General features: G+C 42.1%; 1 protein-coding gene across 1 annotated transcript; it reads left to right on the top strand.

The window, feature by feature from the left end:
- The first annotated feature begins 29773 nt into the window (after positions 1–29773).
- On the top strand, positions 29774–71857 carry psip1a (PC4 and SFRS1 interacting protein 1a). Its single transcript, XM_041185428.1, has 15 exons — positions 29774–29988; positions 34600–34676; positions 35789–35927; positions 37638–37772; positions 41938–42009; positions 42794–42860; positions 51894–51972; positions 53105–53348; positions 54350–54471; positions 60954–61024; positions 61122–61192; positions 63801–63902; positions 68117–68351; positions 69009–69138; positions 70962–71857. Exons 1-15 carry the CDS (start codon positions 29917–29919, stop codon positions 71056–71058), a joined length of 1713 nt encoding a protein of 570 aa, XP_041041362.1. The 5' UTR covers positions 29774–29916; the 3' UTR covers positions 71059–71857.
- Positions 71858–72089: the final 232 nt, after the last annotated feature.

Below are 72089 nucleotides of genomic sequence, written 5' to 3'. Positions count from 1 at the left end.
TGGTTGGGCTGAGGCCATCATGACTGCACTTACCACTGTTTAAAGGGGCTTGCAGGATGTCACAGCAGTCCAGCAATCTGTCCTCCAACCCTTTACTAGAAATGCTGAGGTGCCATCCCAGGAGAGTGGCCATAGCTCCATGGAGCACAAACCTGCTGTCCTTTCTCGGAATGGCAGCATTCATCCTCCTACCCCTACCACTCTGCCAGTGCCTTTGCTGTTGATTATCAGCTAACCAGCTCTGACAGCTGCCACTCTTGCTGAGATTGTGCAGTCCAAAGATGGGCGTTCTGGACCCAGAGCTGGGTAAGGTCGTCCTCCAATGCCATCTGCAGTCTCTACTAATAGTCACCATCTGTGCTGCAGCCACTGGGCTAGGCAAAGGCACATGGATGACTGGAACTAAGGGTGGTTAGTTGAACTTTGTATCTAATATGCCATGATTTGGTGGATAATTTTTAAAAATGTTGTGATGGCCTTTATTTTAGCATGTGGCCAAGTGGATGCTCTGATGGTCAGTAACAGTTTGAAGGTAAAGTGTGGGATTGTTGGTAAATGGAGAATCAAGGTTGTGTTAACTGTTATCACAGTTGAATGAGTCATTCAGGCAGCCCAGCCAGAAAGAGGTTGTTTAGGTGTGTCCTCCCTTCCTCCTCAGCTGGTCACTAAATAGCAGGTGGCAAGGACTGTACCCCCATGATGGTGAGGTTGTGCAGGATGCAACAGGCCACCATGAATCTTGATAATCAGTCTGCTCAGCACTGCAGGGTTCACTCAGAGTGGTTCAGGCAGCGGAAGTGTTGTCCAGCATCCCAATAGCCTGCTGTATCACATTTCATGTGGCAGTATGGCCCTTGTTGTACGCATGCTGCCCACATGTAAATATGTGCGGCAATGGAGTCGTGACCTATGCCATGAAAAGGTAGCCCTTGTCACCCATTAGCCACCTTCTGGTTTGTCATGCTGGCTCAAACTCAGATGGCACTGCAGACGATTGCAAAATGAAAGCACCATGATTGTTTCCAGGATCCGGAGCATTGACATGAATGTTATGCTGCTTATAGTCACAAACCAGCTGCTCATTGTAGGAGTGGAATCCCTTTTGGTTGCAGTATGTCTCCGAGTTGGCATAATGCCTGTAAAGCAATGTGCATGCAGTCAATGGCACCATCAGGAAGCCTACAATCCTCGCAAAGCCAACTACTTGCTCTGACTGTTTCTCTCTAGAGAGAATGAAATGGATTCAGGTCTCTTGGAATAAAGAATCTCACAGACTTTCCTAATGCAACAGTGGATGGCAAACTGGGAGATGTTGCAAATATTGCCTGCTCCAGCCTGGAAGGAGCAAGATGTAAAAGCTCATGGTCACAGTGTCCTTCACAGTCACTGGGAATTCCGTCCTCACCCTACTCTGAGTTTGCAGTTGTGGCTGCAGCAGCTGGCAGATTTCAGTGAGGATCTCTTTACAGAAGCACAGATGTCTGTAACACTGTTGCCCACTGAGGTTCAGGAAGGTGAAATATCTGGATGGGTATGTCCCCCTACAGAGAACCCTTCTCTCCTTCCCTCTTCCAGAAGTTTCTCCTGCTCTGTGTCACCTCTGCTTATTCTTCCTGTGATGTTGCATAAAAAGGGAAATGCTTACAACTGCACTAACATCAGGGAGCAAATGGTTTGTGTACGATCCTTGATGTCAGGACAAAATCCATCAGTATGTGCCACACTATTCCTTGTCAACATCTCCAACTTTAAACAATTCTAGAACCCACCAAACACATGTACATTTGAAGCAAGAGCCAGTAGAAGTCAATGAGCAACTGACCTGAAAGCAGTTGATGATCCCTATAAATAGGTGAGGCTCCTTCCTTTGATTGGACACATGTTCAGCTCTGCTTAAGGGACAGCATTAGCTGGAACGTTGAGCTCCAAAATGGAAGCATTGGCATTAAATCAGAGTTACACGTTGATCAACATCACAAAGATAAAAGCAAAATATTGCAGATGCTGGAAAACTGAAACAAAAACAGAAAATGCTGGAAAACTCAGCAGGTCTGACAGCATCTGTGGAGAGAAAAACACAGCTGACATTTCGAGTCCATTTTGCCCTTCTTTAGAGCTAAAGAGTAGTAGGAAAGTGATGAAATTTACATTGTTTACAGGGGATGGAGCAGGTGAAGCAAAATAGAAGGCCAGCGAAAGGCGGGGGCTAAAGAGAGATTGACAAACATCTCATGGATGAAAAGACAAAGGGAGTGTTAATGGTAGTGGTTAAGGGCTAAAGGAGGTGCTGATAGTGGCATAAAGGTAAGAAAGCAAAAAACTGCAAACACTGGAAATTTGAAACAGCTCCGAAGAAGGGCCATACGGACTCAAAACGTCATCTCTGTTTCTCTCTCCACACATGCTGTCAGGCCCGCTGAGTTTTTCCAACATTTTCTGCTGTTATTTGACTGACATTACAATCTGCTTGCTCTGCATACTTCCAGTGGATGCATGCCACACACTCACTAACACCCTCACCAAATGGCGCCCAGCACTGCTTGTACAGAGAAGCATGTGTGCGTGCACAGTGCAGCTGCCATTTTGAAACTAAAATATAATTCATGGCACTGAAAAACCAGTAGGTACAGAGCCAACTTTTGCAGCCAACGATTCCAAGTTATTCAATGCCACCTGAACTCAGTGTATTTGCTATTTTGAAGTTTTGTTTAACAGATATCCATTATCCTGTCTATGATTAACATTTTGGTGTATTGTGTGCTCAGTCATGAAGTCACAGAGATAATGCTGAAGGCATCGGCACAAAACCAATAAAGATACTGAAAATATCTGACAAAAGGTCATCAGCCTGAATCATTTAACTCTGTTTCTCCTTCCACAGATGCTGCCAGACCTCCTGAGTATTTCCAGCATTTTCTGCTTTTATACTGAAACTATACTTGCCACTAGAAGGCAGCACCTATCACTTGCTTTATGGACAGAGTTTAGGCAATAGGTGTATTAGCTTCCACTTATAAGGGCCTGTCATGTTATGGGTTCGTTTGGTATCTCCTTGGTGAGATCTGAACATTTGTTTACCTAGTTACCATTTCAAACCTACTTTTCTTCTATACTTTAAACATGAACCATTTATTAGTAATCCTTAAATATGTACAGATCTCAGTTACTGCCATGCATGGCACTGCTGCCATGCAAGCTCATTCTCGACTGTTCTCCGAATTTATTACCATGTGGCTCCGTGAGGCACACACAACATCCCCCTTTCTTCTCAAAAGGAAACTTTCCTTCCTTCTAATGGAGCATGGCTATATACAATACAACCTTTATTTGCTATCCCTTCTCCCCCAACCCCCAAGCCTCTGATTTTATAAATTCAGAAGGTTTTGAGGCTTAATGGTAATGCTCTGGGGACTCTAGTTCGAATCCCGCCACAGCAGATGGTGGATTTGAATTCAATAAAAATCTTGAATTAAAAGTCTAATGATGACCATGCAACCATTCTTGATTGTCGTAAAAACCCATCCGGTTCACTAATGTACTTTAGGGAAGGAAATCTGCCGTCCTTGTGGCTCCAGACCCACAGTAATGTGGTTGACTCTTAAATGCCCTCTGCAATGGCCTAGCAAGGCACTCAATTGTATCTAACAGCTACAAAGTCTCAAACAAGGAATGAAACCGGACGGACCACCCAGCATTGACGTAGGCATCGGAAATGACAATGGCAAATTCAGCCCTGTCGACCCTGCAAAGTCCTTCTTCTTAACTTCAGGGGACTAGTGCCAAAATTGTCTCACAGACTAGTCAAGCAACAGCCTGACATAGTCATTCTCACAGAATCGTAGCTTACAGATAATGTCCCAAACACCACCATCACCATTCCTGGGTATGTCCTGGCAGGACAGATCCAGCAGAGGTGGCGGCACTGTGGTATACAGTCGGGAGCGAGTTGGCCTGGGAGTCCTCAACATCAACTCCGGACCCCATGAAGTCTTCTGGCATCAGGTCAAACATGGGCAAGGAATCCTCCTGCGGATTACCATGTACCACCCTCCCTCAGCTGATGAATCAGTGCTCCTCCATGTTGAACACCACTTGGAGGAAGCACTGATGGTGGTAAAAGCACAGAATATACTCTGGGTGGGGGACTTCAATGTCCATCATCAAGCCTAGCTTGGTAGCACCATTACTGACTGAGCTGGTTGAGTCATAAAGGATATAGCTTTTAGGCTGGGTCTGCAGCAGGTGGTGAGGGAACCAACAAGAAGGAAGAACATACTTGACCTCACCCTCACCAACCTGCCTGCCACAGGTGCATCTGTCCATGACAGTATCGGTAGGAGTGACCACCACACAGTCGTTGTGGAGGTGAAATCCCGCCTTCACATTGAAGATACCCTCCATTGTCTTGTGTGGCCTTACCAGCGTGCTAAATGGGATAGATTTTGAACAGATCTAGCAACTCAAGACATGAGATGCTGTGGGCCAACAGCAGCCAGAATTGTACTCAAACACAATCTGTAACCTCATGGCCCAGCATATCTCCCAATCTATCATTACCATCAAGCCAGGGGATCAACCCTGGTTCAGTGAAGAGTGCAGGAGGGCATGCCAGGAGCAGCAGCAGGCATACCTAAAAATGAGGTGTCAACCTGGTGAAGTTATAACACAGGACTACTTGCGTGCCAAACAGCATAAGGTGTAACATTTCACCCATTCTTTTGAATGGTTTATTTTAAAAGTGCAAATTGCCCCTTTACACATCACCTTTTAACTTCCCTATGTTTACCTAGTTACCATTTCAAACCTCCTTTTCTTCTATACTTCAAAGCCTCTAGACCAGCTGGCTTTAATCCAATTGAAACACGCACATATAGACACAGACACCACTAAAACTCTATTTCAAAATAATTTCCAATAACATTATAGACATTATTATATTTTCTTGACAGCAGCAAGTGATAGACAGAGCTTAGTGATCCTACAACCAACAGATCAGATCTAAGCTCTGCAGTCCGGCCACATCCAGCCGTTAATAGTGGTGGACAATTAAACAACTCACTGGAGGAGGAGGGGGATCCAAAAATATCCCCATCCTCAATGATGAGGGAATGCAGCACATCAGTGCAAAAGAAAAGGCTGAAGCATTTGCTATAATCTTTAGCCAGAAGTGCCAAGTGGATGATCCATCATGGCCTCCTCCGGAGGACCCAGCATCACAGATGCTAGTCTTCAGCCAATTCAATTCACTTTTTGTGATATCAAGAAATAGCTGATGGCACTGGATACTGCAAAGGCTATTGGCCCTGACAATATTCCGGCAATAGTTCTGAAGACTTGTGCTCCAGGACTTGCCGCGCCCCTAGACAATCTGTTACAGTACAGCTACAACATTGGCATCTACCCAGCTATGTGGAAAATTGCCCAGGTATGACCTATACAAAAACAGGGCAAATCCAACCCGGCCAGTTACCACCCCATTAGTCTACTCTCGATCATCAGTAAAGTAATGGAAGGGTCATCAACAGTGCTATCAAACGGCACTTGCTTAGCAATAACCTGCTCACTGCTGCCCAGTTTGGGTTCCCCCAGGGCCACTCAGCTCCTGACCTCATTACAGCCTTAGTTCAAACATGGACAAAAGAGCTGAACTCCCGGGGTGAGGTAAGAGTGACTGCCCTTGACATCAAGCCCTCATTTGACCGAGTGTGGCATCAAGGAGCCCTAGCAAAACTGGAGTCAATGGGAATCAGGGGAAAACTCTCCTGTGGCTGGAGTCATACCTAGCACAAAGGAAGATGGTTGTGGTTGTTGGAGGTCCATTGTCTCAGCTCCAGGATGTCACTGCAGGAGTTCCTCAGGATAGTGTTCTTGGTCCAATCATCTTCAGCTGCTTCATCAATGACCTTGCTTCCTTCATAATGTCAACATAAGAACATGAGTAGTAGACCATTCAGCCCTTCGAGCCTGCTCTGCCATTCAATAGGATCATGGCTGAACTTGTTGTGTTTCGATTTCCACATTCCCATCAAACCCCAATAACCTTTGATTCCCTTGTCTAACAAGAATCTATCTATTTCTGCCTTAAAAATATTCTATGACACCACCTCCACCATCTTCTGAGGCAGAGTTCCAAAGTTGTACAACCCTCTGAGAGAAAACATTTCTCCTGATCTCTGTCCTTAAAGGGCAACCCTTAATTTTAAAACTGTGCCCCCTAGTTCTGGACTCATCCACAAGGGAAACATCCTTTTGACGTCCACCTTGTCAAAGCCATGTGGGGTCTTGTATACTTTAATCTAATCACCCTTCACTCCTCTAAACTCCTTCATTCACAGCCATCTGCTCACTCTGCACCACCATCCAGTGTTGTAGTTTGGGCACTGTGTCAACATTTTCAAAAAGGTCAATTTTTAAGCCTTTTGGCTGCTTCTCAGCCATTTCTTTCTTCTGCACTAAACTCTTTGGCTCATGCATTTCATTGCACTGACATGGTCGGCAACCATCTTGTGGTTTACTTGAATATTGTGTTCCTCACTTTGGGGTCTTCTATTTCTCTCTCTCTGGGCTCTGTTGTTGTCCATGGTGCTTTATTGGGGGTGTACTAGACCTTCTTCTAGGGTCTGTGCTCCCCACAGCTGGGAGTTTAAAATATCTGTCAAAGCCTTTTAATACCTCAACAAGTATTGGCGAGTATTGATCTATATGTTGGCTGTGGAGTACTTCACCCGCAAATGAACCAAACACACATAAAAACTTATCAGCTTGTACTTCTTCTGATTTCCTTATTTAATCCTGTAATTCTCCTGTAAGCTAAAGATTATTTTCTCCAAGACACCCACTCTTAGGTCTGATTTAGCCATTTCCTTTTCAAAAATGGATCTAGCTCTTCTAATTTTATGTCCATGGCTGTTTTCTTTGTAGTAGTTGCAGCTTTAAATGACTTTGTCCCTTTAAGGCAGTAACTGTTTTTTCACTCGGGCTGTCAGCAGCCTGTCGGTTTTCTCTGTGAGTTTCCCGCACTTTACCAATTTTGCTGGGCTTCCTGGCAATTGGCCACTTAGTTCTTTTTATGCATTCTACACTGCTTAAAAAAACGACCGCAGTGATTTCTTCCTTTAAACTCTGCAGGTTTTCTTTTTTCTCTTTGAATATCCCACATTCTGGGAGGCTTGGCAGCCTTGTATCTCAATCGGGGTGCATTTTTATGAAACTTTCTCAGCTGTTCGGCGATCAGCCATTTTTTTTTAACTTAAAGCTACAGCACTTCTTTCTGTTTGCTCTGCTTGCTGGGAAGGGGATTTATTTTGTTATTCTCAGCAGTTTCTTCTTTACTCTGCAGTTTTTCCTCTGCTCTGACTGCCTTTTTAACTTTTTATTTTGCTTGCTTTATTGCCAGCTTCTGCAATCTGCTGAGCCCCTGGGACTGCCACCTATTTTACAATGTAAGTACAGCTTCTGTTCTGTAGTTTACTCACCCATCTTGTGATCTGACCAGGTTCCTTCATTCTGTGTAACTCGAGGTCTTTCAATGGACCTCCACTCGCTCTGGTGGATTCCTCAACTTCCGAGTCTGTAGCGAAGCTTCTTCAACCGTTTCTTCAATTTTTCTTCTTAGGCACACATCTGCCTGGCCAGGCTTCAGCTGCTTTTAGTTTTTCATATCTTGGGATTCTGTTCTGCATTCATTTAAATGCCTTTCATACCACCTCCAATCACCATGCTGTGTTATGGGTTCATTTAGTGTTTTATTGATGAGATCCTGAGACTTGTATGTTTAAACATGTGTAGTAATTGTAAGTAAAACCTTTCATACTGTTATGGGGATCATGTGGCTGTGCATTCAAAGTGGATGGATGTGTATGAAGTGCGATCACCTAAATCATGTGCAACTATTGAAAAGCTGTGCCAATGTTTTAGTGTACGTGGTCTAGCAGGAGTTATTGTGTCAGATAATGGTGCTGCTTTCACTAGTACAGAATTCCAAAGATTCATGAACTTAAATGGGATTTAGCATGTCATAACAGCACCCTATCACCCTCATCCAATGGGTTAGCAGAAAGAGCTGTACAAATCTTTAAAACAGGCATGAAGAAGTTATCCGAAGGAACATTAGAAACATGAATTTCAAGATTTCTTTTCAACTATCACAGGACTCCTCGTGCAACACCTTCTGAATTGCTAATGAAACTTCAACTTTGTATAAGATTGAGTCTAGTATTACCTAACTTAGAGGAGAAGGTGGAGAAGAACCAAAGTAGTCAGAAAGTGAATCATGATATTCACAGTAAAGATCAGAAATTTACTGTGGGGAGTCAGTTTTTGTGCAAAATTTTGCACCTGGACCAAGATGGGTTTCTGGTATAATTGTCTCTAAAACAGGACCTTTGTCATATCATGTGGAAGTGGAAAACAGGATTGTTTGGAAACATGTGGATCACCTCAGAAGTACAGAGACAACCCGTTACTCCATCTGAAATTGGAGTCAAACCTTTGATTCCTGAGATGCCAGATAACAAAGAATAGACATACTAAAGAATAGACATTCTCCTTTGAAGTAAATAGTTCTGAACTGCCATTGTCTAAGGACATCCTTGATGCTGCAGTTCCAGGCCAAGTCGATCCAATGAAGAATATCAAGTCGTAGAGTTGTGTCGCTCTACTCAAACCAGAAAACCACCTCAAAAACTAAATCTGTAATTGCATGAACAGTATATATTTGTATATGATATGGGTTAATAAGAGAGTTAAAGCCAAATTACAGGGGGAGGAATGTAGTAATTGTAAGTAAAGCCTTTCATACTGTTATGGGGATCATCTGACTGTACAGACAAATCAGCCCAAAGTGTGGGTAATCTTAGGGACGGAGCTTTCTAGTCTTGGTCTTGGTACAAGCATGTAGCTTCATCAGGAGCTCTATAAATAAAATTTACTGCTTCTTATAAGAAACCTGTCTGCTGCTATGTTTATTACAACATGAACAATTTATTAGTAATCCTTACCTATGTACAGATCCCAATTACTGCCATACATGGTGCTGTTGCCTTGCAGGCTGTTTCTAGACTCTTCTCTGAGTCTATGACCATGGGGCTCAATACATCATACCATTGGTGGTGCTATTCTCCAGTCCCACATTAACCTTTTCTCTACTGAGCACCTTTACATTACAATGGCATTCAGGCACACATGGCAGGGTCGATTTTAAGAATGTTCTTAGTTCAAAAGGTGAGAGTGTCCCCAGCAGTTACCCACAGCAGATGGTCATGGACACACTGCCATGCAATGCCGATGTCACTGGCTAGACCAGCATTTATTGCCAATCCCTAATTGCCCTTGAGAAGGTGGTGGTAAGCCCAATATAATAGCTCAACATGAACAATATTGCGAGAGATCTGCTATCATAGAATCATAGAAGGGTTATAGCAGAGAAGAAGGCTATTTGGCCTGCCTTGTCTGTGGCAGCTTTCTGCACGAGCAACTCAGCTAGTGCCACACCATCATCCTTTCTTCATAGTCCTGTAAATTTTCGCTCATTAGGTGTTTATGCAATTCCATTTTGAAAACACTGATTTTATGTGCCACTACAATACTTTTAGGTACTGCATACCCAGATCCTTTCGACTCACTGCATAAAAATGTTTTGGCTCATATCGCCATTGGCTCTTTTTCCAATCATCTTAAATGATTGATCTCTAGTTCAGAACCCTTCTGCCAATGGGAACAATTTCTCTCTATCTCCTCTGCTTTCTTCCCCTCATGGTTTTGAATACCACTATCAAATCTCCTTTCAACCTTCACTTCCCTAAGGAGAACAGCGCCACCTTGCGACTCTCATTCTCAATAAATCCTTTTTGCACCTGCTCTGGTCTGAAGCCACATCATTCCTAAAGAGATCAAATCCAAGTTTTATAAAGGTTCATCATTATTTCATTGCTCTATGCCTTTACATATAAGGATGGAGTCCTGAATGTTTTTTCTAGACTCATGTAGGCCAGTAGATTTCCTTCCCTAAAGGACTTTATGGGTTTTTATGACAATCAGCAATGGTTTTCATGGTCATCATCAAACTTTTTTTTATTAAGTTCAAATTTCACCATCTGCCATGGTGAGCTTTGAACCCAAGGTCCCTGGAGCATTACCCTAGGCCTCTGAAACACTAGTCAGTGACAATACCACTGTGCCACCACCTTCTCTATCATTTTAAATTGCCCTGCCACCACCAATGATTTGTTCTGGCGACCTAACAATTTTAAGTGTGAGCCAACCTTTCTAATATCTCTCCTTTATCAATTTTTAGTCTGTCCAGTGTCTCAATCATTGCCCTTTTCACCATGACTTCAGCAGCATGACTTCTTCCTTGGTCTCTTTGTTTGTGCACTCCCTTTGGAATTGTATCTTTTATTTTATTTTCTCTCCTTGTTCTTCCTCCCAAAATGTACCACTTCTCATTTCTCAGCATTAAATTCCATCTGCTAAGTGTCCGCCCATTCCTATGTCCTCTTAAGGTCTATCACTATCCTCCTCACAGTTCACAATATTTCTCAGTTTTGCATCATCTGCAAATTTTGAAATTGTGCCCTGCACTCAAGCCTATTTCATTAATATAGATCAAGAAAAGCAGTCTCAGTACCACCTCCGGGGGAACCCCACTGTATACCTTCCTACAATCTCAAAAAGAACCCTACTCTAAGTGCAGGAGTGGGCACAGGCAGGCGCGCCTCCGATCAGCGCCCCAGATGGGTGGGGTGCTGCCATTTAATGTGAGTAGGCCAATTAAGGCTCGCCCAGCGTGACATCTACCAGGAAGCGCTATGTGCCCCCTGTGCGGGCAGCAGGGGGGGGGGTGGGGGGGGGGATTCCCTCAGCCGGTGCGCTCCCTGATCTCCCTGGGGCTAAGTGATGCCACAGGAAGATTGGCTCCAAATTTAAAAATGTTAAAGAGAAAAAACAAAATTTCCCTGACATGTCCCCTTATGTGACACTGTCACATGATATCACTTTTAGTGAAACCTTTATTAAATATTTAAAAACCCTCTTGAAACCTCATTCCGCCCATGGATGAGGTTTCAAGCTTTTTCTTAAACCCACCAGAGCTCCCAGCCTGCCCGCCAACCTTAAGGTTGGATGGGCAGGTCCATTAATTATGTTAAGTACTTTTTAAATGGCCTCAATAGGCCATTGTCAGGTCGGCTGGCGCACAGCTGATTCGGCTGCACCCCCGCCAATCTGAAAATGGAAATGATGCGGGGTGATGTTGGGAGTTCCACCTGATGTCATCCCGCGTCATTTTACGCATCGGTGAGCAGGCCCCGCACCCCCCACCCCTCGCTGACCTAAAGATCCTGCCTATGTTTCCTATCACTCAAACAACTTTGTATCTATACTGCCACTTTCACTTTCATTCCAAGGGCTTCAACTTTGCTGACAAGCCTACTATATAGTACTTTATCAAATGCTTTTTGGAAGTCCATATACACCATGTTTACTGCATTTATCCTCATCGACCATCTCTGGTAACACATCAAAAATCTCAGTCAAGTTAGCGAAACACAGTTTAACAAACTCGGGGTTTCACTAATTAATCCATACTTGTTCAAGTGACTGTTAATTTTGTCCCAGATTATCATCCCTAAAAGCTTTCCCACCATTGATGTTAAACTGTCTGGCCTGTAGTTGCTAGGTTTATCCTTACACTCTTTTTTGAACAAGGTTGTAACATTTGCAAATCTCAAACCCTTGGGTATCTCCACTCCTCAATATCTAAGGAAGATTGGAAGATTGCAGTCAGTACCTCTGTAATTTCCACCCTTACTTCGCTATGCGTCCTTGGACAAATCTCATCCAGTCTTGGTGATTTATCAACTTTAAGTAGAGATGGCCTTTTTATAAACTTTAGCCCATCCAATGCCTCAGCTACATCCTCTTCCATTATGACTTTGGCAGCATCTTCTTCCTTTAAGACAGATGCTAAGTATTAATTTCATACCTTGGCCAATTCCTCTGCCTCCATGCATATATTTCCTCTTTGGTCCCAATTCCGTCCCACCCAACCTCTTACTGCCCTTTTATTATTTATGTACTGATAAAAGACCTTAGGATTCCCTTTTATGTTAGCTGCCAGTTTCTTCGAGTTTTATCAAAATATCAACACAGAAAAGTAACCTCTTTAAATGGGGTGAATGTTCAGCATTAGATTCTGATGAGGACTAAAATAGTTTGATCTTTTACGGAAGCCAACAGCCACAAAATTCAAGAGAAAATTTCCAACATTGTTTTTCACAGGGAGTGGAGACAACATTAGTGCTAACTGTTCTGTAATTATGGAAATTGGAATGTGCTTCCTCTCTGGAATCTTGGAGCCGGACTTTGATTGAGGAGTCAGGATTCGGAAGTGGGTTCATTCGGGGAAACAAACCCGTCCCAGACAGGAAGCAGACAAAGCTTCCAATTTTGATGGAGGCGAGGGACTAACTGGTGAGGGGTCGGGAGTAGTGACCAATTAGTGACCAGGGAATGGGGAGTGGGTGGCAGAAATGGAGATGGGACACCGGGGAAGTAGGGCATATTCTGGCCCAACTCAGCAGCCTTTGCTGTGGCTGTCTTGTGAACATGGTTTGAAAAAATGAAAACATCTGCATCTTCAAATTGTCCGAGTAGATGGAGATCTGGGGCAGAATTTTCTGCCTGCGGGCAGTTGGGCCCAACCCAACCTCTGGCGGGCGGGGAGGCCGATCCCCGCCGGGGAAGCGGGTCCCGCCGCCATTTTATGTGGGCGGGGTCCCGCCAGGAAGCACTTCCTGTGCGGGCGGGGGGATTCCCCAAAAGCAAGAGTGCGCTCTTTCACGCGTACACACGAAAGAGCGCACATCTCCCTGAGGCTAAGTGCTAACAATGTCACATGAAATTACACTAAAACTTTATTAAACTTTTTAAATCCCTACATGAAACCTCATTCCGCCGTTGGATGAGGTTTCATGTTTTCTATTTGCTGCCGGGGCTCCTGGCCTGCCCGCCAACCTTAAGGTTGGATGGGCAGGTCCTTTAATTGTTTCAATGATCCTGTCAATGGCCTCAATTGGCCATTGTCAGGTCAGTGGGCCTGCAGCTGATTTTGCTGCGCCCCCACCTCCCTGTAAATTTAAATGGGGCGGGCTGACGTCGGGGGTTCCGCCTGACATCATTCCGCGTCATTTTACGTGTCAGCGAGCAGGCCCCGCCCCCTGCTCGCCGACGGCAAAATTCAGCCCCTGGAACCCAGGATATGGTAGGGAAATGTTAATGTTATTAGAATTTCACCACGAAGGAATAGATTTTCTTTAAAACTCGCACTTTTTTTAATCAAACAAAACTCTTTCCATGCTGTCAACCTTATTCCTGACAGGCTGGAGCTGTTCAGTTTTACACAGCTCTCAACAACTGCCTGCTCCCTGAAAACTTTGATACCTTAGAAGGTGAGCTCTTTAGGATCAGCTTAAGTACCTAAATGCACTCAATAAATGACTTCACTTTCCCATCATAGCAGCATTATAAGACTAAAAATGGCACTAAGCCAGATAAGGCAATATTAGGGCAGGTGACCGAGAGCTTGGTCAAAGAGGTTTTGAGGATCGTCTTAAGGGAGGAAATCAAGAGGCAGAGAGCTCTAGGGATGGAAATCCACAGTTTAGGGCCTTGGCAACTAAAGGTAAAACTACCAATGGTGAAGGAATTAAAATTGGGGTGCTCAAGAGGCCAGAATTTGAGGAACATAGATATATTGGCCGGTTTTGGGGCTGGAGGAGGTTAAAGAGATAGGAAGGGGCATGGTTGGAGGGATTTGAAAACAAGGATGCGAATTTTAAAATCATAGTATTGCTTAATCAGAATCGAGGTAAGTTAGCGAGCACAGGAGTGATGCATGAATGGAACTTGGTGCAGCAGAGTTTTGGATGACCTCAAGTTTACAGAGAATAGAATGTGGGAGGCAGGCCAGGAAAGCAATAGAATAGTCAAATCCCGAGGCACGGATGAGTGTTTCACAGGCCAATGAACTGAGACAGGAGTGGAGTTGAAGGATGTTACAGAGGTGGGAAGAGAAATGCTGGTGATGACACGAATGGGACACCTGGCTTGAAAACAGTCAGCCACAGGCAAATGCCAGGCAGAGGGTTGGAGTCAGTGACTAGGAAGTGGAGTTTGAGGCGGCAACTGAAGACAATGGCTTCGGTCTTCCCAATATTTAATTGGAGAAAATTTCTGCTTATCTAGTACAGGATGTCGAATAAACAGGTTGGCAATTTAGAGACAGTGGAGGGGTCAGAAGAGGTGGCACTGAGGTGGAGCTGGGTGTTGTCAGCTTACGCATGGAAACTGATGGGGCAGCTGATTGGATGATCTCAGTCTTAGTCACAAGGAATACATGTGCCCTTTGCACTTCTTGTTGGAGGTGAGAGTGGAGGAAACAGGAGCAACGAGCTCAAGAGGATGGTGTGCAGTAGAGAAAAGAAGCTGGGCTTACCTTTGCAATCCAGGATGATCCTGGAATAGTTAGCTGTTTTGGCAGATGAGAGCATGTTGCAATAGTGCTTTAAGTGGTCCAGCCAGATCTGGTCATGATTGGCTAAACTGGTTGTCTGCCATATCCATTCACCTTTGTGCCCCTTAGACTTAAGAAAGCGGAGATGAGAGTTGTACCAGGGTGAGAGAGAATGATGTTTTTAAAGAGAACAAGGGTGTTGAAGATGGAGATGAGGGAATGGTTAATCAGGAGTATGCTACATGGCTCTTTGAGCCTGCTCTGCCATTCAATAAGGTCAAGGCTGATCTTCAGCCTCTCTCTACTGTCCTGCCAATTTCCACATCTACTGATCCCCTTAGATTCTGAAAATCTATTGATTTCAGCTTTGAATATACACAATGGCTGAGCACCCACAACCCCCTGGGATAGATAATTCCAAAGATTCACAATCCTCTGAGGAAAGAAAATTTCCATCATCTCAGCCCTATATAGCTGATGCTTCTTAACAGGACTATGCTCCATAGTCTTAAACTCTCCAGCCAGAGGAAGCAGCCTCTCAGCATCTACTCTGTCAATCTCTCTCATAACGTTATACAGTTCAATGAGCGTGCTGTAGCCTTCCTAAAAACATTTCAGAATCACAGAATCACACAGTGCAGAAGGGGCCCTTTGGCCCTTCGAGTCTGCTTCGACATGTGAGAAACACCTGACCTACCTACCTAATCCCATTTACCAGCACTTGGTGACCTGCCAAGTGCTCATCCAGGTACTTTTTAATGGATGTGAGGCAACCCGCCTCCACCACCCTCCCAGGCAGCGCATTCCAGAACATCACCACCCTCTGGGTAAAAATGTTTTTCCTCACATCCCCCCTAAACTTCCTGCCTCTCACCTTGAACTTATGTCCCCTCGTGACTGACCCTTCAACTAAGGGGAACAGCTGCTCTCTATCCACCCTGTCCATACCCCTCATAAGCTTGTGCACCTCAATCAGGTTGCCCCTCAGTCTTCTTTGCTCCAACGAAAACAACCCAAGTCTATCCAACCTCTCTTCATAACTTAAATGTTTCATCCAGGCAACATCCTGGTGAATCTCATCCTTGTTCAGAGGGCACTTTAAGAGTCAATCACATTGCTGTTCCCCACAGAACAGCTCTCTCTTTCCTGAGTACCAGTGCCCCATGAATCAAAACACCCTTCTTCCCATTCCACTCTTTGAGCCATGAGTTTAATTTTTTATCTGCTTGACCCTATGCCACTTGGTGCGTGGCTCAGATAACAACCCAGAGATGATTTCCTTTGAGTTTCTGCATTTTAATTTGAACCTTAACTCCTCAATTTCTTTCAGCAGAACATCATTCATAGTTCTATCAACGACATTGGTTTCTACATGGACCACGTCCTTCCTTTCACACTTCAAGTTTGTCTCCAATCATGAGAAGATGTCCTTAACCATGGCACCTGGCAGGCAACACAACCTACAGAGCTCTTGGTCATGGCTGCAGAAAACAGTATCTATACTGTTTCCTGTTACTACCACATTCCTTTTCGCTCCCCCAGATTGAATGGTGTCCGGCACCAGATGCCATGGTCTGTTTGCCCATCCACACTGCAGTCCGTGTTCTCATCTACACAGACAAAAAATACCTTTAGCCTATTGGTTAAAGTTAAGGGCTGAGGCTCCTCCATCACTACATGCTGGTTCCCCATACCTGCCTGGCTCACAGGCCAGATTTTTCATCCCTGCCGGTGTCGGGCATGCACAGTGGCGGGAGCAGACAACACGGTGTGATCGGTTTCACGAGGGCATAAAACCAGTTTGCGATCATCCGCTCAGCCCACTGATGGCAGGCCGCGTTCTCCGCCATTGGACATCGGGAATCTCATTGTAATATATCAGCATATTATTATTAGGCCTGCCCCATGGAATCGATCCACCCCCCCGCCGACTTACTGGATCATCCGCCCACATCGGCGGGAAAACACACCGGTATAGAACACATCTTGACAACTGTGACGTGCAGAAGTCGGGACTTACCCGCCAGGGCTTTGCTCACAGCGTGGCATCCAAGGAGCAGAGGATGCTGGAGGTCGACACCAACGACACACTGGAGGAACGTCCATGGACGCTGGGTGGATTCTTATGGACATGGCTCTGCTGCAAAGCAGCTCACGGAAGTTGGAAAGCCACCGTTGATTTTCACAATGGGTGATGGTCGAGGGGGCGGGAGAGTAAGGGCTAGGATCAACGGGGGTAGAAAGAGGTGTCAGGATTGGGGGAGGTTGGAGGTTGGGAAAGAAGGTGTGGGGCTGGGGGGAGGTTAGGAGGGGGAAATGAGGGTGCCGGGGGGATTATGAGGGGGGAGGGAGGATGGTGGAGGAGGGGGTAACAAGGGAGAAGTCCACAACTGGGGAGGTAGGTGTACGGGGGGGGTAGAAGATGCAAGGGAAGGAGTGAAGAGAGGGGAGGGTGTCTGGGGGGTGGAAGGGGTGCTGAGAGGGGAGGGGGTAAGGGTTGAAGAAGAAGTAAGAGTGGAGGAAGGAATCAGGGAGGTGGTAGGTGTAAGGCTGGAGGAAGAAGTGAGGTTCGAGGAAGAGGTAAAGTTGGAGGACGGAGTCAGGAAATAGGACTAAGCCGGGGAAGGAGTTGGGGGTGCTCGGGGGCTGGGAGAACTTCAGTGGGAAAGGGTTCCAGGGGGGAAAGAAGTGCGGAGGGGCGAAGGGTGCAGAGGGTAGGGGATGTGCAGGTGAATGTGCACAGGAAAGGAAGTGAACTGAGGGTGAGCATGGTATGGAAGAAGGGTGAGAATGACCGAGGGCAGAGTGAGGTGGTAGAGTGGGAGGATGAGGGTTCGACAATAACGATAGAAGGGACGGTGAATGTGGCTGGTGGGGACTCGGAGGCAGACACAGAACCTGGGGATGGGAAGGAGGAGGTTGGGGAGGTGAATGTGGATGGTGGTGGGACTTTCAGGAAGGAAGGTAATGTGCACGTTCACCTGGACATCCCCGAAAGAAAATGTTGTGGCTGGAAAGTAACGACAGGGAGGTGGAAGGTGATGCCAGGGAGGGGGAGGGGGTCAACTGTGTTGGCTGTGGGGGAGGAAATGGGTGACTGGTGGAGAGGAAAAGACGGGGGAGCTGACAAAGGACTGAATCCAGACCATGCTGTCCAAATCGAAAGTGAAACGACAGTCGTGGTGGGCAAGATCAGGTGCTGCATGGGGTGATCAGTGGGTGGGCGCTGGACAACTGAAAGCGAACCCCAGCAGGCAGCATTGAAAATGCTCAGGACAGTGAGATGAGTGTGATATGAGAAGGATCCGCATGCCTGGGAGAGTGCTTGCACGAGGCTCCGAAAAGCCCTGCCACACACATACTTCTTCCTCCAGAATCACTCGTGGGCCGGCTGCTCCCTCTGCAGTGATGTGGTGCAGGATCCTTAGGCGGGTGTTTGCCACCGGCCTCACCATCACCGCAGGCATGGTCCTTGTCCTCACCAGTCAGTGCAATGGCACACTCCTCAAAGTGAATGAGGAGCCTAATGTGGGCCACTCCACCTCTGGTCTGGGACCTCTCTCTGCTGATGTGAGCAGGCTTCTCCTGCATGAAAACAGGATAGGACACATGGCACTGCATGGAATGTTTGTATGGAGAGTGGCGCCATAGGCAGGGATGAGGATGAGTTCAAGAGGATATGATCCTGATGGGGATGTGAGGGTGTGTGTGAGTTAGTGGTCTTGTCCCTTGAGGTGTGAAATCCCTGTGGATGTGTGATGGGTTTGTGAGTGTGTGAGCTGAGAGTGATGAGAAAAGGAGTTACCCTGGCAGAACAGATGAGATCATTCATCCTGCAATGGCACTGGGTGGCTGTCCTCTTTTGCAGGGCGTTAGCACTGACCACCGCCTCCCAAGGCTGGTTGATAGTGCTGCTGCCCATCCTGCTGCCAGAGCTGGGGTAGACGACCTCACGGTGGGCCTCCATGGCATCCAAAAGGTGTTTCAGTGACTCATCGCTAAACCTGGGGGCTGCAGTCTTTTTCCCTTTTGTGGACATCTTCCCTGCAGTAGTCATGGCTTGGAAGCACTGAGATATGTGCACGTGGCTGGACTTTAAATATGGCGCCCAGGGTGATGAAGCAGCAAGGTGATGGCGGGTGGGCCAATGAAAGCCCACCCGCCATTGAAATGACATGTTTCCCAGGGATACATAAATAATGTGGCGGGATTCGGACGATATGGCCTGAAAACCCGCCATTGTGGCCGACGGGTAAAATGTTTTACCCGCTCGCTACCTCACTTAGTGCAAATCTGGGACAATTCCGCCCGCAGTTACAGTCTTCTGTCCCTGACTATTGATCAACAGTGAAGTTCTACCTAACCAAAGGTGTGTAACTGCCTCCTGGAACAAAGTGTCCAGGTAACTCTCCGTCTCCCTGATGCCCCTCAATGTCTGCAACTCAGACTCCAGCTCAGCAACTCTGAGCTGAAGATATGGTTGTCCATGATGGCAATACCAAAATGGTTGTTAATGATGACGATGCATTCCACAGATTCCCACATGTTGCAGTCATGGCACACCACCATGCCTGCCATGTCTGACCAACTTTATTTATTTAATTAGTCAATTATTAATTTAATTAGCTAATGTAACAGCAAGTTATATTCTCATAGCTTGCAGACAAAAAACTAAAAGCTCATTAGCAACTGGAGGTATAAAAAGATATAAAAAGCAGCATCTCCTTTCCCCTCTGCACCTAATTCCTATCTGCACCAAATTCCCAACTTAACACTCAGTTTGCAAAGTGCCCTGTCTTCGGATCACTGTGCAAGACTGAAAGGACTTTAGCTGCCTGTAGATTCCTGATTATATGTTCCAGACATTCCTTGATAGAATGGCAGATCCATTGTTGCATCTATCATTGCAGCTGGTCTGAAGGCAGATGTAAGCAGTTTAATTTAAGGGGAATTTTGGAATCTTTTCACTACTTTTTCACAGAAAGGATTAGGGAAAAACATTACATTTAATATTGGGTTTTCAAAAATATAGTATGTTCACATGTTAAAAGTAGGAGACTTTGAGAAGATATACAATGATTTCGCATTTCCTTGTCACTTATACATTTGAGGCTGTGATATGCTTCACATGTGGAATAAATGTCAGGATAGATATTGACATTACATAAGGTGTAGAAAGGGTCATAGCGAATCAGCTGCTCAAGATGCTTATTTCCAGTGAGGTCAATGGAAATAAAATTTTGGAGAGATGTAAAACAGGCTGCTGACTTGCTATCACCATTTTACCCTATTGCACAAAGTCGAGGTCTACCTTGTGCTTGAGAGAGAAAACGATTGGCATATTTATTATTTAATGCATTGAGGAAGAAAGTGAAATGTATGATTTAGGTTTATGCTGCAGACTGTTCATTTACATGTTTCACTTAAATAAAATAAGCAGATGTGGTGGGTGGTGAAGCGACATAATTTTTGCTGTGCAGCAGAGGGTTCCAGACACTGCATGGAGTGAGATAAAGATGGATTGTCCTAACTGGCACCTGGTGCAGCCTCCCTCCAGAAGGGGCACAATAACCTCTAGCAGATGATAATTGATGGGTTGATCACCCATCCGGTCTCTGCCTCCTGTGTACAATCTTGAGGAGGTAGCACTTGGTGACTATAATTTTCAGGTGAGGAGGGAACAACTGATGGTGGCAGAGGGAGTACATATTTGCTGCTGGGATTGTCACACAACTTCATAAATCACCCCGTTATTTTGGGAAATCCAGCAGTGTGTTGAAATTGGACTCTTCAAAGAGCTTTCTATTTACCACTTAGAATATTAACTCCTTGGGTGTTAAGAAACCCAAGATCAGGCTTTTTTCTTTCACAGAAAAGGATTATACTTTTGCCTTTTAGAAAACATGCAGACTGTTTACGAATCTGCTTAAAATCCTGTGGTCACAATGGCCTTTGAACGTAAAACAACAAGAAAACCTGCATGTTGTTCTGATCATTGGCTAGTGGATGTCGGGTTATACTCAACTAACTTTGTCAGGGTAAATGTAATCTTTTAAGGAGCCCAAGGCCTTGCCATATGGGACATTCGCTCCTCAAAAGGTGCATAGCACTGACATTAAAGACTAGATATATTCCTTGATGGATTTGAAGAACAGTTTTTAACTGTTGATTGTTCCTTATGAGATGATTAGAATGGATTAAGCTTGAAAGATGCAACTCCTCCCTCATTGCAGCTCTGTTTCCTTTCCAAAGTTCACTAATTATGCGGCATTGGTTTAGACTGGCACAACAACTGATCACATAATTTTAAATATCTTGGTCCATCCTCTGATTTATAATCACTTGGAACAAATTGACTTGAAAACCTTGCACTGATGATTAGTTACCTACCTTGTCAAGGGGGCAAGATGCAGCCCTTACAACAAATGATAACTGCTAAGGCAGAGTGGCTCCTTTGTGCAACGAGTGATCGGGCCAAATTATCACTCACAAACCATGAGACTGGGAAGCTTTTAAAGGTCTATAGAGAGGGAAGAAGATGGAGCAATTTAGAGGGGAGTTCAAGGGGCTAGGGCCAAGATAGCTGATGAGTTTTGTAAATAGGCTAAAAGCTGGGGATAAAACAATCGCAAGCATGACCCAGACCTTCCTGTCGCTTGCCATTTCAACACATCACCCTGCTCTCATGCCCACATGTCCGTCCTTGGCCTGCTGCATTGTTCCAGTGAAGCCCAATACAAACTGGTGGAACAGCACCTCATCTTTTGATTAGGCACTTCATAGCCTTCCAGACTTAACATTGAGTTCAACAACTTCAGACCATGAACTCTCTCTCCATCCCCGCCCCTTTTTGATCCCCTTTTTTCTATACTCATTATCATTTTTAGTTTTTGTTAAATTTTTTTCCACCTATTTTCATTTTTTTCCACTTTTTTTCCACTTATTTTCATTATTATTATTTTAAAAATTTATTTCCATTTTTATTCATTGTTTTATCCCCCGCTTTTAGCCTATTTTCAATCTTTTTTCCCACCACTGTCCCCTCTCCCCCATCCCACCCCCACTAGGGCTCTCTGTCACTTTCCAGAGTGCTTACCCTGGTCCAGCCATTATCACATTCTGCTTCTCACTCTTAATGTCACCATTAGCACCTCCTTTAGCCAATACCACCACAATTAACAACCCTTTGACCTTTTGTTCATGACATCTTTTGCAATCTCTCCTTTGCCTCCACCTATCGCTGGCCTTCAATCCAGCCTCACCTGTTCCACCCACCTCAAACAGTATATATTTCACCACATTTCTACTTCCCTTTAGATCTGAAGAAGAGTCATACGGACTCAAAATGTAAATTCTGTCTTTCTCTCCGCAGATGCTGTCAGACTTACTGAGGTTTTCCAGCATTTTTTGTTTTTGAACCTGAAACTTAACTCTGTTTCTCTTCACAGACACTGCCTCACCTGCTAAGTATTTCCAACGTTTTTTGTTTTTATTCCAGATTTCCAGCATCCACATCTTTTACTTTTGTGTCACAACCTTTTTCATTCCATGTCCCTTTTCTACTACATTTTGCAGTTTGTGGTTGCAGGATGGATTCCTATTAACCAATGAGTAAAAAGTTCATGACAATCCTGTACCCTACATATTCAATCTCTTATCAATGATGTGTTGAATACCATTGTAAGTGACCTGACACTGGGGGTTGAAATCTCCCCACTGAGCTAAAGATAATCCAAAAGGACAATAGCCTAATGTGCTTCCTGTAAGGACTCCATCCCATTCTCTCAGTTCCTTCGCCTCTGCCGCATCTGTTCTGATGATGCCACTTTCCAAAACAGTTCCTCTGACATGTCTTCCTTCTTCCTTAACCAAGGTTTTCCACCCACGGTGGTTGACAGGGCCCTCGACTGTATCCGGCCCATCTCCCGCACATCTGCCCTCACACCTTCCTCTCCCTCCCAGAACCATGATAGGGTCCCTCTTGTCCTCACTTATCACCCCACCAGCCTCCGCATTCAAAGGATCATCCTCCACCATTTCCGCCAACTCCAGCATGATGCCAACACCAACCACATCTTCCCTTCACCTCCCCGGTGGCTTTCCACAGGGATCGTTCCCTCTGGGACACCCTGGTCCAATCCTCCATCACCCCCAACACCTCAACCCCCTCCCACGGCACCTTCCCATGCAACCGCAGAAGGTGCAACACCTGCCCATTTACTTCACCCCTCCTCACCATCCAAGAGCCCAAACACTCCTTTCAAGTGAAGCAGCATTTCACTTGCACTTCCCTTAACTTAGTCTACTACATTCGTTGCTCCCAATGCAGTCTCCTCTACAATGGAGAGACCAAACGCAGACTGGGTGACTGCTTTGCGGAACACCTTCGGTTTGTCCACAAGCATGACCCAGACCTCCCTGTTGGTGTTCAATACACCACCCTGCTCTCATGCCCACATGTCCATCCTTGGCCTGCTGCAATGTTCCAGTGAAGCTCAATGCAAACTGGAGGAACAGCACCTCATCTTCCGACTAGTCACTTTACAGTCTTCCGGACTTAATATTGAGTTCAACAATTTTAGATCATGAACTCTCTCCTCAGTCCCCACCCCCTTTCCGATCTCCCTTTTATCAATAATTTATAATTTTTTTACAACTATATTTTCTTCTTTTCCCTCCTATTTTTAAATTTATTTCTATCTATTGTTTCATCTCCACCTTTTAGCCCATTTCAATCCCTTCTCCCCACCCCACCCGCACTAGGGCCATCTGCCACTAGCTTGTCCTGCTTGCTTCCCTTAATATCCCCATTAACACATCCTTTAGATAATATCACCACCTCAACACTGCTTTGTCCTTTTGTCTATGACATCTTTGGCAGTCTCTTCTTGGCCTCCACCTATCACTGGCCCCCTGTCGAGCTCTCCTGTCCCATCCCTTTCTACCAGCTTATATTTCATCTCATTTCTATATGTCTTAGTTCTGATGAAGGGTCATACGGACTCAAAATGTCAACTGTATCCCTTTCCGCAGATGCTGTCAGACCTGCTGAGTTTTTCCAGATATTTTTGTTTTTAGCCTAATGAGCTAGTTTGTTTTGCTGGACAAGGAACAGGGATTTTACTAGCACACTCTTCTGGAAGACTGTACAATCTTAACTGGTTAAACACCAGCATTGCTATTGTTCACCACCTAGGTTCCCTTGACTATTGCCTACTTGTGCCTAATTTTTCTGTATGTAGTTAAGCATGTCCCTTGCACGGAGGGAATGGGCACTTCATGCCAGCCAAAAACACCATGGCAGAGCTTTGCACTCGATCATGCAGGTGCGTGCCTGACATGATCGCGTGTAAAATAGCACACAATGATATCGGGCAAGCGTCTCGATGTCCTCCTGCATTAGTACAATGTTTTAGTTGGTGGGCATGCGCTAAACCCTGGGGTGCACCCACCGACAATTAAGAGGGTTATTAAGCCAATTAACAACGCAATTAACTGGGATTTTTCGCTGCCTGCCCAAAGTTACAGTTGGCGGGCAGGCGAATCGGCCAGGCGGCCTTTATGTTTTTCAGGAAACCTCGTCCAAGGTCAGGATGAGGTTGCCGATATTATTTTAAAAAAGATAAGAACTTTCGCACAGAATTTTCATCATCCATATGTTCCAGTGACTCATTCTGATGTGTGGGCATTTTTCCTAGTTTTTAAAATCTTTATTTTTTGTATTTTTGCAGCTCTCTGCCTTCAGGGAGCTTTCATTCCGCACTTCCCCTCCCGTGCTGACTTCAGCACTCGTCCTCCTCCCGCCCCCAGCCCAGGCAGCGCTGATCATATCAGTGCTGTTAATTGGCCAGCCAGCGTAAAATCGCAGTTCGGGGCCAATCGCAGTCGGCAGTTTGTTTCCTGACCGCTCCCAAGCCTGCCGATGGCGCCCGCCTGCCGAGCTGAAAATTCAGACCTATGGCTATGTGGATCTCTTAGTAGCTTCTTTTGGAGACATGTTAATAAGGTTCTCTGTGTGTCAAGTTATTAGGCTGACTGAATTTTTTTTTTGACTCAACCTTTCTAACCAGGCTATGGGATAAAGGAGCCATTGTGATCCTCACTACCCTTAGGAACTCAAAACTAGAAGTAAGTAAGCCTTTTCCTGTCCTTTACATTGCAGTCATGGCCTCTGCCTGAGCTAGGTTTTTTTCAACAAGCTCCTCAGTTCTTTCAATTTACATAAACGTTTAAGTGTTATATTTGTTGCGCTTTCCATTTGTTGGCATCAAGGGAATTGAATGACAGAATTGTCAGCACAATTTCATTTAATCAGATTAGATGAGATTAATGGGATGGATGTTTCATCTTTGTAAGGTGTATTATTTAATGGGCTAAATATTATCACATAAGATAAGTTGACATTGTTGGAGATTTTAGTAAATAGCTTTTGTTCTGCATATTCATCTTCTTGCTTCACGAGGGACCAGTCTGCACGAGGAATCCCTCTGGAGAGTATTACTGTGTCCTCTTAATATTCAGCAAATTCAGCTTGAAATGAGACTGGATCGACCCAATCCTGTTCCTATTGGGTACAAGTCAACAAAAAAAATCTTATGACACTAAAATACCACCTCAGTCAAGGAGGCTGTTTGAATGGTTTAGGAGATGGACCATCTCACCCGTGTAGAACAAGAGCAATTAGGGATGGGCAATAAATGCTGACCTAGCCAGTGACGCCAACATCCTATGAATAAATAAATTTAAAAAAACAAGGTGACCAAGTTTGGGAAATACATATTCTAAGCTACACAGTATTTCAAAAAGATAAAATGGAAAAGGAGGAGGTGTAGACCTGATAGTAAAGGATGACATTAGTGTGAGATTATTCACTCTGGTAGTAAGAATAGAAAAGCAGAAATGTTTTTCAAAAGCATGAAACTTGTAAATGCTGATCTTTGGCGAGGCTTGGGTGTTCTCATACAAGGAACACAGAAAGTTAGCATGCACGTACAGCAAGCAATTAGGAAGGCAAATGATAGCATGTCAGCCTTTATTGCAAGAGGTTTGGAGTGCAAGATTAAGGTAGCCTTGCTAAAATTTTATGGGTCTTTGGTGAGACCCACCTGGAACATGGGCTGCTGTTCTGGTCTCCATATTTAAGGAAGATGATACTTAGGCAATATACAGTGAATGTTCACTGGAATGGTCCTTGGATGAGGGAATTGTCCTGTGGTGAAAGGTTGAGTAAATTGGGTCTATGGCTTCTGAGGTTTATAAAAATGAAAGGTGGCCTCATTGAAACATACAAGCTTCTGAAGGGGTTTGACAGGGTAGACATTGAGAAGTTGTTTCCCCGGCTGGAGATTTAGAACAAAGGGGCATTGTTTCAGGGGATGGTCATTTAGGACTGAGCTGATGAGAAATTTCTTCACTCAAAACCTTGTGAATCTTTGGAATTCTCAATCCAGAGAGCTGTGGATGCTCCAATATTAAATATTTTTAAGGCTGAAATAGGAAGAATGTTGGTCTCTCAGGGAATCAAGAGATATGGGGGTCAGGTGGGCAAGTGGAGTTGAAGCTGAAGATCACCCATGATCATATTGAATGGCAGTGCAGGCTCAAGGGACCTTATGGTCTCCTACTGCTCCTATTTATTATGTTCTTATGTCATCCTACTTGGTGCAAAAATCAAAGATTTTGGTGAACTAAAAACTTCAATGCCAGGTGATGCAGCAGCTTTCGACAAACATGATGGCGGCACAAAGTTTGTATACTAACTTGGTCCATTCACCCTGGATGAATTAAATGCATCCCTGTCGACAACCAAATCTGGAAAAGCTGCTGGCCCAGAATTCTTAAAAGCACTGGGACCGAAAGCTAAGTGAGGGTTGACCTCCTTCTCTGAGATACTGGCAACTGGTAGAATTCCATCTACCTGGAGGGAGGCTAAAATAATTGTCTTCCTAAATAAGGGAAAGAACATTCGTGAGGCCTCCAAGCTACTACCTGACCTCCTTTCTTTGCGCCTGTTACAAAGAATTGGAGAGGCTACTACTCCATAGTGCTACAACCAGTCTCCAGGCAAGGTCCCCCAATTTGTTCTGATCCCGGATGAGGTACCTCAAATTATTAACTTCCTGAACTTGACCCTAATTTAGTTATGTTCCCAGGTGAGGAGGAATGAACTGCCTCCCCTTTTTTATTCAACCCGCTTGGTTGGATACCTTTACCTTGTCCAAATGTATTTATGTTTTAGAAGGAGCCAATTTGACCAGGCTTTCTTGAGTCAAGGTAAAGTAAGTTTATAAGTTACTAAACACCTGAGCAAAAATAATAAAAACACAGCATACATACACACAGATCGGAAATGAGAAGTTGAGTCCAAAATTAAAAGTTAAAAAGATATAGGGGTCAGTCTTTAGCTTGTCTGTGAGGAGTAGATGGTGATGTTAAGTTAGTTGATTCTGGTAGAGCTGACTTTGGCAGTTGAGCAGTTGGTTTGGAGACACTTGATTCTGCAGGTCAACTGAAGGAGATGTCCTATTTCCATGGCCATGGCTTTGCTGACTTGCCTCCACCCAGAGAGAGATAGAGACTTTTACCTGCAAGCTGCGGGAATGACCAGTTGATCTTCTTCTGCTGTGATCCTCACAGCTCACACTAGCATACCAGAACTAGAACACACAAATCAGGTTTGCAGCTAGCTTTTTAACCCCTTTTCTTGTGTATTTCTGGAAGGGAAAAACAAACATGTCTTTTGTCCAGAATCTGCTTTCTTTCAACTCAGATCATGTCCACATTCTGAGATATAACTTAATAGGAGGTGGTTTCTACTGAAATGTGGTAATCAATGTCCATTGTCTCTGCAACCACGGCAGGTTAAAGTTCAGTCATTTGCATTTCAAGTGTCTCTGTCTGAAGTAGGCCTTGACATCTTTTTAGGAGTGACATTCCATTCTCTCTGGACTTGTCAATCAAATATAATCCACAAAGGAATTTTCCAGAAAGTGGTTACTTTACATTCTCAGCCAGTTTTTGCTTGTATATCTTTTTAAAAAAAAACACATGTCTTCCATTAAAAAGTGCGATATGCCCATAAGTAATTTGGGCCTGTGATCCACTGTCATGACACTAGACTAACCCACATCATTGAGCCAACCATCCCTAAGAAGCAAGTGGGCTTCCTGAGCACCCATTACTGCTGCAAACAAGTGGTAATATTAATAACATACACCAATGCATGGTTCCAGCACCAATTCGGGCTTGCAGTGGCACAGAAGAATCTGACACAGTATGAAAGCATGGACGCTTTTCAAGCTCTCCACCATTTTACCTTACAGAATAATGATTCATCTTCTTAACTCCATTCTTAGGAACTGGGCCTTCTGCCAACATGAAGAGCAGATATAGAACACAAAACAATGGACTTACACAGGATTCTGTCCTGTCATCCTTGTTATTTAACATTTGATCGGCCAGCCACCAACTCCATCCCCATTTCCTGTCCAATGTCTGGCCTGAACCAAACCATTCATAATGTCACTATCCTATTTGACCCAGAGTTGTGATTCAGACTCCATATCCTCACTATCAGAAAGACCACTCATTTCCATGTCTGTAATATCACCCATCTGGGTTTCTAGCTCAGCCCATCCATCTCCTGTTCAAATCCTCTTCCATGTTTTTGTGTCATCCAGGCCAGCCTGCCATTTTCCACCTTCTATAAATCAGCTCATCCAAAGCTCTGCTCAACACATCCTACACACGCCAAGTTCCGTTCACCCATCATCCAGTACTCACTGACCTATCTTGACTCCCGATTAACCAACATTCAATTTTAAAATTCTCATCATCATATCCAAATTCCTTTGTAGCTTCATCCGCCTCCCTATCTCTGTAACCGCTTCCAATCCTTTAAGATCTCTGAATTCCTCCAACATTGGTCTTTTGTGCATCCCCCATTTCTTTTGCCCACCATTGGGAGCTATACCTTCAGCCACTTAGGTAATAAGATCTGGAATTCTGTTCCTAAACCTCTCCACCTTTCTCTTTAAGACGTTCCTTAAAAACTGCCTCCTTTACCAACCTTTAAAAAATACTTGCTTTCATATAGTGCCTTTCACTAACTCAGGATATCCCAAAGTACTTTACAGCTAATTAAGTATTATTGATGTGCAGTCAATGTTGTAAAATAGGAAACACAGTCAATTATCTCTAAGCAAGGTCTTACAAACATCAATTTGATAGTGGCCAGGTTTGTTTTAGTGGTGTTGATTTAGGGATAAATACTGAGGAGAACTCCCATGCTCTTCTTTCCAATACTGCCATGGGATTTTTTTTAATTTAAGAGGGCAGGCTGAGCCTTGATTTAACATCTCAAAGGCACATACTCCAACAGTGCAGCACTCACTTGGCACTGCTGGAGTGTCACCAGGATTTAGTCACCCTAACATTTCCTTTGATTCAATTTTAAATTCTGTCAGATTACATTCCGGTAAAGCACCTTAGTCATTTCACTATATTGAAGGCTCTATAATATAAATGCAGATTGTTGATGTGTCCAACTTGGAAAGAAGGCATCTTTGAAGCAACCTTATAGAGAGGTTACAAGTCAATAAATGTTATGGATAATATAAATCCAGAATTTTATTTTAAGCTGGAGAGGACACAGAATAAAAAAGTAAAAGGTAACTAGACTAATATCAGTTTTTTCTTGAAATGGATTGTGAACATAACTTGGAATGGACTTTCCAAATGAGTATTGGGCTTGGGACAGAAATTTACTGAATGCAGTCAGAACAAAATAGATGTTGCAGCAGAGTCTTTGTGGGTAGATGAACTACTATGGGCCAAATAATCTTCCTAGCCGGTAATTATCTTGAGAAGTTCAGTCCATTGATGCAAAATCCCAAACCAGGAGCACCTGCAACAGATGCTTATTTTTAAAATTGACATGATGGGAATACCATGTGAGTATGGGGAGAGAGGCAGAAATAAAAACTAATCATTGTGCAAAATCCTTCCTCACTTCCTAACACATAATTTTTCTTTAAAATGTATACATTTTAAACCATATTTGATAATGTCTTTTCTCAAAGAAATCCACTAATTTGCAACGCTGCGTGTAAGGTAAGTAGTACCCCCGCTTTGCTTGGTGCAGTCGCTACCAGACAGCGCGGGAGAGAGAGTAGGGCTGCAGCTGCGTGCGCGCTCAGGCTCTGGAAGCGGTTGGAACGTAGCCGGGCAGAACGCGCGCTCCGGGGCTACAGGCGAATAGAACGTCCCCGGGCAGAGCACGCGCTTTATCCTCGCCTGCATTCGCGAGCAAAAGCAAAGGCGGCAGCAGCAAAAAGTAGTGACCGAGGCCTCTTTCTGTATTTGAGAAGGTTGGCGGCGCATTTTCATTCCATCCCGAAGAGGCCATGACTCGCGAGTATAAAGCCGGAGAGTTGATCTTTGCCAAGATGAAGGGTTATCCTCACTGGCCTGCCAGGGTGAGTGATACATGGGGGAGAAAGGCGAAATGCAACTCCAGGCTGGCGGCCTGTTTGTCATTGTAGTGTTTGCACCGTTCAAAAACATTTTTTTTGCTGAATTTATGCGAGCCGCAAGATGCATGCTCAGAAAGCCCTTCTGAGAAAGCAGAACAAGTCTTTATTTGTGTGAGTTACAGACTTTTTAAAGGCACTTTCAGCGTGCATGTATTTTACTAACCCCAGTACACGCTTGCAGAATTGTCTCTGCTGTTGAAGAAGGAGGCGGGGTGCTGAAATAAATGGAAATCTCAGTGTGCACGTGGAGTTCTGTTAACTTGCTGCACTACAGATTAAAAATTGGGTGGTGTTTCTGTTCGCATTTGTTTCATCAAAATAGGCAGTTGTATATTCCAGATAAAAAGAATTGATTCAGCAACCACACCGCCAAAGCAATCTTACTTATTCATCTAATAAACCATTATTTCCTTAGCGTTCCTTTAGTGTTCTTCCTATAGACTGTTGTTTTAAAACATCGAGGCTCTTTGTCTTTTGATTCATCTATTCTTGCCTCAATAGTGTCGAGACAATCGAAACTGTTCCTGTCATGTGTTACATTTGTGGTACCACAACTCGCAAGTGGTGTGCAATACTGTGTTGTTTTGATTCCATATTAAATATTTGAATATTTGAAAACTTTTGAAAGTTAGCATCACAAACAATACTGGCAAACGGTCCTGTTGCTGGACCAGTGAGTGTAAATACACCCTTGCAAAACAGTTTGGGGCTTGAGGAGACTAAGGGAAATAAAATATTATGGATTAACTGATTATTCTCTTTATGTGGATTAAAGAGAATGTAACCTGTACTCCAGGCTAATTTGCTTTCAATGGAGCAGATCTGAGAATTCTCAATTGAGTTGCCTAACCCCTAAAACAAAACCCTGGATGATATTCTCTTTTCCCATGTTAACATTACTATTACTTTGCACTATCTACTGTAAAATCTTACTGTCTCAAAGTTTCCTGGACCATAGCCTGTTTGATAACTCTAGTGTTGTTAAGTGGGAGCTCAATATGCTGAACTTTGATCTACTGAAACTACAAATTTAGTGATGCCAGGAACTTGTGCTCCTGGAGACAGCACTCTGGTTGTGATTACTGTCTGGTTTGTTCTGGCACTGGATTTGACTGATTTTAGAATTTCCTTGGGGGTATTGGATGAACTCTTGCCCTTGAGGAAGCATCATTGAGAATAGAACCATTGGGACCATATTGCAATAGCATAACAATTGTCATATCAAAATATAAGCTGCTGCCTACATCAAGGTGAGTCACTGGGAATGCAAGAGTTTGTAGTTCACTACAGAGAGTTCTGGCTACATTCTGGATCTTTATATCTTAGTTGAGTTCTTTGCCCCATCCTTCATGTCAGTGAGCACAATGGGACTCTTCCCATTTCAGCATGAAGCAGTCCCAGGTAGGTATGGCACAGCTAAGTAGCTGACATAGGATATATGGCACAGAAAAGAGCCATTCGGCTCAACCAGTCCATGCTGGTGTTTAGGTTCCATTCGAGCCTCCCCTATCTTCCCTCATCTAAACATACTATCATAACCATCTGTACCCTTTCCCCTCATGCTTGCCTAGTTTCCCCTCAATAAATGCATTTAACCACTCCCTGTGGTGTTTGAGTTCAAAATTCTTGGAAATATTTGGATAAAGAAGGTTCTTCTGAACTGCATATTATATTTCTTGGTGACTATCTTATTTGGCTCTAGTTATGCTCTTTCCATAATACTATAAGGCGTAGGAGCTAGAAGCAGGCCATTTGGCACATTGAGTTGCTCCGCCATTCAATGAGATCATGGCTGATCTGATAACCCTCAATTCCACTTTCCTGCCTTTTCCCCATAACCCTTGATTCCCTTACTAATTAAAAACCTGCCTATGTCAGCCTTGAATATACTTAACAACCCAGTCTCTATAGCCCTCCGTGATAAAGAATTCCACAGGTTCACTACCCTCTGAGAGAAGAAATTTTTCCTCGTCTCTGTCTTAAAAGGGCGACCCCTTACTCTGAGATTATGCCCTCTGGTCCTATACTCTCCCACAAGGGGAAACAGTCTCTCAGCAACTACCCTGTCAAGCCCCCTAAGAATCTCATGTGTTTCAATAAGGTCGCCTCTCATTCTTCTAAATGCCAATGAGTACAGGCACAACTTATCCTCACAAAATCCCTCCATCCCTGGAATCAACCTAGTGAATCTTGTCTGAATTGTCTCCAACCCGAACTGTTCACAGTATTCTAGATATGGTTTAACTAGTGCGTTGTATAGTGTTAACAAAAATTCCTTATTTTTATACTCCGTTCCCTTTGAAATAAAGGCCAGCATTCCATTTGTCTTCCCTATTACCTGCTGAACTTGTATGCTTTTTTGTGATTCACTCACGAGGACCCCCCAAATCCCTCTGTGCTGCAGCTTTCTACAGTCTTTCTCCATTTAAATAATATTCAGCTCCTCTATTCTTCCTTCCAAAGTGCTTAACCTCAAACTTCCAACATTATATTCCATCTGCTAAGTTTTTGCCCACTCACTTAACCTGTCTATATCCCTCTGCAGACTGTCATCCTCACCACTTGCTTTCCCACCTATTTTTGTGTCACCTGCAAACTTGGCGATAGTACATTCACTTCCCTCATCCAAGTCATTAATATATATTGTAAATAATTGTGGCCTCCACACTGTTCCATTCCACTGGTTACAAGTTGCCATCCTGAAATGTCCCCCTTATCCCAACGCTCTGTCTTCTATTAGTTAGCCAATCCTCTATCTATGCTAATATATTACCCCCAATACCATGGGCTCTTATTAAGTAGCCTTATGTGCGATTCCTTATTGAACAACTTTTGGAAATCCAAATATATTACATCTACTGGTTCCCCTTTATCTACCCTGCTTGTTACCTCAGAATTCTATTAAATTTGTCGGGCATGATTTCCCCTTCATGAAGCTGACTCTGCTTGATTATATTATGTATTTCTAAATGCTCTGCTTTAACATCCTTTATAACATTCTCTCTGTATCCACTCTATTAAAACCTTTCATCATTTTAAAGACCTTTAGGTCACCATTCAGCTGCCTTTTTCAAGGGAAGAAAGATCCAGCCTATCAAACCTTTCCTGCTATGCAGGGCCACACATTTCTGGTATCATCCTTCTAAATCTTCTCTGCGCACACCATCTCCAGTGCCTCTGTCCTTTTTATAACATGTCAACCAGAACTGCATTCAGTATTAAGTATGGTCTAATCAATTGCAGGTTCAGTGCAGGTTTAGCCTAACTTCCTGACTTTATGAATTCCTAAAGCCTAATTTTGGTTTGCTTTTTAAAAAAAAATTGCCCTTACTAACATGTGGTGCAGCTTTCACTCATTGGTGCACCTTCATTCCAAGATCCCTCTGTTCCCTGACCCCACCCAGACTTGCAACCTCCAAGTAATAAGTGACGCCCCATTCCTCCCACCAAATATACCACCTCATACCTACCTGTTGAACTTACTGGACAATTAATTGACAGATGAAGTTCAACATTCTACAAGATTATTCAAGCCTGCATAAAGCTGCTGCTTCTTTGCCCCATTGCCACCAATGTAACTTCCTTTATAAATCCAGCATCTATTCTGAGGGAGATTGAGGCTTAGTGCTAAACTAGGAGCCATTTTCTATTGCATAATCTAGTAAGAATTAAACTGAGACTGCTCAGGCTCATCTCACAATATGACCCTTGCAGCCAGTAGACAGAAGAAACTTTCATTGTATTAGTCTGGATTGGATTTGAATCCTGGTTTTGGAGGTGAAGTGTCTAACCTACTGCAGGACTCATATTTTGACAGCACCCCTCAAACCTGTGACATCCACCCTCTAGAAGGACAAGGGCAGCTAGTGCATGGGTACACCAGCACCTTCCATCATCCTGATTTAGACATGCATTGCCATTCCTTCATGGTTACTAGGTCAAAATCCTGGAACTCTCTATCTAGCAACACTATGGGGGTAGCTTCTCCACATGAACTGTACCAGTCCAAGAATAAGGCACCACCATCACCTGCACAATTGCACTAGGAATCAGCAATAAATGCTGGCCTTGTTGGTGATGCCCATATCCCAGAAATGATTTTATTTAAACTTTTGGCACATACTTTACTCTGTCTCCTGGGTTATACCACCCATTTTGGATATTGACTTGATAACAACAAAGGAATTTCCTCTGGCTGCAGTTGAAGTCCAGAAGCCTAAAGGTAACCTTTTGTTCTGCTTTGTTGCATTAATAGTTACTTTGGGCACAGGAAATCTGTAGATTTAACTGGGGTGAGCTGGAAAGCTTTGAGAATTGAGGAGAATTTCAACCGTACACCATTATCCAATTGGAACCAAGCCTGAAAAATGCAAGAATGGTTCAGAAAGCTCTGATCTACTGTACTCTTGAATAGATATTTTGTTTCTTTTCCTTTAATCATCCATCGATAAAATACTTTTGAGTTGTTTCTAGCTTTGTGGCAAACTACTATTATCACAGGCGTTCTCAGCTTGTAATCTGATAAGTAAAGGAAATGTCTTTTTGTTTCTTCAGATTGATGATTTTGCTGATGGAGCAGTAAAATCTTCAACAAATAAATATCCCATTTTCTTCTTTGGAACTCATGAGACGTAAGTAGTGATTTTTGGTATTCATTACATAAATTAATTTGAGATCTTGATTGTCTGTCAAGCCAGAATTCACACACTCATCCACTTTAAAGGGAAACAAGTAATATCACACATGGATGCCCCCTTATTGTTAAGTTTGGTGTCTTCTATAAAACTAAATGCATTGCTCAAGTGATAGTGTTTTGGCCTTGAGTATGAAAGTAGTGGGCTCAAGTCCTACGTGAAGTAGGCTGATACCTGTTGGTGCTGTCTTTCAGATGAGACATCAAACTGAGGCCCTAAATACCCCCTGAGTAGACATCATGATGTCATGAAAGTCGCTATTTATAAATGGAAGTCCTTTTTCTTTCTGCCTTTCTTCTAAAATAATTTTAAAGCCTCTTTGTGTACCTCTGAGTAGGTTTGTTGATGGAGATATTTGGTACAGTAACGTTAGTATGAAATTTCCCTGCTAATCACATTGGCAGTTAGCTGTTGAAGCATTTAATAAAATGTAATCATTGCTGTGAGATGGAGAGATTTACACTCAAAATTCCAATGAACTGGTAAAGAAAGAACTTGCATTAACTTTGTGTCTTTCACGGCATCCCAAATCTTTAAGCCAATGAAGTACTGTTAAAATGTAGATACTGTTGTAATGTAGGAAACATAGCAACAATGCGATAATGATCAGATAGTTGTAGGTTGAGACGGTAGGACGCCCATGCTCTTTTTAAAAAAAAAAAATCCTAAATTGCTATTTGATGCCCACCTGAGAGGGCCAATGGAACTGTGAATTAATGTCTCACCTTAAATCAACCTCTTGAAAGGTGTGAAATGTTGGTCAGCTTCTCTTATGTGATCAAGTCTGGAATGGCTTTGGATCCACTATCTTCTGACCCCAAGGTAAGGGTGCTATTGGTGAGCCACAGCTGGCTCCTAAATGTTTGTTAATAACAAGATTAGCAACAAGATGTGTGGAAAAGTAATAGTTGCTGACAATTCCCTTCCATTTATGAATTTTATATTGTATAGTTTTGTGTGGCATAAGGTAGACACTTGTACTGAAAGATTTGGCTCTGACCTAGAAAATGTCAAAGCTGAGCATACTTTAATTTTTCAAAACTTTTCAGTGCCTATTTGGGTCCACGAGACATTTATCCATATGAAGAAAACAAGGAGAAGTACGGGAAACCCAACAAAAGAAAAGGTTTTAACGAAGGACTGTGGGAAGTTGAAAATAATCCTACTGTCAAATTTCTAGGACAACAGGTACGTTCAGCAATTAATTGGTGCAAGACATAAAAGCAAGTAACAGAAAATAGGCATGAAACTTACTGTTATCAACGTACACCATTGAGTTGCTGTATAAGGAAATGGAAGGAGATTGGTTAACCCTGTCTGTCCTCCAGTTCCAAGAGTGACGAGGCTGGTTGAGCATTAATTATAATGGTGTAACTGATGAGGCAAAACAAGTTCTTGTATGTTTTGACAAATTACTTTATTCCCTATTTATAAAGCCCAGGATCCCATATGCTTTATTAACTAACCTGCTCTGCCATCTTCAATGATTTGTGCACGTATGCCCTCGGTCCCGCTGTTGCTGCACCCTTTTTAGAATTGTATCTTTTACTTTATGTTGTCTGTTCTCTTTCTTTCTACCAAAATGAATCGCTTCACACTTCTCTGCATTAAATTTCATCTGCCATTGTCTGTCCATTCCACCAGCTTGTCTATGCCTTCTTGAAGTCTGTCATTATCCTCCTCCATTCACAATCCTGACAAATTTTGCCACCTGCAAATTTTGTAATTGTGCACTATAACCCAAGTATAAGTCATTAATGTAAAGCAAGAAAAGCAAGGGCCCAACACCAAGTGCTGAGAAACTCCACTATATTCCTTCCTCCAGTCCAAAAAACAAAAGTTCACTAGTACTCTTGTTTCCTATTACTCAGCCAGTTTTGTATCCATGCTGCAACTATCACTTTTATTCCATGGACTCTAACTTTGCTGACTAGCTGATGTTGTCTTGCACTTCATCAAAAGCTTTTTGGAAGTCCGAGTACACCACATCAACTGCACACCCAGGAATAATTAGTACCCAGTCCTGTTCTTACTTGAGACAGGCCTTATCATTATATCATATTCCCTGTACCTATTTGCAACTGCCAACCTCATTCGCCATGCTTTGTGTATTTATAAACAAGCATTGTAAACCTGAATTACGCCTTGCACCGCATAATGCCTTGGTCTGATGCCACATAATGCATTACTATTTACGCCAAATTGCTTTTCAGATTTAATGAGGCAGTGATCCTATCTCACTTACTATAGTTGATGAAATCACTGTTTTGTAAATTAAATGCAAGAGGGGCAACAGGGTCTACTTAAGTGATATGTTAAAATTTAATTTCTTACTGGTGGAGAAATATTGGACTTCAGAGCCTGCATTGCTTTGCAGTATGGAAAGTACTGTTTAATTGGGTACATTTAATGGGTATATTCTGAGCAACATTCTAGTATTTTGTGCACTAAACCTGTATTTACTTTCATAGTGACATTACTTTCTTTATACAGATTATCGAAATTTGTCCCTTCACTGCATTCCCGCTCTTTCGAGCATGCTTTCTCTTGTAAGATGCCAACTGCTCTTTAGCGCCTTCTGCCAAATGGCTGTTCTTCATGTGCACTTGGAGAGTGAATGCTGGATGGTTAGTAATGACATTCTCTTTCCACCCCCGTCCTCCCCAAGCGCCCCCGCCTTTGCTGCTGCCTCTGTTAACTGGACAGATTGTGTTTAAAACTTTTTGATTTTCCGTGACCTTTGTGGCTCAGTGGTCACTGAATCATCAGAGGAATCCAACATTGGCACACTACTCTGACTAGCAATGCATAACATCTGGTGGGATGGAGGGGGGTGGTGATTGAAACTTGTTCCTGCAGTGTGTATTAACTATTTACAATATCTGGGGGTCTTTTTAGGGTTCTAATAAAAGAGCTCGCAAGTTGTCAACTGACAAAGATGCTGAAGAGGGGAAGGAAACAGGTGGTTCAAATCTGGGAAAAGAAGAGTCTGACGTTGTCAGTTCACCAGAGTTCGATAAGCATAGTGATGAAGTAAGTAGTCTGTATCATCAAATGATCATTGTGTGCGACAGTCTGCACTTACGAATATGAATTAAAGGGCACAGTGTTTGGTGTTACGTTTTTACTATATTTTGCATGGTTTCCTGTCTCTCTCTCTCTCTTTGGCTGTTTCAGACTACTCGTGTAGGTAAGACTTAGTTCCTGGCAGTTTGAATGTTTTCATTTCTAATATCCATCAGAATAACTTATCTAGTGCCTTTAACATAGAAAAACATTCCAAGGTCTTTCAACGAGGGTAATCAGACAAGAATTGACACCAAGCCAAATAAGGTTCTTAAGGTTAGAGAAGTGACAAAAGGAAAAAAGTTCATGGAAGCACTTTCAGTGGGTGAGACCAAAATGACTGAATGCTCTGACAGGATGGAGAGAACCTAGAACCATAGAATGATACAACACAAAAGGAGGGCTTCGGTCCATCATGCCTAGAACATGGTCTTTGAATGAGCTAACCATTAGTCCTACTCAATGCTCTTTCCCTGTAGCTTTGCAAATCTTATTTACTTTTATCAAAAATATCTCATTAAGCTTGTGGCTCTGGAGAGGAACCCAGTTTCTTTGGTTTCACCCAGTAACTTGTTATGAATCTTTAGTATATTTCTAGTAAATCTCTGAGCCTTTATGCCTTCCTAAACTGTGGTGCAGAATTGGATAGAGTATTCCAGCTGGGGTCCAATCGGTCATTTATGAAGGTTTAATATAACTTTGTTTTGTCACTCTTAAGCCTCTGTTATAAAGTGAAGAATCCTGTTTGCTTCTTTTAATAGCCTTTGCAACCTTTGCTTCCAAAGTCAAAAATTTGTGTGAGTATACCTTTAGGGGTCTGCTCCTGCACTCTTTAAAATTGTACTGTTTTGTTTAAATTGCCTTCCCTTATTCTTCATACCAAAATGCAGCACTCTGCACCACTGTGTTAAATTTCATCTGCTGTGTGTGTGTGCATTTAACCTAGTTTGTGTCCTCAAGTCTGTTGGTATCCTCCACATTATTTGCCACTTTCCAAGTTTTATGTCATCTGCAAACTTTTAATTTATGCCCTGTATACTCAAGTTCATCAATATACATCAAAAAGAGCAGCAGTTGTAATGAGGGACACCACTGTATATACTTTACAGCGCTCTAGAAAAACAACTGATCACCACTACTGTTTTCTTTACCGTAACCGATTGTGTATTGCTACTGACATTTTAATTCTTTAATTCCATGGGCTTCTATTTTGCTAACAGGTCTATTATGAAGTATTTTATCAAATGTTTTTTGAAAGTCTGTATTCACAACATTAGCCTTCAAAGAAATTGTCAAGTCATGCAAATACAATTTGCCTTTAACAAATCCAAGTAACCTGTTAATTATTAACCTATATTTCCCACGTGATAATTTTGTCCTGGATTATTGTCTCTTCAAGTTCCCGTACAATGACGTTATGGTGTCTGACCTGTAATTGCCAGGCTTTATCCTCTCTCCTTTTTGAACAGGGGTCTAACACTTGCAGTCTTCTGAAGAACATGGCGACAGTTAGTACTATCTACCCTTACCTCGAGTCAGGCCAGTAATGTTGCGACGTAGGAAGAAGTTGCAGATAGTTTGGGATGAAGCTGTGGAAGACTTTCAATATAAGTCAGGACTTTGTTTTGTGTGTTTAGAGACCAGGATCCAATGGAGGTTACCATAAGACATTGGAGCAGAAATTAGGCCATTCGGCCCATGGAGTCTGCTCCACCATTCAATCATGGCTGATAAGTTTCTCAACCCCATTCTCCCGCCCCCTCTCAGTAACCTTTGATCCCCTTACCAATCAAGAACCTATTTATCTGAGTCTCAAATACAATCAATGACCTGGCCTCCACTGCCTTCTGTGGCAATGAATTCCACAGATTCACCACTCTCTGGCTAAAGAAGTTTCTCCTCATCTTCGTTCTAAAAGGTCTTCCCTTTACTCTGAGGCTGTGCCCTCGGGTCCTAGTCTCTCCTACTAATGGAAACATCTTCCCCACGTCCACTCTGTCTAGGCCTTTCAGTATTTTGTAAGTTTCAATCAGATCCCCCCTCATCCTTCTAAACTCCATCGAGTATAGACCCAGAGTCCTCAAAGGTTCCTCGTATGTTAAGCCTTTCATTCCTGGGATCGTTCTCGTGAACCTCCTCTGGACCGTCTCCAGGGCCAGCACATCCTTCCTGAGATACGAGGCCCAAAATTGCTCACAATATTCTAAATGTAGTCTGACCAGAGCCATATAAAGCCTCAGCAGTACATCCCTGCTTTTATATTCTAGTCCTCTAGAAATAAATGCCAACATTGCATTTGCCTTCCTAACTATCGACTCAACCTGCAAGTTAACCTTAGAATCCTGGACTACGACTCCCAAGTCCCCTTGCACTCCAGATTTCTGAATTCTCTCCCCATTTAGAAAATAGTCTATGCCTCTATTCTTCCTACCAAAGTGCATGACCTCACGCTTCCCCACATTGTATACCATCTGCCACTTCTTTGCCCATTCTCCTAACTTATCCAAATCCTTCTGCAGCCTCCCCGCATCTCCAAAACTACCTGTCCCTCCACCTATCTTTGTATCATCTGCAAACTTAGCCATGATGCCCTCAGTTCCTTCATCTAGATCATTAATGTATAAAGTGAAAAGTTACGGGATATAGGATGGTGAGAAAGCAAGATCTGGAACAAAGTGGGCAGTGGAAGTTTGGATAAGTTAGTTTGTAGTTGAGGGTGTGGAAAGTTTGGCTGTTTGCAAGAGAACTGTATGATATGAGTCTTGACGTAGTCTCGATAGTTTATTAAGTAATAAACCTGATAATATCTGACTAATCTATTCTAGGTAAGATCCATTAGTCCTCTTGTAGTGACTTCTCTGGTATATTTTAAATATTTTTAAACTTACACATTAACAAACAGTGAAATATCCAAATTCCAGTTATCTGTCCCCTCGAGTAATCCAGCACACACTTCACCAGGAAAGTTTAAATGCAGCTTTTTTTTGCATTGTAATTGCCTTTATGACAGGCCTAGAGTATTACTGAACTGTGCAAATTTAAACTAAAATTTCGGTACTGCCAGGGTTCTCTTTTAATTTATTAATTCACTGGATGTAAGTGTCGCTAGTATGGCTGGCATTTATTGTTCCTCTTAGTTACACTGAAGACCTGGTAGTGACTCTTGATTTATTCTTTGTTGCAGTTTGATACAACTATGAAACTTGCTAGGCCACTTCAGAGGGCAGTTAAGAGTACAACTGAAATTACACCTCGTCCAGAATAGTTAAGGGCAGCAGGTTTTCTTTTTAAAGGGATTGTCATAAAAACCCAGCTAATTTACTAAAGCCAACAGCTTCAAGGTCACTAAGTATCAGGTTTTTATTTCCAGATTTTCTAAATTGAATTCAAGTTCTCAGACTGCCGCAGTGGGATGTGAACCTGTATTCTCTTGATTTAACCCAGACCTTTGGATTATCAACACTATGATATCGCTCTTTAAATTAGATTTGGAAAGTTCCACTTTAATCCAGATTTCATATGATAGTCTCCTGTTATTTTTCATCCTTCCGGGATGTTACCCACTTCAGACCAACTTGGTAGTTCCATAGTAAATAGATTAATATGCCAAACTAACCCTCTGATTTGTTCACCCAGCTCCAAAAATGAAGTTGTGCCTCAATGTCCCTGCAATGAGGTTTGTAGCATGCAACAGTGGGTCTTCTGTGGTTGCCATCCTCTTGTTGCCACTAAGTGGTCTGAAGCATCATCTGAGATTAGGATTCTGCCGCTTGATATTTTGGGTGAAATGCATAATTCTTCTCTTGTTCCCAGAGGTGAAGCTGTGAATCATGTCCATTTAAGCACACTCTCACCACAAACCTGTTGCTTTCCAATCTATTGCATTTGAGCAGGCAAATCCTCTGCTGGGGAGCTTTAACTTGTGTCTGTATCTGATCCTAGAATTTGAGGTGGCTTATGTAATGCTTGAAGTAAATACCTTGTTCTTCCCTGGAATCCTAGGTCTCGGTTTGTTTATGCCCCCAAGAGAGTGCATTTAAAGAAAAACATGAAATGAAATTTATTTAAATTGCTGCATGTTTAAGCTTGAGGGTTCTTTGTTCCATTTTGATGGCTTATTGTTGTTTAATAGGACGCTTCTGCAAAGAAAACTGCGGTAGTGCAGACTCCAAAGAAAGGTGCCAAGAGGGGACGAAAGAGAAAGGTACAAGTTTTATTGGTTTGTACGAATACCTAAAGGGATTTGCCAGTTTCTGTGCTGTCTTTTGGGTCAACAGTGAGCACTAATCTGGTTCTGATGTTGAGTACCAGCACCTAAATCTAGCCTTATTGGTCAAATCCATTTGAGTGGGTTAAAATATACTCATCTAGTATAACATGTTCTTTAAATGTTAAAATGTAGTATTAATTGTTGCATTACAGAACTGATTGGATGCTGCTGTTCTGGTGTCTGTTTACATTGGACTGAGTTGTTCCAGGACCTAGCATGAAACTACTTCCAGAGATTGGTCCGGACAAACTAAACCTATCTAGTGCATAGAATGGGTTCACACTGACCACCCAACCTTGTTTGTTGATCAGTTACATTCCACTGATGACATATATGCTCATCAATGGATGGGGGTGTCAGATCTTACGTAAACCTGCTTTTTTGCTTCCTAAGAGATGCCTGGCCTCTGCTTCGTTCTTTACCATGAAGTACAGTTGAGTTATGGAACACACAGAACATGGGGTCTTACTTAAACCTTATTTTCTGTGAAACAATATATTAGTCCTCCCACCTGCAAAGCTGTTGCATCATAACTCATCTGTGATGTGTGATGATGATCTTTCAGTGCATGGCCAATACAGACTATCTTCCTATATATACCTGCACGTACAGTATACAGGGAAAATTAAAATGCGTTCCCATCATATATCCTGTTCGCAGGTTTATTCAAGACTGAGTTCATTTTTAGTCTGAAATGTATAAACTTTTTTAAATTTAGATTGACCAAGTAGAGGTTGGTTCAGAATCTGAACCTGAAAAACAGAGTGCCAAGCGGAAGAAACAAGGTGCGTACGTAATCTCTTCCAAACTTTCAGTAGAGCTTGGTTGAACTAACACAGATTGGCCAAGTGTTGCAAAAGTGTGGCAAATTTGCCAATCAAGGAAGAAATGTAATTGACAAAAGACAAAATATTGCAGACATCTTAAATATAAACAAAAAATGTTGGAAATACTCATACCTGAAAACTTCTGTGGAGAGAGAAAAACAGTTAACTTTTCAAATCTGGTGCCTTTTTGTGAGGGCTGGAAAACATTACAGATGTAACAGGTTTTAAACAAGTATAGGTGCAGGGAAAGTGGGGTTGGGAAGTGGAAAGAACAGAAAGGAAAGTCTGGAGTGAAAAGCAGGTTTGATTTAATGAACAGAATCATTACCAGCACCTGCTGCCTGAAAGAATAGGAGCAGTGGTTATGATCTGAAAATATTGATCTCAGTGTTGAGCCTGGATGGCTGTAAAGTCTCCAGTATATTTCACTGGAATGGTGCAGGTGCCTGGAGTCAGAGTTCAGAGTGGGACAAAGAATTAAAACGGCAAGTGATCAGAAGCTCAGGGTGACACTTGGGGACTGATCAGAGGGGTTTAGCAAATGATCACCCGACTTGCATTTGGTCTGCCCAATGTAGAGAGGACTGCATCATGGACAGCAAATACACAAGTACAGGGTAAAGTGCTCCACATTGAAGGAGTATTTGGGACTCTGGACGGTGGGAAAGGAGGTAAAAGGACAGGTGTTGCATTTCCTGCTGTAGGAAATGGTGGGGTTGTTGGAGGTAATGGAAGTGGACGGGGGTGGTTGTGAAAGGAACATTCTTCTGAAAATAGTGAAAAGGGGTGGGGAGTGAGAGGGGAAGAAGTGTTAAGTGATGACATCAGACTGGAGATGGTGGATGATCATCCATTGAATGTTGAGACTGGTGGTGTGGATGGTGAGGTCAAGGAGAACTATATCGTGACTCTGGAAGGGAAGGAAATGGGTGAGAGAAACAGTACAGGGATTAGAGCTTGTGGCAGAGGGCCCTGTCAACTATCATGAATGAGAATCTTTGGTTGAGGAAGGAGGAAGACCTATCGGAAGCATTGGTGCGGAGGATGGCTTTGTGAGACCAGATGTGATGTAGAGTGATGGAATGGAGTCGCACTCCCTCTTCTGTGGGAGTCAGTGGGCTCATAGGATTTGACAGCCACCCTGGAATTGAAGATAGAGAAATCGAGAAAGGGATTAGACAGAGACCATGTGACTATTGTTATTTTTCAATTTGGGTTGAGATCAGGAAGTGACAGCAATACAGTCATCAGTGTACTAGAATGAGAAGGGTGAGGGAGAGAACCTGAGTAAGACTGGAACAAGAAATATTCAAGTATCCCACAAAAAGGCAGACATGGCTTTTGGGTTATGGGTTCACAAAAAAACGCCTCCTTATTTCTAAGAAGTGTGGAGTCAAAGAATTTCTTCAATGTAAGAACAGTTTCAACCAGGTAGGGAATGATAGTGGTGTAAAAAGATCCCCTTTCACCACCGCCCTCTGCCTGGCTGAGGAAGTGTTTATTCTTTGTCCAGCAACGTGTGACATCACGAAGCTAAAGCATTGTTTTCATCAGTAAATTGGATATTTTATGAGGGCTGGGGTATTTGGAGAATATTTTTCTGCTAAAGTGAAGCTATGTCCTTTTTAAGGTCATACATTTTAGTTGCTAAGTAAAAATGAGCTCAGAACCCATGGAATTTAATTGCTGTTTGATCAGGAATGGTTTCAGATTTGAATGAGTTTGTCACTGAAGATATGAGGTGAGTGACTGCTATTGACATTATTATGACACAGCCAATGGTAATGGCTGAGCTGTTCAAATTGGAAACAGCTATTTCCAAAGGGAAACTTGAAACAACTGTCATAACCAATTTTGCAATTTGTATCAAAAACAGTAAATGCTGGAAAAACGCAGCAAGTCTGACAGCATCTGTGGGGAGAGAAAAACAAAGTTAAGGTTTTGAGTCTGTATGACTTCTTCAGAGCTGAAGAGAAGTGTAAATGTGATGAAATTTATACTGTTTAAGGGGGTGGGGCAAATGGAACTGGATAGAAGGCCAACGATATGTGGGGACAAAGGAGGGATTGACAAAGATGTAATGAACTAAAGGACAATGGGATTGTTAATGGTAGTGCTTAGTGCTTAAAAAGGTGCTAATAGTGGCATAAAGATAAGAAAACAATGATTATAGCAGAACAAGGGTAGGCATTGTGTAAAAGAACAACATGGAACAAGTGAAAAATGGCCATGTCAGTGGTGGTTGGGAAAAATAGGATTTTAAAAAATGGGATAAAAAAGGGATGAAACAATGGGCCTCTGTGTGAGGGCATCTCCTGTGCCTCGGCCCTCACACCGTCCCCTCCCTCCCAGAACCACAATGGGGTCCCCCTTGTCCTCACTTTTCACCACACCAGCCTCCGCATTCAAATAATCATCCTGTGCCATTTCCGTAAACTTCAGCATTATGCCACCACCAAACACATCCCCCTCCATCCTCCGCCCTTGTCAGCATTCCGTAGGGACCGTTCCCTCTGAGACACCCTGTTCCACTCCTCCGTCACCCCAACACCTCATCCCCTTCCCATGCAATCGCAGAAGGTGCAACACCTGCCCCTTTACCTCTTCACTCCTCACCGTCCAAGGGCCCAAACACTCCTTTCAGGTGAAGCTTCACTTGTACCTCCTTCAGTTTGATCTACTGCGTCCGCTGCTCCGCAAGCATGTCTCTGACCTTCTGGTTGCATGCCATTTCAACACACCATCCTGCTGTCATGTTCACGTCTGTCCTATGCCTGCTGCAATGTTCCAGTGAAGCCAACGTAAACTGGAGGAACAACACCTCATCATCCAATTAAGCACCTTCTGGACTTAATTGGTTGAAGGGTCATGAGGACTCGAAACGTCAACTCTTTTCTTCTCCGCCGATGCTGCCAGACCTGAGTTTTTCCAGGTAATTCTGTTTTTGTTTTGGATTTCCAGCATCCGCAGTTTTTTGTTTTTATCCCTGGTAAAGCACACTCTGGACAGTCACATTCAAAATGAGCTGCTTTCAGTTCTGGGCCCATCAGACAGCGGCTTGAGGTTTACAGGCTGGAGGCTTTAGATCTTAGAATCCCTCTCCTTTTACCAACAGTCTTCTCTTCCTTAATGCATGTTTTCCTTTTTGAATGCAAATTTTCATTGTATTACTATGTCTTTTGAACTTTACCTCTTATAATAATAAGACCCTTCCATAATACTCACTTTATTAGTAATCCATGGGAAAAATAAATACACACACAGTTTCTGAGCTTCACCTGATTGTGTGTAATACTTCACTCCCTCTCTTTGAATCCAAGCTACGCTAGTTTATTTAAAGAAAAATGCAAATTGCTTTCATGTTTAACATTTCAAACCTACTTCTCTTCTATACATCAAAGCCTCTAATTAAGACGACATACATAGACACCACTAAACTCTAAATTTTAAAATAATTTCCAAAAACATTATAGACATTATTAAATCAGCTTGACAACATCAATGCAGCATTTGACTGAGTGTGGCATCAAGGAGCCCTAGCAAAGTTGAGGTCAGTGGGAATAGAGAAAAACTCTGCGCTGGTTGGAGTCATAGCTAGCACAAAGGAACATGGTTGTGGTTGTTGGAGGTCAATCATCTCAGTCCCAGGACGTTGCTGCAGGAGTTCCTCAGGGTGGTATCATAGGCCCAACCATCTTCAGCCGCTTCATCAATGATCTTCCCTCCATCATAAGGTCAGAAGTGAAGATGTGCAATCATCAGCAAACAATGTTTAGTATCATTCATGACGATTCAGATACTGAAGCAGTCTGTGTCCATATGCAAGAAGACTTGGACAGTGTTCAGGCTTGGGCAGTAAAGTGGCAAGTAATATTCACGTCACACAAGTGCCATACCATGACGATCTCTAACAAGAGAGAATCTAACTGTTTTCTCTTGATGTTCAATGGCATTACCTCACTGAATTCCCCACTGCTAATATCCTGGGGGGTTACCATTGACTAGAAACTGAACCACACTGGCCATATAAATACTGTGGCAGGTCAGAGGCTGGGAATTCTGCAGCAGGTAATTCACCTTACTCCCCAGAGCCTCTCTATCATCTACAAGTTAAGAGTGTGATGGAATACTCTCCACTTGCTTGGATGAGTGCAGCTCCCACAACACTCGAGTAGCTTGACACCAACCAGTACAAAGCAATCCACTTGATTTGAACTGCATCCACCACCTTAAACATTCACTCCCTCCGCCACCGATGCACAGTAGCAGTAATGTGTGCCATCTACAAGATGCGCAGCAGCAACTCCCCAAATTTCCTTCAACAGAGCCTTCCAAACTCACAACCTCTACCACCTTGAAGCGCAAACGCAGCAGATACCTGAAAACATCACCACCTGCAAGTTTTCCTTCAAGCCACACATCATGCTGACTTAGAACTATATTGCTATTCCTTCACTGTCGCTGGATTGAAATCCTGGAACCCCCTTAGCAGCAGTTGTACCTATACCACATGAACTGTCGTGAAGGCAAGTCATGACCAACATCTCAAAGGCAATTAGAGATAGGCAACAAATGCTGGCCTAGCCAGTGAAGCCCATGTCCTGTGAACGAATTAAAAACAAAATCTCAGCCCGCAGCTCAGGAGCACTTAACATTTTAGGTTTTGTTCTTTAAATCTATATGTCAGAAGTCAAATGAAATGTCTTTTGCAGTCACACTCAGATTTACCATCGAATTTTTTTTTGTGAAGAAGTGCAAACGTCAGGGGAGAGACAGCTGGGTGAAAGCCTTTGAGCTGAAATCCAAAGCCATCTTAATGTTGAGATGCAGCTTAACATTCAGTTATGTATCCAATAAACTTTGGAGTGTTGGAATTGCTGCATAAGAAAAGATCACGGCTCATCTATTTCAATCAACCTACAACAGACCTAGGGATGAAGAAAAGCTCAGTGGTGGAGAGCAAATGGTTAATCTTTGAAACAGGCTCCCTAGAGTGGCAGTGGGATCGGAGTGCTGATTTGTTCAAAAGTAAATGAAACAGTTCATTTGGAAAATAATATTTTGGGATACTGTATGTGAGCAATGAGATATGATGGAGATAAGTATGGTGGCGAGCTTTGAGAATCATCGGCCCAAAGTCACTTGTTCTTAAGCGTGCTATACTTGCAACAAAGATACTTAGTATCATTTATGTTTGAATGAATCAATACTATTTGATTTCACCTTCATTCTAGGGAGCTTGACACACAGATTAACCACTTGTGGACTGACCACTTGCTCACTTAAATGCTTAGGCAGGCTAGTTTTGAATTTTACTTCTCTTCAAACAGAGGCCATGTTCTCTGGCTCTACTGTTCTGAACAAGATGAAATAGCTTGTCATAGTCTTAATTACCTAGTCTTTTTTTAGAATCTTAAAAGCAATCATATCACCTCTCACTCTTCTATTTTTCCACTGAGAACGTACCAACTTTGCATAATTGTCTCTCCTAATTTAACCCCTCAATTCATTCTGCTTACCATCTCATATGTCCTTTCTGTAGCTGTACTGTTTCTTTGGGTACTGTAGCGATCGGAACTGATGCGCCATGATTTATATAGTGGCAGGATTACCTCACTATTTGGCTTTTTAATATATCTAGCATCTAGTTTGCTTTACTCAGTGCTATTGAACAAATAGCTTCAATTTATGGTCAATTGGCCCACCACACCCCACTCCCAATCTTTTTACTTTTCTTTTAATTTAGGTAACAGTTCCATCTCGAATTTTGTTCTCATCTGGTTTTTGCACTGAATTTGATCTGTTATTTGTCTTGTCCAATCCGCGAGCTTATTCAAATATCCTTGTAGTTTGTCTGTCGTCTTTGGTTTTGTAACCTAGCGTTTTCATTAGTTAAGTATCCGCAGAATTAGTTACTGTGCTTATGATTCCTAGCTTCATTTATGAAGTGGAACTCCATTAGTAACATTCTGCCAGGCTGAAACAAAAACAAAAATAGCTGGAAAAATTCAGCAGGTCTGACAGCATCTGTGGGAAGGAAGAGTTAACGTTTCAAGTGCAGACTCGAAACGTTAACTCTTTGTCTCCGCAGATGATGTCAGACCTGCTGAGTTTTTACAGCTATTTATGATTTTGTTTCAGATTTCCAGCATCTGAGTATTTTGCTTTTAGCTTCTGCCAGGCTGAATTGAGAAGAGCACCTATTCTTGATCATTGTTCCATGATTATATCTTTAATAACTTTGCTGCAATGGACATAGAATTCACTGATCTACAGTTTCCTGGGTTGCTTGTGCTACATTTGTTTAAAAAAAAAACATTTCTCCTTCTGCAGTCCCCAAGAACCTCCCCACCGTTCAGTAATTTCTGGTAGTTTTGTGCCAAAGTTCCTTCAATTTCTTTCCTCCATTCCTTAAGGATTCTTTGATATACCTTATCTGGTCCCTTGAGATTTATTTGCCATAAGTTTGAACAGCCATTTGGCAACCACTAGTAATATGAATAATGTCACAAATTGGTGATACCTCCTTTATTAGGTAAGGATATCAAAAGATAGGGAGCAAAGATGGGTAAATAGAGTTGAGATACAGATCAGCCATATTCTAATTAAATGGTAAAATAAGCTTATGAGGCTGAATGGCTTACCTTTTTATGTTGCTTACTCTGCAACATCCATTAGTTTCCTATCGGATTTCCTGCTTTGTAAAAACAGAAGCAAAAAATTTGTTTTACAGCTTTTGAAGCCTATACAGAGTATTCCAGGTCTGCTTGCTTGAGGGGTAATGGGTAGTTGAGGCCCATGCTTGTATCCATCAAGATCAGACCTTTGAGAGATTTAACAGGTGATTGGCTAATTTTGGGTGTTGGTGGCGGATGGTTCTGTATATTATGCTTGAGGAATTTGCTTCAAGCAGTTTGGTTCACTTCAGCTTGAGCTGAATTCTTCTCTAACTGAAACTAAACTGAAAGTGTGGGAAGAAAGGGCTGTTGAGAAATTACATGCAGTCTTTGGTCATGGGCTTGTGTTGAGCTTTGGTAGCACTGATGGTTTTTTGTATTTATAAAGAAACTGTTTGGCAAGTTTAGAACAAGGGTACAACAATCATGAGATAAAAACAAAAAACTGCGGATGCTGGAAATCCAAAACAAAAACAGAATTACCTGGAAAAACTCAGCAGGTCTGGCAGCGTCGGCGGAGAAGAAAAGAGTTGACGTTTCGAGTCGTCATGACCCTTTAACAGAACTAGGTGAATCCAAGGAAGGGGTGAAATATAAGCTGGTTTAAGGTGTGTGTGTGTGTGTTTGGTTGGGGGGTGGGGGGGAGAAGTGGAGAGGGGGGTGTGGTTGTAGAGACAAGCAAGCAGTGATAGAAGCAGATCATCAAAAGATGTCACAGACAAAAGAACACATAGGTGTTGAAGTTGGTGATATTATCTAAACGAATGTGCTAATTAAGAATGGATGGTAGGGCACTCAAGGTATAGCTCTAGTGGGAGTGATCCACTCCTCCATCAACCCCTATTCCTCAATCCCCACCTATGGCACCTCCCCATGCCCACGCAAAAGATGTAACACCTGCCCCTTCAGTTCCTCTCTCCTCACCGTCCAAGGGCCCAAACACACCTTTCAAGTGAAGCAGCATTTCACTTGCATTTCCCCCAACTTAGTCTACTTTATTCGTTGCTCCCAATGCAGTCGTCTCTACGTTGGAGAGACCAAACGTAAACTGGGCGACCGCTTTGCAGAACACCTGCGGTCTGTCCGCAAGAATGACCCAAACCTCTCTGTCGCTTACCATTTTAACACTCCACCCTGCTCTCTTGCCCACATGTCTGTCCTTGGCTTGCTGCATTGTTCCAGTGAAGACCAACGCAAACTGGAGGAACGGCACCTCATCTTCCGACTAGGCACTTTACAGCCTTCCAGACTGAATATTGCATTCAACAACTTTAGGTCTTGAACTCCCTCCTTTATCCCCACCCACTTTCTGTTTCTTCCCCCTTTTTGTTTCCAATAAATTATATAGATTTTTCTTTTCCCACCTATTTCCATTATTTTTAAATATTTGTAAATCTTTTATGCTCCCCCACCCCCACTAGAGCTGTACCTTGAGTGCCCTACCATCCATTCTTAACTAGCACATTCGTTTAGATAATATCACCAACTTCAACACCTATGTGTTCTTTTGTCTGTGACATCTTTTGATCTGCTTCTATCACTGCTTGCTTGTCTCTACAACCACCCCCCCCCCCCCCCCCCCCACACACACACACACACACACACACACATACACATATACCTTAAACCAGCTTATATTTCACCCCTTCCTTAGATTCACCTAGTTCTGTGGAAGAGTCATGAGGACTCGAAACGTCAACTCTTTTCTTCTCCGCCGATGCTGCCAGACCTGCTGAGTTTTTCCAGGTAATTCTGTTTTTGTTTTACAACAATCATGGCCTGGTATTCTCAATAGGGCTCAGAGAAATACTTAGAGAAGATGGGAAAGGGGCAGTCTGATGGGTTCCTATAATTAATTTTAGGTAAAGAATTCTGAAGTATTAGTAAGACTCATAATAGTATGATTTTCAACTTGCACATTTTTTTGTAGGTGTTGAGGCTTCTTAAAATTTTGAACTTGAATTAGCAGAAGAGAAATACAGATTTTAAGTTAGTCTGAAACTGAAGGCTGTAGCATCACTTGGAAAAGGCACTACTCATGAAACCTATTTGATAATTTAACTTGGCTTTGTACTAAATCTTGTACTTTGTACTGATCAACACTAAAATAAAGTAAGTAGAGTTTTATTTTTGAATTTCATGTGCTCTTCTTCCTTCATTCCCCTCCCCCATCAAAAGTGTTGCATCTAATTTCAGGTGCTTGTGGCTGTTTTTGCGATTGAGTAAACCACTTTGAAGTATTTTCTGTGGCAGTGTAGTGTTGCATTTCTCAAGGTCTCTAGTTTATGGATCTATTTGTCCTTTATGCTTGTAGCCGTTGAAGTGAAGACTCCAAAACCCAGAGGAAGGCGGCCGAAAGTAATGGTGATCGCTGCACGCTCAGGCGATGAAAGGTTAGTGTGTAAGGTAATCTGCAAATAATTCACAGTTTAAGACTTTTGAGGTTAATGAAGTCTTAATGTTTTATTGTTTAAATGATTCTGTGTGATCTTAGTCTATTATCACCAATCTCAACAAAAGCCTGGGTGAGGACATAATCTATTTTTATTTTTGGGGAAATTATAACTCATAAACAATGAACTGTTTTCAAAGAAACACTTACATTTATAAAGCTCCTTTCATGACCTGAGGACACCCCAAAGCATTTTACAGCCAATGAAACGTTTCTAAAGAATAATCACTGTCATAGTGTAGAAAACACAGCAGCCTATTTGCCCATTGCAAGATTGCAAAATCCAGCAAACAGCAGCGTGATCAGTATTTCACTGACATTGGTTGAAAGAAGATCTGCTTCAGATAAGTTTGTAATTCAAAGTTGGTGGTAGTAGGAGTACAATATTACCCATTCTGCCATTGAGCAAATGAACAATAAACAAGATTTTTTTTCTTAGTGATGTTCGTTGAGGGATAGTTTCCCTTGAGATTTTTTTAATGTCCACTTGAGAGGCCATTTGGGGCTTTGGTTTAACATTTTATCTGAAAAGATGTACTAAAGAAACCTTAAGTTATACAATAGGGGAATTAGTTGTTTCAAGGCCATATCAATTCCCTTGACAAGGGAGAATCTTCTGAATGATGTTTTTGAGAGGCTAACCCTAGGAGCATAAAAACAGGAGTAGACTAATACAGCTCCTTGTGCTGTTCTGCCATTTAGTTATGTTATGGTTGATCTATACCTCAGCTGTATTTACCCGCCTGTGCTCCATATCCCTCTCTACCCTTGCCGAGAAAAGTCTATCAGTTTCAGCCTTTAAATTTTTACTTGACCCAGCATTCAGAACCTTTTGGATGAACAAAATCTTTGAAGAAGGGCTTACTGATTTCCCCCATAAATGGCTGACCTCTAATTTTAAGATTTGATTCCCATATTAAATGGTATGGGTTAAATGATAGGAAATGCGATTAGAGTAGAAAGCTCAGACCAAATGGCTGTCCTGTCCACTAAAACCTCTTGTTTTTAAGTTCTACTGGTGCTTATTTTGATGTTTGAATATTACATAACTGCTGTGTTGTATGTACTGCCAGTGAGAATGATGCTACGAACAAAGCTGAGGAAAAGAAGGCAGTCATGGAGGAAAAGCGAAAGAAGCAACAAGAGCAGAAGAAAGTGAAGGAGGAGGAAGAGAAGAAAGAAGAAAAAAAGATCGACAAGCCAAAAAAAGAAATAGTTAAAAAGGAAGGAAAGAAGGATCTCACAGAACCCAAGCGAAGGAGGAATACCAAGACCAAGTCAACTTCGGAGTCTGAAGTGGAGGAACCAGAAGATGAAGTATGCACAGTCCGATATCTAAAGTATGGGGAGTGGATTAGAGCTTAATTTTTTTTAGTGTGATTCCTGTTTGCATATCTTCCTCACGTTAAACAAATGGGTTGGGGGTGGGGGGGGGGGATATATTTATATTTTTTATGGTCTGCTAGAAGCACATTTGAAAATTGAATAGCTTTTACAGAAGCCCAGCAGCTTGATTTTTGACAACGTCTGTGTTCCTGAGAAGTAAATATTGGATTTGAAATGCATTAATGATGTATATTTTGGAAGTTGCTTCTTTTACAAATTATTTGAGATTGTTAGATAGATTAACAACTGGCGAGAGGGATTTTTTTTCTTGTTGGATGTTTTTGACATGAGAAAATTTGAAAATTGTAGCTGGGATTCTTCTTCCAAAACACACAAGATAACAGAGTGACCTATGTTTTCTACTGTAGTCCTGCAACAACTGTACCTGTTGCATACAGATGCAGTTATAAAGAACTGCTAAATTTTTTGAGGGACTGCCAAATGCATGTGTATGTAGTTCCATGTTCGGCAGTTGCACTTGAAAGGTGTGCTGACAGCCCACTTATTGTCTAAGCATGCAATTTTCTTCAACCTCCATACCCCCTCCCTCTACCTCCAAATTTTCCATCTGAAATGGAGACCAGGATCATTCTAATCACTCAATTGTCCACTAGCTTTAATTGTACAATCAAGATCTGCTATTGCTGCTGAATGTGATTGTTTATCTTTGTGGATTGTGCAGTTGTTCAGTTTGGTCATTGAGCAGGAGAAATTGCAGCTTTCTGTGAGATAATGGAATCCTACAGTATGTCTCTTACACTTGCAGGTTAGCATCTTAAGACAAAGCTAATAGACCAGCTTGTGCAAAGATGCTTTTAATCGTAAACTTCGATCATAGAACAGATCTCTGTGCATTTCTCTAATATAACTTTAACTTGTATTCTCTTTACCATTTCTCATCAACACCTTTTTTTGACCATTTACGTTAAAAGGAAGAGAAAAGCAAGAAAACTAAGTGGGATGCTGCTAATAGACGCAATCTAATGAAAAAGCAAAATGAAAAGGAACAGGAAGAAAAGCTTCGCAAAGTGGAGGAGAGCAAAAAAGAAGAGCAGTAAGTCCCTGTTCCTGTTGTTATCTTGTTCAATGCAAAGTGACATGTTGACTAATTATTGGAATCCTTTGCATCAGTTCAGTACTTGGTGCCCTAATGATGGATTACAGCTAAGTCGCTTTCATGTCATGATTATTCTAGAATATTTAGATTCTGTGGAGCTAGGGGATTGTAGCACAGAAGGAAGCTAGCTGCCTTTGTGCCAGTTGTTCGCTAGAAAATCCAAAACTTAATCCCACCGTCATACACACCCCCCGGCACCTCTTGATCATCTTCTGCTTCCACAGGTGGTGTCTTAGGCCCAACTATCTTCAGTTGTTTCATCAATGAACTTCCCTCCATCACAAGGTCAGAAATGGGGATGTTCGCTGATGATTGCATATTATTCAGAAACATTTGTGACTCGTCAAGACACTGAAACAGTCCCAGCCCACATGTAGCAAGATCTGCACAACATTTAGGCTTGGGCTGATAAGTGGCAAATAACATTCGTGCCACACAATTGCCAGACAATGACCACCTCCAACAAGAGAGAATCCAGCCATCGCCCCTTGACATTAAATTTACCATCACTGAATTCCACATTGTCAATATCCTGGGTGTTACCATTGACCAGAAACTGAACTGGACCAGCCATATAAATACTATGGCTACAAGAGCTGGTCAGAGACTGGGAGTTCTGCAGCAAGTAACTCAACTCCTGACTCCCCAAAGCCTGTCCGCCATCTACAAGGTGCAAGTCAAGTGTGTGATGGAAATCTCTCCACTTACCTGGAAGCGTGCATCTCCAACAACACTCAAGAAGCTCAACATTGTCCAGGACAAAGCAGCCTGCTTGTTTGGCACTCCATCCACCACCTTGAACATCCACTCGCTCCACCACTGATGCACAGTAACAACAGTGTGTACACCATCTATAAGATGCACTGCAGCAAAACACCAAAGCTCATTCGACAGCACTTTCCAAACTTGCGACCTCTACCACCTGCTGGGACATGGGTAGCAGATGCATGGGAACATCACCACCTGCAAGTACCCCTCCAAACCACACACTATCCTGACTGGAACTACATCGACCCAGCGACAGCAAAGGAATGGCAAAATCCTGGAACTCCCTTCCTAACAGCACTGTGGTTGTACCTACATCACATGGACTGCAGTGGTTCAAGAAGGTAGCTCACCAGCACCTTCTTAAGGGCAACTAAGGATGGGTAGTAAATGCTGGCTAGCCAGCAGCGCTCGCATCCTGTGAAAGAACAGAAAAAAATGTATTCAGTTTTCCCCTGAACTGTTGCTCCTAATGGCAAAGAATTCTATGTTTCATTGACCTTGGCTACAAGGTGGTCAGTGAGGCCCTAACTATATTATTTTAGGCAAGCAATTTCAGTGTTCTCCCTTTCTTCAGCACCACCCCCAATAAATTAATGCTGAATACCAATTACCATAGCTTGGGGAACTTGCTACATGTTAGTAAGAACTGAAGATTGAGTTATATGCAGCTTACCAGAATTTGTAGGGTTTCTGATGGTCATTGCGTTGGAATACATAGCCACGCAGTGCTTTGGTTGTCTGGAGCCAAATAGGAACAATCTGCCCAGTGATTGATCTGTACGTTAGACTGGCTAAACGGTTATCAGCAGCGCTCTGGAGCGTGGTATTATTTCCCAATCTGCCAGAGGATTAATTTGAATCTCCTATTACCAAGCAGATTTTGATATAGTTAATTAGCACTCCTTGCCAGGCTTGTAGATTCTCTCTGTTCACACTGGTTTCTTCAGGCAAGTTGTTATTATCTCTTGTTTCCTCTACTTCACTACCCTCAAAAGTTGTTTACCACTTCCAGCTTATCTTGATGCCCAGAATCAGTGCTGTGTGTTTTATTTATCACTAGTTGCCTAAACCAGGCCCTCAATAAGGGGCTTTAGCAATGCAATATGTCCGTACTGAGGCTGACTTTCCTCTAGTGTGTTGAGTGGCAGATCGATATGGGCTGGTCTTCCCTGGTTTCCTTATTTAGTACAAATCTACCTCCTGGACTGTGACTGATCCTAGGTCTGTTACGTTGGGAACTTCCTGTCCTAGGTCTATTATGTTGGGAACTCCCCAATAAAGTCCACGGAGTCCACAAAACAATGATGCTACCTTCAAAAACAGTTCCTCTGACATGTCCTCCTTCTTCCTTAACCAAGGTTTTCCACCCACGGTCGTTGACAGGGCCCTCAACCGTGTCCGGCCCATCTCCCTCGCATCCGCCCTGACGCCTTCTCCTCCCTCCCAGAAACATGATAGGGTCCCCCTTGTCCTCACTTATCACCCCACCAGCCTCCGCATTCAAATGATCATCCTCCGCCATTTCCGCCAACTCCAGCATGATGCCACCACCAAACACATCTTCCCTTCACCCCCCCCTATCGGCATTCCGTAGGGATCGTTCCCTCCGTGACATCCTGGTCCACTCCTCCATCACCCCCTACTCCTCAACCCCCTCCTATGGCACCACCCCATGCCCACGCAAAAGATGCAACACCTGCCCCTTCACTTTCTCTCTCCTCACCGTCCAAGGGCCCAAATGCTCCTTTCAAGTGAAGCAGCATTTCACTTGCATTTCCCCCAACTTAGTCTACTGCATTCATTGCTCCCAATGTGGTCTCCTCTACATTGGAGAGACCAAACGTAAACTGGGCGACCGCTTTGCAGAACAACTGCGGTCTGTCCGCAAGAATGACCCAAACCTCCCTGTCACTTGCCATTTTAACACTCCACCCTGCTCTCTTGCCCACATGTCTGTCCTTGGCTTGCTGCATTGTTCCAGTGAAGCCCAACGCAAACCGGAGGAAGAACACCTCATCTTCCGACTAGGCACTTTACAGCCTTCCGGACTGAATATTGAATTCAACAACTTTAGGTCTTGAGCTCCCTCCTCCATCCCCACCCCCTTTCTATTTCCCCCTTCCTTTTGTTTTTTTCCAATAAATTATATAGATTTTTCTTTTCCCACCTATTTCCATTATTTTTAAATATTTGTAAATCTTTTATGCTCCCCCCACCCCCACTAGAGCTATACCTTGAGTGCCCTACCATCCATTCTTAATTAGCACATTTGTTTACATAATATCACCAACTTTAACACCTGTGTTCTTTTGTTCTGTTGTTTGTGACATCTTTTGATGATCTGCTTCTATTACTGCTTGTTTGTCCCCACAACCACACCAACCCCCTCCACTTCTCTCTCTCTCCCCCCACCCCACACACACACACCTTAAACCAGCTTATATTTCACCCCTTTCTTGGACTCACTCAAGTTCTGTCGAAGGGTCATGAGGACTCGAAACGTCAACTCTTTTCTTCTCCGCCGATGCTGCCAGACCTGCTGAGTTTTTCCAGGTAATTCTGTTTTTGTTTTAGTAATCCAGAGGCCCAGGCTAATGCTCTGGGGACATGTGTTCAAATCCCACCACAGCAGCTGGTGGAATTTGAATTCGATTAGTAAATCTGGGATATAAAGCTAGTCTCATTAATGTGACATGACAGCAATCATCTTTTGTTGTTTAAAAAAAACCCACCTGGTTCACTAATGTCCTAACTGGTCTGGCCAACATCTGACTCCAGACTCACAGCAATGTGGTTAACTCTTAAGTGCCCTTGCAAAAGGCTCGCAAGTTCAGTTCAAGGGCAATTGAGGATGGACATCTTGCCAGTGGCACCACAACCCATGAAAGAATAAATAAATTTAAGGATGACATGATGCCTTGGTTAAGGAGTTGAATTTTTTGATATCAAGTGAGTCTACCCACTGAAAGTAGTGATAATAGTCATGGTAGTGATTTTAAGTTTAAGCAGTGTGCTTTGTGAATTTTCTGATGGAGTGGAGTGTGTAGACCAGTTTTGTTGCAGCAAATGAGGACTGTCAGCCTTTATCTGTTTAAATCTGAACGTTTTGTTGTGTTTCTTGTTGCTAGTTTTTTCTCTGGTAACATTTTGTAATGCCAAAGCCATCTTGTTGCAGTTGAAGACTTGTTCTTTGGTGTATCCCCCTTCATGTAAAATGGTCTTCAATGCAGTGAGAAATTATGTTGTGGCTAGCTTGTCCGCTGACTATTGTTCTTTTATAGTAACTTGAAAAATACTGCACTGGCTCTTGAATCTTGATAACTATCCTTTGCTAGGTTTTTCAGCTAGTGCACGTCACTCAAAAACATCTTGTTTTTTGTTGCCTCATTGTCGACAACATATGCAAATATTTGTATCTGGGAAGTGCAGTAATAATGTCGGCAAACCTGGTAGCCAATTTGCCCTCATCTGTAAGGTAGATGGTCAATTTTTTTTTTTTGGGGGTATTGTTGGTTGAGAATGTGATGTTGATCAGGAGAGTGCCATAGGGTCTTTATTTTCACTGAAACAATAGAACATACAGATGGGGTCTTAGTTTAATGTCTCAACCAAGGAATGACCAGGTAATACAACATTCTATAGGTGGTAGACATAATGTGTTTAATTTTAAAAGATACTTTTTAAAATTAACTTTTTGATCATCTTGGTAAAATGCCACATAATAGACTTGGTAGCAAAATTGAATTCCATGTGATTAAAGAGATAGTAGCAATGTGTGCACATGACAGTTGACATTTACTGCGGAGAAATGAGTTGATGCATTTTGGATGGAAGAATGAGGAGAAGCAATGTAAACTAAATGGTACAATTTTAAAGGGGATGCAGGACCAGAGAAACCTTGGGGTTCACATACACAAATTTTTGATGGCCGGATGTTGATGAGGCTGTTTAAAAAGCTTATTGTATTATGAAAGGTTTATGGGATCCTTGGCTTTATTAATTGAAGCATACGGTGTGATAGCAAGGAAGTTATGCTCAAACCTTTAGAAGTCACTGTTTAGGCCTCAGCCAGTGTTTTTTGTTCAATTCTGAGCACCCAGTAAAGGTGGGTTAGGTGGGAAATAGTGGCTAGTGGTAATGTCACTGGATCAATAATCGGGAGGCCCAGACTATTGCTGTGGGGGACATAGGTTCAAATCCCACCACAATGGCTTGTGGAATTTCAATTCAATTAATAAAGAAAAAAATCTGGAATTGAAAGCTAGTCTCAGTAATGGTAACCATTAAACTGTCATGATTGTCATAACCCATCTAGTTTTCTAATACTCTTTAGGGGAGGAAATCTGCCACCCTTACTTGGTCTGGCCTACATTTGACTCCAGGTTCACTGCCCTCTAAAATGGCCTTGCTAGCCACTTAACTCAAGGGCAGTTGGGGATAGACAGTAAATGCTGGCCTTGCAGTGAGGCCTACATCCCTTGAAAGAATAAGGCTTTGAAGTGGGTTCAGAGGACCTCTACTTGAATCATACCATGAATGAGGGGCTTCATTAATGTAGAGAGACTGGAGAAGTTGAGATTGTTCACCCTGGACAGAGAAGATTAGGAGGAAATTTGATAGGTGTTCAAAATTAAGAACTGTTTTGATCATGTATATAGGGAGAAACTTATTTTAACTGGTGGGTGGGGTAGTCAGTAACCAGAGGGGACAGGTTTAACAAAATTGGCAAAAGAAAAGGAGGAAAGTAAGACTCTTTTTTGCGGAGTTGTTAGGATCTGGAATGCACTGCCTAAAAGCTTTGAAAGAAGTTCCAATAGTAACTTTTAAAGGGGAATTTAAATATTTACTTGCTAAGGAAAAAATTGCACGTCTATGGGGAAAGGGGAGGGGGACTAATTGGATAGATCTATCAAAAACACCAGCACAGGTACAATGGGCTGAATGGTCTCTGTGCTGTACAATTCAAAAGTTCTACTGGGGTGTTGGGATTTCCATTTGTTTGTTGGTAAAACTTCTTAGCCTGAGCTTGAATGACTGATCTGGATATGGGTTCGCCCTTGGCTGTCTGCTGCGTGAACCATGTGTATATGGTCTTGTTGAGAGTTATGTTGTTGGCATTTCGGGCTTTCCATCTTACTTGGCCACTTTTCATCCATCTCCAACCCCCGTTGCAACTTCTCTTGATCTTTAAGCCATCCACGAACCATTGATTCAGGAATCCCCAATCTTTGTAAAATGGATGCTTGCATAACACCTTCCTTGATTTGGGCGATGACTTTCAGCTTCTCTGTGATGGTGTAAGATTTTCTTTTGAGTCAGTGTACACAATTTTGTGTTGATCATTAAGTGGGTCTTAGTGCAAGGTTTATTAGTATTGTACAGAGAAAACTGGCACCTTAATTAGTCATGAGGTTGCCAGCTCGTTAGCTGGTTCAAAATCATTTGTGAAGCATTTATAGGTCAACAAAGCTCTGAAATGATAAATTTACATGAAAGTTTTGGAGTCCCAGTGTACTTGGATAGAAAGAATTGCTCTATTTCATGCCTAGAAGTTCTGAACTTGGATGCAGAGCTTGTTTTTCTTTAAACAGGTGTGAAGGTTTACATAGATGCAGTTTATTTGTTAAATTTAGATTTATCTTTTCATCTAGGCAAACCAAAGAGGAGAAAGAAGGAAAGAAAGAAGAAAAACTCAATTTCAAGAAAATAGAGAAAAAAAGAGGTATGGGCCCGCCTGTTTAAATTCAGTGCATTATTATTAGAAAGGCTAACTGGATTTTGTTTCATAAATTCTGACTTCCTTTTGCCTTGGTTCACAGAAATGTCAATGGAATTGAGACTTCAAAAATTGCACAGTGAAATCAAATTATCACTGAAGATCGACAAGCCTGTGAGTATTTAGAGTAGAATGGATACAGAATTGGGTCAATTCCTAATGTGCAATTTTATGATGAAGGAAGTGATCTGTACATAAGTTCCATTTCTGAATAATAGAACTATGCCAGTTGATTATATTTGACGATAGTTTCAGGAAAACATTTAATAATTATTCTGTAATTTTCCAGGATTGTCATCTTTTATCTTTTAATTGTGCAAAGAACACATGGTTTGTCATGAAACCTAGTGGAAATATTTTAAATTCTTGGGATGTGGGCATTGCTGGTGAGGCTAGCATTTATCCCCGAGCCCTATTTGCCCTGAGAAGGTGCTGAGTAGCTGTTTGACACAATTGAGTGACTAGCAGGTTAGCTAAGAGTGCACCATTTTGTTGTGGGACTAAAAGAACTCCAAGCAGAAAGTTAAATATGGCTTGCAGAAAAAGCCTATAACTCTAAAATAGCAGAGCCACATTTCAGATTGCATTGGAAGATGGAGGAAAATGGGCATCTCATCTTCTGGGGTTCAGATTATTACCACCTGTTCTCTTCTAGATCTCACTGGAGCACAGGATACCACTGCACAAATGACCAATTTCTTAGGATCAATGGTTCAACTGGCATCAGTCACTGATGTCTTGGCATCACTAAAGGCCTGGTACCGACTGTCAAATTCTTCCTCTTGTTTTATGGAGCCATATGTGTCAAAGTATCTGAAGCAGTTCACATGGATACTCATCAGAACCTCAAAATATGGTTTTGACCCCATTGGAAGAACAATAAGGCTAGATCAGTGCGTCCACTCAGCCTTTGGTCCTTGCATTGTCAGGGGTCACATTATTTGGGCAGTACTATTACTATATTGGTTAAAAGTAAAACACCTACAGTTTGGTGCTAGTCTGTTCATTGCCTTGGGTGAATAACTATGAAATGATTGATATTGTGGATAAGTGAGAGGAGACTGAAGGTTTTGTACCTCTATCCAAGATCCATATCATGTCTTTTGATGATTGTTACATGCTTGGCCTTAATTGTGCTGATTACATTGGCTCCTGCAAGTTTGGTATTAACCACATATATTCTTGATGCTTTTCAATACTGTGTCCTGGCATCAAGAACTTCTATTTATGTAATCGTCAATGAAAGAAATGTTCTATAATGCTTTTAAGAGGAGGGGAGAAAAACATAAATTGGAATGAATGCTGAACCATTTGGGAAGAGATTAGAAGGAGCAACCAAAAGCTTAGTCAAAAATATGGGTTTTGAAAAGGTTTTAATGATGGAGAGAGAGGCTTTGGGGAGGGACTCCAGCCAATGTGTGCTTTTTTGTTTTCAATACTCTGTGCAGAATGCAAAGGAATTTCTGATTTCATGTCTGCCTGGTTGGTGAGAATTATGAAGGATAGATGCAATTTAGAAAGTAAACATTTGCACAAAACAGAGGGTGATACCAATTGATTGCAACTGGACACTAGCCAGCAGAATGGGCAGACAAGTAGCAGATAGAATTTAATATGGAGAAGTTTGAGGTGATGCATTTTGGCAAAGGGATAGGGAGAACGAGTGGCAGAGGAAATTGGGAGTCCGTATTCATAGATCTTTGAAGGTGGCAGGGCATATTGGGAGCGTGGTTAGCAAAGCATGTGGGATCTTGGACTTTATTCTTTACAAAAGCGGGGAAGTTATACTAAATCTTTATAAAGCTCTGGTTAGGCTACAACTAGAGTATTACACCCAGTTCCGGTCACTTTAGGAAGAATGAAGGTTCTTGAGAGGGTGCAGAAGAGATTTCCCGGAATGGTTTCTAGGATGAGGGATTTTAACTAGAGGGTTAGGTTGGAAAAGCTGGAGTTCTTTTTGAAGCAAAGGAGATTGAGGGGAGGTTTGAGAGCTGTACAAAATTGACGGGCTTTGAGACAAGCTTAGGGGGCACAGATTTAAGGTTTTGGGCTAGAGATATGGGGTGCTATGAGGAAGAACTTTTTTTACATTGCAAGTGGTAATGATCTGGAACACTGTGAGGATGATGGAAATAGACAGTTAATGATTTCAAAAGGAAATTGGATGGGTACTTGAGGGAACTAAACCAGCAGGACCAGGGTTAGTGCAGAGGAATGGTACTTGATACAAAAACAAGCACTAAGGCTTTGACCTCCCCTGGTAATGAGAATACAAATTTATGACAGTGTGATCAGTTGAGGTTCCAGCATTACATGTTCTGCCTCTAAGTATGAAGTATCTTCTTAAATATTTTGCTCCAGTTCCTCCATTGTATTTCACTTTATGGAGTTTTGTAAATGTGACATGATGTAGGCAGCTGGGAGTTTGCACTAATACTGTGAAGCCAGATGGCAGTAATACTGCTGATGGTGCAACAACATGTTGCTACTGACTTGTGCCACCATTGTGCTGGCATAAGAGTTAGGATTTCATTTGGTATCATGTGGTTCCAGTTCTACAAATTGAACATATCTGATACAGTTTAACTCAGGATTCCATGTTTAAACCGAACGACAAATCTAAAGAAAGGAAAATAAATGTTACATTTAGGAATTCTGTATTGTAAGAACCACAAATACAAAACTGATGCAGTGCCTTCCCATGTGACTTCTGTTCCTTTAGGATGTGAAGAAATGTATTGAGGCCTTAGATGAACTTGCTGCGCTCCAGGTTACTCCACAGCATCTGCAGAAACACAGTGAACTGATTGCAACACTTAAGAAGGTTAGATATGTTTAGAGTTTAGAGCTGATTTTTCTCACTAACCCTATTTTACTCAGCTGCTGTCTCTCTCTCTCTCTCTCTCTTCCTGATTGCTCCTCTTCTGAAAGTGCTGTGAAACTGGACACAATGGTGGATTATGTGAGTCTGGAATCCTTTTCAGTAGTGCTCACTGGATAACAAGCAAGAGAAGGAATTCTGGCCATTGCTTTGGATTGCTTCCCTCTGTGCAACAACCCCATTCCCCACTCCCAGCTTTCTTTGTTTCCATAATTTGTGACAAAATAGTATTTCGAAAGGAGTGGATTGATCTGGGATAGCCAGCACAGATTCATTAGAAGCAAATCATATTAGCCAAATTTTGAATAAATCACAAATTGAATAGATAATGTAGTAGATACATATACGAACTTTCAGATGCCTCATCCTTGTGTTAGAAAAATGTAGTTTTATGTATAAGAGGAAAATGTCACAGTGTAGATCGAAAGTTGGCAGACAAGAGTTACGATAAAGTGAGGCTTGAATTGGGAAGGTTTGGAAGATATGCACTCCATCTGTCAGTTCTGGGCCTACTTCTGTTCTTGTTGAGGAAGACAGTAAAGGTCAGCAAGTATATAGAGACTTATGGGCAGATAAGGATGATTTTGGGGATGGGAAGTTATGAGATGACAATTGGGATGATTACTGTTAAACGGATCCAAGCCAGATGAAGTACTAAACGAGACAGATTTTTTCCTTGATATTAAGTTTATCCAAAGGATGCAGCATTACAGATCTCTGCCTCCTAACTAGTGTCCCAGTCATCCCTCTACAAGCTCTGTCATTAATCAAACAATGTCCATCATCTGTGTACCTTTAGCCAATCAATAACAATTTCCACTGGGGCATTTAAGTTTCTTTTTAAATTTGAAGGTTTTGATGGTGAGCAGGTAGATTCCTCTTATGGGAAGTTTGTGACAAAAGGTAATCAGTTTAAAATGGTCGCTGAGATTGAGGACTCGCTTTTTATGCAGAGGGTTGTTAGAGCATAAAATGCTTTGCCACAGAGGTTGTTTTAGACAGAAAACATGTCCATTTTAAAGGGGAAATGGGATGAACATCTAGAAGCAAAGATGGTTTCAGGGAGACAGCAGAGCAGGTTAGTGGTGGATTGTTATAGGAGAGATTGCATACATAGGATTACATAGGATATAAAGCACAAATGGGTTATTCAGCCCAACCAGACAACATCATATTTTATGCTGTACTGGAGCAACCTCCCTTTTTTTCATCTGAATGTACCATTGTGACCATCTATTCCTTTCTTCATATGCTAGTCTCAGCTCCCCGTAAATGCATCTCTACTAGTAGTTTCAACCACTTCCTGTGATAGCATGTTCCACATTTCTTGTCACTCTTCAGAAGTTTCTTCTGAATTCTCTATTGGATTTTTTGGTGACTCTCTTACGTTAGTGGCCTCTAGTTATGTTCCTCACCACAAGAGGAAACATTCTCCCTGTATCCACACTATCAAAAGTTTTCATAATTTTTGAGACCTGCATTAGGTCACCCCTTCGGACTTTTTTCAAGAGAGAAGGCGACCCAGCCTGTCGATGCTTTCCTGATATGTATACCCACGCATTTTTGGTGGTATCTTTGTAAACCATCTCTGTACCTTTCCAGTGCCTCTATATCGTTTTTATAGTATACTGACTGGTCTATAATTCCTTGGATATGTTCTGTCTCCCTTCTTAAATATAGGAATTACATTAGCTATCTGCCAGTCCTCTGGCACTACACCTTTTCCAACAAATTATTAGATATGAGTAATAATGCCTCTGCTATCTCTTCCCTAGATTCTCTTTAAACATGTGGATGCAACCTAAATAGTTCTGCCATCTCTCTATTGTTAGCTGTAGTATTATCCTGTCTATCCCTTAATGGTCCTATTCCCATTACAGCCTTTTACAGGTACTTCAATTTAAAACAAAAAATTGTTTTATGTTCCTCCATAATTTAATTTCAAAGTTTCTCTTTGCCTTCCTTTTTTTTTTACCTCTCTCCTAATCTCTTTATATTCTCTCTTATCCCGCACTCCTCTGCTATCTATGTACTTGACGCATGCCTCTTTCTAACCCTCAATTGTTCCCTTATATTTTTATTCATCTATGGTGTCCCACTAGTACTTAATTTGTTCTTTCCTTTTAGTGGAATATATTTTTCATGCACTCTGAACACTATTTTAAATGTTTCCCATTGTTCTTCTTCATCGTTGTTTGCCAATGTATTTGCTATTTTATTCCCAAGTTCTGTTTTCAGCCTCTCAAAATCAGCTTTCTCCTATCCATCAACTTTGTTTTCATCATACTTATGTCCATGTCTGCATTATCATTGTGTATTATGTTGTGGTCGCTATTGCTTAGATGTTCCCTACTTGTGTTTCTCTTATCTGCTCTTTTTCATTCCCCATTATTCGATCCAATAAGAATCTTCCCTTGTTGGGCTTTTTACATTTAAGTCCCTGCTTAATGTTGACTCACTTAATGTTGTTTCACTTTAATGACGTTAATAAAGTAGTGTCAGTATACTCATTTAACGTTGTTTGCTATAGATTTCCTCTTCTATGCCCGATCTGCTCAAATGACCTTTCCTGCATTGTTTCTGTTCATGCCCTTAGCCCCTCTTCACCTCGCTTTCAGCCTTGCCTCCCGACATTGCTTCCCTCTGTCCCTGCCTTCTGCACCTTGTTCTTACCTTAGTCCCCAGGCTTTATTTTCAGTTGCTCCTCTTCTGGCCCCTGGTTGCTGGTTCCCGTTCTGAACTTGCACTAAAGAGCTCAATCTAGTGGCAGAAGTTGGTCAGTGCAGGTAGTTCTGGGACTTCAGCTGCTACCTGAAGCGACCAACTTCTGCAACTAAATGGAGCCTGGTCAATCTAAAGGTACTGTCGGTGAGTGTAATTTTAAAAGATATTGTATTTCTTTTGTATTTAGTGATGTATTTTATCTTGCAAGTTATTTCAGTTAGGAATGCACATTGCTGTATATTTATGGTATAGTATTTTAACTTTTTTTTCTGGTTGAGAAATGTCTGAAGGAATCTAACTCTGGCTTTAACATAGTCTCCAATGGGAACTTATAATTTTCAGGCATGCATCCACAACTGTACTGAGTTAGAAAGGAGTCCTTTTGCATCTTGTAGGAACTGGCACTGGCATGATGAGCAAAGTGACTTCCTCTGGAAACCTCTGGTTCCATTCAAGTATTTCAGTCCACCAAGACTTGGGCAGATTGAGACCAGTTCTCCAATCCCCATTGCTATTATCGTAGAGATCAGCACAGACCATGATTGAACCTGGGTCCTTCCTGATTTATGTGGCTTTGTTCTGCATAGATGCAAAAAATTAGAATACTGAAATTCCCCAGAAAATGTGTTTCAGAAAGAATATCTATATCCTGATTAACTACTCTCAGACCAGATGGCCTTTTTTCTATTTTATGTTGTAGAGGCATCCATTGAAGGGTTTTAAGCCAATTGATTGTAGCTATGATTGTGACAGATGTTTTCCACAGGTCTTTTGTTTTTCAGTAACTATTGTTTCAGTTGGGGATGAATGCTGTATTTTATTTCCTACTTAAATGACTAGTGTCGAGCAACCCTGCTTGAGGGTGTTAGAATGAAATTGTGTGAAGTTTTGCACCTGGACTTTCACTTGAATATAGGCAGAGTATTGATGTGTCATAGCAGCGTCTCTTGTAATGGTGGCGGAGTTGTGAATGAAGTGTTAAGAAATGAGCTGTGCTATGAAGAAGTTTTGCTCATCCAATCCATTGATTTACATGGTTTTGGGCGGTTTTGATTTTGCTCTCCAGCCTTCCAGAAGTATTCAAACACTGGGACAGATGCAGGCTTTGTAGAACAGTACAGGAGCTGATTTCAAGCTTTTAAGCAGTGTTTTTATAGTGCAGCAGGGTTTGGGCAGATATCTCAAATTATATTGTGATGTTTTGCATAGTTTCACTTGTGACAAAGACACAAGAATTGCCTATATTTTTCCTTGCAATGAAGCAAAGGCTCCTATTGATTTCAGTATTTGATGCTGTATAGCTTCTTGGACTGTAGGATTTATATCCTCAAACTGTGTCTGTATTCTGGGAAAACAGAGGACTTAGACTGTTCTACGTTTATTTTGCATCAGTAATATGGGTTTATGTTTTCATTGGTTTTCTCTGGTGACAGATGCGAAACTACAAAGCCAGTCAAGACATCATGTTCAAGGCAGATATGATCTACAACAAATTCAAATCCATGTTCTTGGTTGGTGAAGGTGACTCGGTGATTGCGCAAGTACTGAATAAATCTCTCGCTGACCAGCGGCAGCATGAGGAAGCAGTTAAGGCACGAGAACAAGAGAAGAAAAGTGATCAACTGGAAACTACCAAAAAAGCTGAAAACATAGAGGAACAGCTGACTGGTAAAGTTCATCTCTCCTCCAGCCCTTGCCTACTTTTGAATTAACTGAACACACTGGTTCCGTTCAGTTCTCTACTCTTGAATGCAGTGGGCGAAAATTAATTAGTCTCCTATGATTTGTGAGTGCTTTCTAATATTTAATGTTGAATAAATATTTTTGCTTGTTTAAAAAACCAGCAGCCTCCTGAAGGCTCGGCTACTAAATGCACATGCACGTGCAGAAGCTTGCAGCTCGATCAGTGTCCTGATGTTGAAAGTGCTAAAGCTGAACTGCAGTGGGTGGGGAGATGATCAGTCATGGCTCTTGTTCCTGATTAGTATCAAGTGACTGATACTAGAATATGTGGACATTTTGAGTGTGAACAGGTTGAGGCCCAGCTATGAAGCATCCTTTGGTTAACTTGACATTTTTTACATATGAACACAGGCAGCAAGAGAGTAGGTACCTCCAGAAGAGGATAGAAAATTGGTGCAGAACTTATTTTTCTGTTGTATATTGCAGTATGAAATTTGAGTGAGCTTTTTAATGTTTGCTTCAGTGCTACAATTCCTGGAGCTGCTAACAGTGTGCTGCATCAAGTGCCACATACTCAGTTCTTAAGGAATGCATGCAGTTTCTGTAATCTAGCTAATAGGTCTCTTTCCTATTTGTTGTCAGCCACTAAAACTGTGAATGGAGATGTTGTATCACAGGATGCAGAAAAAGGCCAATCCTTGAAACGTGCTGAGAACAAGTCTGGCGATGAGAAAAAAAATAAATCTGATGCTGCGCAGCTGCCACAAAACAGGTTGGTGCATTGAAGTGAAGTTTAAAGCTTGGTGGGGATTAAAATCCATTGAGTTCCTGGGTCTGAATGTGATCCTGAGCTATTTTGATTTTGTTAGTTTTACCACCTCTTGTAGTATGATCCATGCTGGGGACCTTGTTGTGGTTGTCTCTGAACTGTCAATTGGCATAAGGCTAAGATGGTAAAGCCAAGTCCAAAATGTGCCACTAATTGGTTAAGCTGTGATGGAGAGATTCTGCTAAGATCACATTTTTGCGCTTGCACTCAGGGACATGTGGCATTTTGATGCTGAGCACTGAGGTACAGCTCAAGGCTTCTGGCACTCCTTAGTTATTTACCAACAGAATCATCCACCTCCACTGCAAAAAAAATTATCAGGAGATATGCAAGAGGGCTTTCACAGTGAAACTCTTATTTAACACAGACATCACATTAGCTGGCACTAAAGTGTATGATTTTTGTATTCAAAAAGAAGCTTGCTGCAGAAGCTAAATGTATTTCCCAGTTCTGATGCTCATATTTCAACTGCTCCTGCTTCTACAAGGAACTGAGCCCTATCCCTCTTTCTGTTGGTTGGTTGCTCCTTCTGGCTTTTGGTGGATGGCTGCAGATTAACTAACGGCCTGGCTCCAGCTCTGTTTATCTCTCAATCTGGTACTGTTAACAACTTGTTTTGTAGCTTTGATGTAATAAATTGATACCAAGCCAAAGAAGGGTCGAGGAAAAACTTGGTCAAAGTAATAGAGATTTTTATCAAAGGAGAGGGTTAAGGAGTTTGTAATTGAAGTGATTCTATCCAACCTTGTGTTATTTTTAATAAAATCTGAACAATATTACTATAGACTTTTCCTAATCTAAAAATATGCATTGTCCCTTTTAGTAACATGCCACAGATATTGCATAGACAATCTTATCAATCTGGATTTGAGTATAAATCCAGAACCTTATACAATAAACACTGGCTAATCCACTGTCACTTGGTAACTTTTGTTTTCTTATGTGCATTTTGACATCTGTTATTTATCAATCGTATTTCATTAGAAGTGGAGCTTATTTTATGGAGAATGTTATGCCTTTGTAATATGCAGCTTGTTAAATTCTCAAAGTTAACCCTATCTAATTTACATTTAGTGGCATTGTATTTCCAGAAACATGGCTGTCGTTTGTGGCGTTACTAAACTTCCTAAATCTTAACATTGAATTATATTTGGCCTCATTATTGAATGCATACCAATTAGGTTGGAACTTTCTGGAAATGTACCCGTCACACTTCTGCATTCACTGTTGGTAATTACAAATATTTGCAGTTGTGCTTTCACACTGCATCCCTTTCCCCAGTATTTTATCTCCTCTCCAAGAAACTAATATGATTCTGTGCTGTTCCCCAGTACCCCAACCAATTGGCCATTCTATTTGAGACTGTCAGAGGATTGGCTGTTGTAAACTGCTGCAATTCACTGGACTGAACTACCAGAGAGTGTGGGGTAGAAAGAATATAACAGCTGGGCCAGATCCTATCCCTGCTGGAAATCCATTGAAGAATGGATGGGAGAGGAGTACTGACTGTACAGCAGTAGAGAGTGGGAACTCATTTTCCCCCCTTTAACCCAGGTGTGTTGCGATAAGGTGATTCAGCACAGAGCAGGAATAGAATTTGATTCCTGCTGTACTTCTGTGTTCAGTGCCATTTTAATTGATGGCTCCACTAATTTAGCTATTGGAGGTGATTGTATTTTTCCTTTTTCAGTCTGAAATGAACGATGATTTTATTCAAATAAAATGCGTCCATGTAACTCAGCACTTTCTCTTTCTCTCTACTTCAGTGAACCACACCAATCCGATGCATCCCAGTTGGCGAAACAACCATCAGCCAATACTGAGACTGGTCAGATGGAGACAGGACCAGCTGCTGAAAGCTGAGCAGCTCCAACCTGCATATTGCCACCAAATTTAAAATGTAGCTCCTAGCACAGGTGTTGTCAGGGGGGGAATGTGGGATAGTGCTTTTGTTTCCCTATTTTGTAACTTCTGATTTGTAGACAACTTGCTATTTAACACTGGATATCCATAAAACCTCCCCCAGAAAAGCAGCATATCAACAAATGAGCACGTTAGTGTTTTACCACATAGAACTGCCGAAGCCTAGGTGTACATTTTTTATTTGGTTTCCTTTCCTGCCTTTAAAAGGTTTTATATAATGATTGGAGGGTGATGGGTTCCCTTGTTTTTGGATGTGTATAGTAATTCAGTGGCGTTTTTACGTTGATATGGTGTATCTTTTTTTTTGTATTAACCAGTTGAGGTCAAATCTGCTTTAACGCCAAAAGATCAAAACTAGTTTTGTTCCTGCATGTTGAATTGCAGGTAGTATCATAAAGAAACTTGTGTATTTGTTTTTATTATGTACTTTTTTTTTTACATTTTGCTTTGTTCTAGTAAATATCAAGTTTTTGCATAACAGCATAGTTGCTCTTTCTTTTTCTAGCACCCTGTAACGGTTCTACGTGAAGATGTTATTGAATGGTTATCGTAAACTAAGAGCTCAGAATTGCTTCTTATTTTTTTATACTAGTGTGTCTTTATAATAGCAAATGCTTCCACTTCAGATGAGCCACAGAAGCGCTTCTCATGTGTTGCATTTTGCTTTGTCCTTCATGAAAGGGTTTAAGCCCTAAACTTTGCTGTAAACTTGCACCAAAATAAATGTTTGGTTCATTAACATGGTGATTGATCCTTTTTTTAAAAGTTACAATGATTAGTGTGAATGTACCTTTTTGAAAATGCAAGAGCAGCACAAAAGAACTTGAGCTCTGTAGCATTTTAAGGCATATGTAGTAAAGTTTCTTCCTCGTATGCTTGTCTAGCTTTCACTAAATCATCCTATTAGCTTTAACAAATGTGACGGTGAGATCCACATTCTCACCACTCTCTGGGTTCATCCATCGTATTGT

This window comes from Carcharodon carcharias, chromosome 4 (genome assembly GCF_017639515.1).
Source record: "Carcharodon carcharias isolate sCarCar2 chromosome 4, sCarCar2.pri, whole genome shotgun sequence".
In the NCBI taxonomy this organism is placed as follows: Eukaryota; Metazoa; Chordata; class Chondrichthyes; order Lamniformes; family Lamnidae; genus Carcharodon; species Carcharodon carcharias.
Note: the sequence above shows the minus strand (reverse complement) of the source record. Positions and strands in the feature narration are given on the sequence as shown.

Bases quoted from the DNA above. Each gene is read 5' to 3' on its own strand.
- psip1a (XM_041185428.1), top strand. From the start codon at position 29,917: ATGACTCGCGAGTATAAAGCCGGAGAGTTGATCTTTGCCAAGATGAAG. The intron at 37,773-41,937 runs GTAAGTAGTCTG...GTTGTTTAATAG, and splicing joins TCGATAAGCATAGTGATGAA to GACGCTTCTGCAAAGAAAAC. The intron at 42,010-42,793 runs GTACAAGTTTTA...TTTTAAATTTAG, and splicing joins AGAGGGGACGAAAGAGAAAG to ATTGACCAAGTAGAGGTTGG.